The sequence below is a fragment of the Hibiscus syriacus genome, unplaced genomic scaffold (assembly GCF_006381635.1).
Source record: "Hibiscus syriacus cultivar Baekdansim isolate YM2019G1 unplaced genomic scaffold, ASM638163v2 tig00110670_pilon, whole genome shotgun sequence".
Lineage (NCBI taxonomy): Eukaryota > Viridiplantae > Streptophyta > Magnoliopsida > Malvales > Malvaceae > Hibiscus > Hibiscus syriacus.
The window spans coordinates 474,425-546,513 of record NW_024062818.1 but is presented as its reverse complement, the minus strand read 5'-3'; the positions used below and the strand labels follow the sequence as shown (position 1 = coordinate 546,513).

The 72,089-nt window shown below is 34.6% G+C and overlaps 2 protein-coding genes, 2 long non-coding RNA genes and 1 pseudogene across 5 annotated transcripts; 2 read left to right on the top strand and 3 right to left on the bottom strand.

Annotated features, from left to right (window-relative positions):
- Positions 1-31,054: 31,054 nt before the first annotated feature.
- On the bottom strand, positions 31,055-38,167 carry LOC120137425 (9-cis-epoxycarotenoid dioxygenase NCED2, chloroplastic-like). The gene is made up of 2 exons (XM_039153174.1): positions 37,450-38,167; positions 31,055-32,410 (listed from the first exon to the last, which is right to left on the bottom strand). Exons 1-2 carry the CDS (start codon positions 38,084-38,086, stop codon positions 31,266-31,268), a joined length of 1,782 nt encoding a protein of 593 aa, XP_039009105.1. The 5' UTR covers positions 38,087-38,167; the 3' UTR covers positions 31,055-31,265.
- A 10,580-nt stretch (positions 38,168-48,747) lies between these two features.
- On the top strand, positions 48,748-58,692 carry LOC120137463. 2 transcript variants are annotated; one of them, XM_039153199.1, is made up of 2 exons: positions 48,748-51,512; positions 51,594-52,310. In XM_039153199.1, the coding sequence occupies exons 1-2, from the start codon at positions 50,909-50,911 to the stop codon at positions 51,866-51,868; spliced, it is 879 nt and encodes a 292-aa protein (XP_039009130.1). In that variant the 5' UTR covers positions 48,748-50,908; the 3' UTR covers positions 51,869-52,310. The 2 variants fall into 2 exon arrangements, with proteins under 2 accessions (XP_039009130.1, XP_039009131.1); XM_039153200.1 differs by lacking the exon at positions 51,594-52,310 and adding an exon at positions 58,109-58,692 and having other exon boundaries at positions 48,750-51,457.
- On the bottom strand, positions 49,991-56,063 carry LOC120137465. The gene is made up of 2 exons (XR_005517433.1): positions 56,004-56,063; positions 49,991-50,127 (listed from the first exon to the last, which is right to left on the bottom strand). It is a non-coding gene; the product is annotated as an uncharacterized LOC120137465 (long non-coding RNA).
- LOC120137464 lies at positions 53,655-55,422 on the top strand. Its single transcript, XR_005517432.1, has 3 exons — positions 53,655-53,760; positions 54,357-54,426; positions 55,150-55,422. It is a non-coding gene; the product is annotated as an uncharacterized LOC120137464 (long non-coding RNA).
- Positions 58,693-65,096: 6,404 nt separating the features above from the next.
- LOC120137456 lies at positions 65,097-71,562 on the bottom strand (annotated as a pseudogene).
- Between the last annotated feature and the right edge of the window lie 527 nt (positions 71,563-72,089).

The following is a 72,089-nucleotide window of genomic DNA, read 5'->3' as shown; positions in this document are numbered from 1 at the left end:
GACCACACCTCTACCTCTGAAAATGGACTTTCCAACAGCCTTCTCGAACCAGCACACAATCTCTTAACTGGAATGTCCCAATTTTAACTGGAATAGTCTTAACTTTATTGAAAGAACCCCGAAAGTAAGAAACAAAGGCGTTCTGAATCCTAGCTTGCTGTTTTAAAACCAAATTCTGCATCTTCAATTTAGAAATCTGATTTCTTTTAGCTCTTGATGAAGCAGTTAAATGAAAGAATTTCGTATTCCTGTCCCCTTCCTTAAACCACCTAAGTCTAGATTTTTGAAGCCACTCATGTTCTTCTCTCCGCAACAGAGACCACAAACGAGCCTTCATTACCACAAGATCAGACTGGGCAGTGGAAGAATTCTGATTCGAAATACATCTTGTTTCTAACTCTTCAATTAACTTCCCAATCTTATCCACAGAATCAGAACTCCTCTCACGTAAAAATCTTGCTCTTTCTTTAGTGACGGCCTTTGTAAGCAAGAATGATTGCGATATGTTATTGCCTCTATTCGATTCCCACACAAACTTAATTTTGTCCACAAGAATTGAGTCTTCAGCCCAATGATTAAACCATTTGAAGGGCCTAACAATTTTTCTCTGTTTCCTTTCTTTTAAGACTACCAGATTATGATCCGATACACTTCTTGGAAGAGAAAGCTGCACCAAATCAGGATATAAGCAGGCAATTTCAGGAGAAATAATTATCCTGTCTAATCTACTTGTAATCACAGACGACCCACCCCTAAACCAAGTGAAAATACTGCCAAGTGTTGGGACTTCGAACAAATCCCACCTAGAAATGAACTCTTCAAACAATCTCCTTGCAGCAGGAAAATCGGAGGCCCCTATTCTTTCAGAAACATACCTTACAACATTGAAATCCCCCCCACCACAACTGGACACTTGAAACTTAAGATAACATTACTTAATTGCTCGAAAAAATCGTACCTTTCACTATGAAGATTTGGCCCATAGACGTTAATAATACCAATCTCTAAATTGTTCAACATCAGTCTGCCTTTAAGAGCAACTATTCGCCTAGAAACAACATTATTATTCATAACAAAAACACTACTGTCCCATAAAGTAATGAGGCCTCCCGAGGCTCCTTCCGCAGGCGTAAATATCATACCCCTTTCAAATCTGCCCTTTAAAACACGTTCAACATAAACAGAAATTTCCCCCACTTTTGATTCCTGTAAGAACACTATACTAGGCTTATTGGATTGAAAAACCCGACTAATTGCCCTTAACTTAACGTTTTTCCCCAACCCTCTAATATTCCAACTTAACACTGAAAAACCCAAATCTATATTATCTAAATATACAGACATAACATCACAATACATAACTCAAAACCATATCAACATTTACCCGAGAGCTCATTCTACGCCAATTTGTGGATGACCACCTCTTTCGAAGCAGAGAATACAACACCCAGAGCCTCTCCAACACTGAAAGTAGCCTCCGCTTCATTTTTGTAAACCCTCCGAACCAGCACTGATCTCCCTTGCCGAATTAGCTTGATTAACTGTAACCCTTTTTGCAATTTGTAACAATTTTCTTCTAGTAGCACTCTTCTTCTTTCTTTTTGGAGCTGAACTTGTAGAGCGATTATTTATTTCAGCCCCGTTCATTCCTTTATCAGCGCTAGGAATAATGTTATTTTGAGAATTAGATCGGTCCTGGACACGCTTCGAGGATGAATGAACCTATAATCCCCTGGGAGAATATTGAGTAGGGCCCTCTCCCTCTATCCTAAAGGAAAACACCTCATCAATGGGGATGTCTAAGAGCCTAGAACTGTTAGAAACAGATTGGGTCTTCCAAACATGCCCACCATCTCTATTTAGTTCCATATACCCGACACTATCGTCCGCAAACAGATCCTTAGGCCCAATATTTTCAAAAATCGGCACCTCATGCAAGGCCTCATTCACAACAACCCTCCTTTCCACCTCAGCCTCCCCAAGTCCCCTACTAACTTCCATCAGTCCGTTGACATTTTCACTCCTCTGGCAGTGCGAAGCATGCGGAGCATCCGAATTAAATGCGTCCTCAGAACCTGACCCTGTAACATGAACATCTTCTATCGATTTCTCCTTACTCGCTACCCCAGCATCTGGGCACCACTCACCACCACCAGACATCAATCCATCTATGAACATTCGACTCTCTTCCTGAGCTTCTGTTGTAATTTTAATGGAATATAATCTTCCATTACAGACAATGGAAACTTTTTCTGGGATTTCCGAAGCACACTGAACTTCCAACAAAATCTTAGCTACATCAAACCTTGACCTATTACAAGTATCTTCATCAACCAACAACACTTTACCCCACAAACTTCCCAAATTCATGAAGAAACTTTCACTCCACACTAATAATGGAACATCGGACAGAAGAATCCAGGTTTTAACTCTAAGTTTGTTCTCATAACCCTCCAACAATTCCAGCTCGTTAAACCATAGAGAAACCCAATGCTCCCTATTTTGCCAACACACCTGTCGAGCAGATTCATATTTGAATTGTAAAACCACCAGTAATTCATGCAAGATACTTACCTTCACATCTAATCCATCCGTACAGAAAGCAGTCTGAACTATATCTTCATTATACATATTTTTTATTTTTCCGACCAAACAAGATTGTCTCCACACGACCTCCTTCTCCGCAATACGAATGATCTTGTTTTCCTCTCCATTTTGAGAAGTTTTCCTCACAACTTTATCATCCTCAAACATCACATGAATCACATTATCCTTACCTGCTAATATATAACGCTGAGAAAAATCGACATGTTCCTTAACTCTTCCTTCAACAAACTGATCCCCTCCGACTACTTCCTTGAAAGACCTGGAATCTCTTATCGAGGATAACCAAACTTTGTTGATATTTTTGTCATCAACAGACCTCTGAAACTTTGGATCTCCCTTGTTGTCGTGAAAAACTCTAATCTTAAAGCCATTGATAATCCTCCCATCAGCTCTACGGACCGCTAAGTCTGCTTCAGATTTTCTTCTGAACCTAACAAAAGAAAAAGTTGAGCTGGCTGCTACTCTTTTCCTGCTTCTGAACGCTATAAACACATCGATCACAACTCCATAAGAATGGAACACCTCCTTAAGGATTTTGGGATGAATCCTTAGGGTAAACTACGCATTTAGTACTTAAATTATAAGTTTCGGTCCGCTTTAGTACATAAATTTTCATTTTTTTTAAACCATACCTATCGTTTAGTTTTCATTTCATTTTAGTACCCCTCCATTAAAAACTTAACGCGTTTAGTATCTAAACTATCAGTTTTGATTCATTTTAGTATCTAAACTTTCAATTTTTTCAAAACTTAATGTTAAATTTTGAACGAGTGTACTAAAATGAAACATAAACTAAAGTTTTTAATGGTGGTGTATTAAAATGAAATAAAAATTAAAATTTAGGTATGGTTTTGAAAAAATTGAAAGTTTAGATACTAAAACCGATCAAAATTGATAGTTTAGGTACTAAACGTGTAATTTACCCTTAATTTTACAATAAAATTTAAATTGATATGATTGAATCACTGAATTTTAGTTTTGGGTTCAATTATACCACTGACTTGTTTACTCATTAATAACTAGATAGCATGACAATTTGGTGCTAGTGTGTTGACATAGAAGCTAAAAAGTTATTTTAATTTATTTATTTCATCTCACCATCTTGTTTATCAAACTAAGAGTTTTCCTTATTTTTAGCCATTATCGAGAACCATCACTCTCTAGAGTCTTTGCGGCTTCTATAGATGTTGATGAATTCGTCTTATCTATCTTTAGTCTCTATCACTTTGTCAATTTAGATTTTTGTAAAACACTTTAAAACTCATGATATTAAACAAAAAGTCTACATTTTTTTGGGGTTTTAAGGCTTTTAGATTTAAAGGGTTTGAGGTGTTTGTTTGAAAATCCAAACAGTAAGAAATATTATTTCGAGAAGACAAACAACATATCTCAAAACTTTTCTCATTAGATGATCATCGAAAGATATCAGAATATTAGAACGCCAAAACTTTAGATGAGTTTGTTTTTATGTCGAGTGGTTTCATGGAAAATCAATCCAATGAGAAGAAAAATGAGTGAAATATAAAAGTTTAAGTACAAATCCAACGACGAATGGCTAACACCCCTAACCTGTTTTAGTTTTAAACCAGATCAAAGATGTCATCATATCGAAGAACAAATTTAATCAATTTTGGAACCAAATCGACATTCAATCAAACAAGTGTGCAATAATTAACGTTTAGGAGACTAAATAGTCATATATACATCAATTATGTGGACTAAATTACATTATAAGTCATAAAGGGGTCAAAATGTGTCATTTTTTTGAATTTCAAAACATTGTGTATTGAAACCCTACACTTGGTTTCAAAACCCATACTTGAGTTTCGACCGATGGCAAACAACGATTGATTATAAATGATAGTTGAAAAGTTTAGTGCCTAACTTGAAGCATTTTAAAGTTTATTGACAAAAATAATACGTAAATAAAAAATTTATATATAATCCCCTAAAACGACGATATTTTAAGTATCAATATAACCCCATCAAATTGATGTCTTTTTAGTCATGTCATTACATTGGCAGAACTGTCATCTAAGTTAGTTGTGACAGAACTATCATCTAAGTAGTCGTGTCATTTAGAATTAACAAGGCAATATTATAATTAAAGATAAAATTAAAGTTGAATATTATAATTGTATAAATTCAAAATTCAATGACAAAATATATAGAAAAACTGAAATTAAGTGGTATATGAGTAATTTATCCAACATAAAGGGAGAATTTCATGATTTTGGACCATATAATAACGTAACCAAACAATAAACGTCTCAATTTAAAATTGAATGTGACATTGGATTGTTACCGACTATTAGCAAACTATAATTAATTAGACATATTTTTTTTCAATCAAATTTTTGGATTACATTTCACCAATTTTTTCATTTTATATCAGAATATTAATGGGTTGAATAATAAATTGAGTTCTATATATCCATATCAATTATTCACCACTTGCAATCATTGATTTTGATTGAAATCATTAATATAACACTATAATCAATTAATTAGTAATTTTTTAGATAAGTATGATTTCATTAAGGAATTAAACACATATATTAATAAAAATATATAGAATTTTATATAAAAATCTCAAGAATTTCATGGTTTTGAATCATATTCAATGTTCTGATCGCAAGCATGGGTGACCTACTAATCTTGGTATAAATCTAGATACCATTTTACAAACAAATATCTATTTCCTTTTCTCACGAGTTAAAAATTGCAAAGGAAACTAAAAACATCACATTTCCAATTACCTAATTCCTCACGTGTTGGAAAGGAAAAAAAGAAGTTGAAAGCTTGCAATTAGAAACAATTTTCACACGACAAAAGACAACCATTTGGCTTGTAGGGATTATTTTCGGGAAAAACAAAAGAAGTTAGGAAGAGCGTTGATCGTTTGAGGGTTAGAGATTTTAATTTCAATTAAAAGTGGGTGACCTAACTTTTCTTTTTTTGGTCGCATAATTTACCATTTGGCATAAGCAAAAGAAATTGATAATTTCCCCCCTTACAACTCTCGAAGTTTCATTTATAGCACGTGTTCAACGTGGGTTTTATCAAGTGGTCTATGTTAGGGGTTTCGATGTGAAAATTGGAAGAAGTGGTGGTGGTCTTTGGACAAAGGTCCCGATGAGAGACGAGCAAAGTGTTTCTTGATTGCATGCTCTTTCTTCTTTCTATATTGCACTCATTATTATTAGGGTAAATTATCTTCTACCTCACTGAATTATGGGCATGATTCTATTTTGATCATTGAATTAATTTTTTTTTATCAATTATATTATTTAAATTTCATTTTAATGTCAATCAAATTATGACTTTAAGTTTCATCAGAATTAATGACATGATTTATTTTTAATTTGGATAGTAACATATTTAGTCATCAATTTTAATTAGAGATAATCAATTTTTAATTGGATAGTAACACATGTCATTATCACATTTATGAAAGTTAAGAAAAATATGAATTGAGTTAAAGAGGGTTTGAACTTTGGATCTTTAAGAAACTTAACACTTAATCACAACACCAAATGAAATCACTCAATATAAATTTGGATATACCTCATATTGATGAATTAATTGATAATTTTCTTTTCTCCCTTCCTCTTTCAAGTTCGTGCCTCCTCTTGAGCTTCAAATATAAACACACATTTATTAGACCACCAGAATATAAAATTTGTCGAAATTATCAAGCCACCTCAATAGTAAAAGAGAATATTATCCGTTCTAAAGATTCCAAGTTCGAATAGTTGTATATGTATGATATGAATATATCGAAATGTTTAAAAAAAATTCTGAACATGTACTATCTTATAATCACACAGACAAATAATAAAAAAACAAAGATTTATTAATCAAATCACTGGTAAAATGTGAACACAAAGTTTGGTTTAGGGCTTTTAAAATATTTACTTAAAACCAACATGTACTAGGGTTTATTTAATAAAAATTTCAAACACTCTCCAGGGTTTTGGAGCATTCAACAAATTAATCTATGGGACGATAACCATGCGAAGACATCCTTTGACACCCCTTTTCAATTTGACACACTTTTTTGCCAATTCATTCATTCGGTTATCTATTACAATCTCAAAATGAAAAAAAAAATATCGATTAATTTGACGAACCAAAACTAATGAAATATATATTGAACATTTAAATTAAGAAAATAATCATTTACAAACTTTTCACGATCAATTAAGAAAATATATACATTTAATATCACCACTAATTAAGATATAAAGTTTAAAATAAATTTATAGATTTAATTCAAATTTAAATTTTACAAAAATAACCTATATTTAACATGCTAGCATCTTTCTTTGTAGTGCATTTGTATAAAATTTTGACATGTTTTTTATATTGTTATATTGATGTACAACTATAACTATAAAGTTAGACAATAATAATAACTTGCGTTTTTGACATTTTGATTGGTATGTCAAATCAAGTAAGCATGTGTGCATGAATCCCCAACTCTTCTTGTCAAAACCACATATTTGTCTTTTTTTCCTTCAAAAAAGCATCATTATTATTATTTCACATAAGAGGGGATGATTATAAATGAATAAATAAATTCAAGATCGCTGTCGAATGAATTATACTGAAAATTTTATTTCAAAAGTAATAATTATATTGAAAATTTTGAGTATTATTTCGAGAGAGAGAGGTTGTAAACGAGTCGAACTGAGCTTGAGTATTGTTGAGCACAACTCGAAAACTCTAAAATGGAGCTCGATTCGACTATAAAACTCGCAAGCTTTAAATTTTAAATAAATTCAAGATCGTTGTCGAATGAATTATACTGAAAATTTTATTTCAAAAGTAATAATTATATTGAAAATTTTGAGTATTATTTCGAGAGAGAGGTTGTAAACGAGTCGAGCTGAGCTTGAGTATTGTTGAGCACGACTCGAAAACTCTAAAATGAATCTCGACTCCGCTCGAAAACTCGCAAGCTTTAAATTTTCAAGTTCAAATCGAATTCGAATCCATGAATTGGAACTCGTAAAAGTTCGAAATGAAGAAAAAAAATCTTAACTAGATTGAAGCGTTAAACTCGAACTTAAAATTTAAATACATGAAAACCATATACGTTATTTTTAAAAAATCAACACATAAAATGTTAATATTTATAATAATTTATTTTCAATAAAAACAAAATCTTAATATATTATATTTTCGAGTTGATCGTGAGTTTTTCGAGTTGAATATTAAGTAATTTGTTTTGATTCGTTAAGAACTCGAATCGAGCCCAAACTCAAATCAAATATTATCGAACTTTAACTAAATCAATATCAAATAACTTAAGATGTGTCTCACCTCATTTATCTGAGAGAGGGATTCCCATGAGGGATTCACGTGTAGTTGTGCGGAACGTAATCACATGGGAGAAAATGGGCTTGTAAATTGCGTAATGGGTCCCGATCAGAATCAATATCAAATTGCTGCCAATCCTTCGACGATTTTTTAATGTCACGATCATCGGTAAATTGAATTAATATTTAAAATATATATATTATAATAAGTCTATATAAAACACGTATGTTTGATTATGGTTATATTTCGGAATAAAAAGTATAGGTAATTTTGAGTGTTTATAAGATAATATTTGTTTAAAATCTTTTTTTAATCATTGATAATATATACACACTCTATAAACGTAACTCCTCAAACACACTACCTCTAAAACATTATTCTTGATTATGGATATATCTCGGAACAAATAGTTTACTATTAATAATTTAGAGTTATTAGAAAATAATATATGTTCATAATCGTTTTTAGTTATTGATAACATGCACATATCTTATAAACTTAATTGCTTAAACTCAAGATCTCTAAGGAAGTCAATATTCTTATTTACTACTAAGTTCGCTAAATAAATTCGAACAATATTTAAAAAAAAAATCTAATTTCCATCCATCTCCCAGCACACATCTACAATTCGAATAATAATTTAGAGGATTATCGTGACTTTTAAATAATAATTGAATAAGCATTTTCGAGATCAATTTATCTAGTATATTATTTTCTATCATGTACCTATTCATTAATTTAGTAGTGTCATCAATTCAACGTATATCAATATCAATGTATTATTATCATCTTAAACCATAGTAATATTTGATCCGAAATAAATTTTTAAAAAATTCTATTATTCTAATAATTTTATTATTATGAAAAATCGATTCTGGGCCTTTCCAGAATCAAGATCGAGATCGGATTCGATTCTGGGCGATACAACATAATCCAAGTCAGGCCTTTCCAGTACTTAATTATGTTTGTTCTAACGGCAATAGTTGTGGTTAGCCCATTCAAGAATCGGCTTTCGAAGAGTGACTTAGGAAGATCGGTTACTAGAGAGAAATGCAAGTTACAATGGGTTGGGCCTTGTAGACTGTAACCTACATGAATTCCGTAGGAAAAATCCATTTCGATGATCGAAGGAATTGAAATAAAGCTAGCTCGAGGGACCTCTCATTGATAATTTTCAATTTTTATTTACCGCTTTCTTTTATTCTATTTGAATTTTTAATTCTTTATTTCTTACTACATCTCTAAATCGCAACACCCCTTATTTTTTTGTTACAGTTTTCTGAACTGAAATCGATACAGAATTGCATTAGAAATTAATAAGTCCATGTGGATTAACCCTCTTCCGTTATACTATTCTCAATTTTATTTTATTTTAAAGAGGATTTATTTTATTTTTGATGAGTAAAACGATGTCTGTCAGATACATATTTTAAATATGTTTAATTGTACATCTTCCTAAATATTGTAATACTCGAGATCCTTATAGGCGTATAACTATTGCTAAGTCAATTTCAGTTGCCTTAACCTTCTGATTAATAATAAGGTCATGTCAAATGTAATAAACATAAATTTATGAATCGTTTTCCTATACACTCATAGATGGATTAAAAAAAAGTCTCGGACGATCACATCCACTGAAATTTTTAAATTTTCTTATAATTTAAATAATTTTTATATTTTTATAGGTAAATTAATTTTATACTTTATAAAATTTTATAATTACGTAATCCTTAAATTTTTAACATAATTTTTAAAAATTACACCCATAATACAAAATTTTATTTTTGTCTTTGTTCATATATGTATATATATATAGTTTACTTGCATGTTTATTCAAACTTTAATACTTTACACTAAAAAAAACCTAATATTCCACAACAACTTAATAAAATAATAGCACGATATTCAAACCAACAGAAAGAAATAGAATCAAATGATGAAATCAAACCCTTTACTCAAAGTTCGTGATATTTGACATTAGAGTAAAGTTAGCTAATTAATGATAATTAAAATAATAAATATTATAGTAAATATCATTAAACTTTATATGATATACTATTTATATTGTTGAATTTTCAAATATTTTAATTATAATACTTTAGCGTAAATGAATTTTTTCTTCATTGTAATGATGTAGATAAAAAAAGCATTATTTTCAAGTAATTATTTATATCTAAAATGTCTTCGTTTTAGGTAATAAACTTTAGGAGTATATTGATTTTATCATTAAATTTTTAAAAAATTCAATTTTAGACATTATTTTTTTTCATCGCTTGTAGTCAATCATTATCGTCATTTTTTACATTTCATTTTTTTTTCCTTCTTGAATTAATTATCCATGAAACCCTACTCATTTTTCTTCTCTCCATCGGATAGATTTATCTTTCTTTACATTTTTTTCTTCTTAAACTAGGTTAAAGATTAAGTTAAAAAACACACACATTACAAACATTTCTTTGTTAAAAGCGAAGTCAAAAGATTCGGAAAGGAGTTTCGTGGAGCAGAAAAGCAAGTTAAAGTTAGCTGGTTTCAATGGTAGCCAGCCACCTTGTCCCTTCACTCTCTTAACACAAGATGTTTTCGAAAGAAAAAGGCTTTACCTGTACTGAAATTAGGCAGGTCTCCCAATTATTATTTCCCACAAAGATGGATCTAAGAGTCTCTTGACCTGTGGGGATGATTATTCCGTGAAAATTTTAAATTATAATATTATTTTGATATTTTTTGTATTTTTATTTATAATTGGTTTTTGCCTCTAAAATTTTATAAGACCTTTTCTCTTAAAATTCTATAAATTCTTCTCATAACATAAAATCATACATTAATCCCTACCTTCGAAGAGAAAAAGTTAGGCTCCCTCCAATTGTTTGTTTGCACAAATCATGCAACCACGCCAGAGCCATAAACGTAAATGTTATGCTCAAAAGGGAAACATAATCATCTTTCAGAAGCTGGTTTCAACTCCTGTGCATATTGTTGGAATACCTAAAAAAACATGTTTGTAATGTAAGAATTCCAATGGAAAGATCGACGTAAAGAAAATACAACCAGATCATATCATTACCAGATAAACCAATGTAGACCTAATTCATTGAAAAGCTAGCAGCATATGTTTCACAAGAATGTGATTACCTTCATTCCTTTAGGTATTGTTGGATTACCAGCGTTTTGAACTAAAATACCCTTAATTTTTTCCCTCAAAAATATCATTCTTCTGTAGTTGAATAATAAAAATTCAACGAAGGTTAAATTACAAATTTATCCTTAAACTATTTTAGATTTACAAAAAAAGTTCATAATTAGAATTTTATATGAAGTTCAAGGGTTAAAATAAAATTTTACCCTTTCATTAAACCTATTAATCTTTTCAAATTTGTAAAAAAATATATAAATTTTATGAATTTAATTTTTTAAAGAAAATATATAAATTAATTATAGTAATATTATAGTAGAATTCAACTTGTTAAAAAACAAATATATAATAAGGACAATTTGGTAAAATATACATTCAAATAATCTTTTATTTTTTTAACCAAACACTGTAATCTTACATTTATGCTAAACCAATCAAACACAAAATACAACATTCCCAGTAATCCTATTCCCCGGTAGTCTTATATTCCCACTGGTAATCTTACATTCCGTGAACCAAACGCACCTTAAGAGTTTAATTTTACTAATTTTAAAATTGAAAGGTATTAATTAAAATGTAATTCAACTAGACAAATTTGGGTCCATAAGTTTAATTCATAAATTTTAAAACTGATAGTATTTTAAAATCAATTAAACCAAAAAATATTTGAGGGACAAGCGCTTAATTGAAATGGTTTCAAAATGACCAGAGGCCTAAAATGTAATTAGACCACCAAAGTTGGGGGTTGCCTCTCCCGCCTATAACGTGTGGTCATCATTGATAAAGAACGAGTTAGGATCAAACATCAGAGGAATAATGATTTATTAAGTGCTTAAATCTAAAAATTGAGAGGGACAAAAGTCATATTTATTTACTTATTTTTGAATAGTTTAAAGTGATCACATGGTAATATATGTTTAAAATTTTCTTATACCATTAAAAAATACACCTACAAACGTAACTATTTGAATATAAGACATAATAATATTCCTTTCACCACAGTGAGGTCATTTAATGAGTTCAGAAGATCGACATTTAACTAATATTTAAATAACAAAGACATAAAATGCTATTCAAGCAAAATAAAAAAGGGGCTTCGACCCCTTTCATCAACACATCTTAGATTCAAAGGTAAACCACGGCATGCTCTCGGGAGAGAATCAGATTCGAAATTTGAAGATATTATTGAAGGGTTAGCAACAAGATTGCGTCTTGATCTTGGTACATTGAAATGAACCAAAAGCAATCATGTTGAAAACATACATTCCATGAATTAGATACAATGGAAATCATGGAATGCGGGTTTGGTTTTTGATAATTAATGTTAGGGGTTACCCACATCGGCTTGACAAGAGCCTAACCTAAAACTAGGTTGGGGAAAGTTCATGCATGTTAGTTTTACCATTCAAATGTCCAAAGCAAAACATGTTTTGGTCCATATTAAATCTAAAGGACATGCGTGGCGGGGTAGGCTTTGAATAATCTTTTTGTTCTTAAATCCCCAAACATTCCACTTATAGAATTTTGACATTAATGTCGAAAAAAATCTTTAATGTTCAACTAAATAGTCATATTGACTTTTTTTTTGTATTTTGACTTCCAATATTTTATTCCGGACAAAAAGAAATCCTTATGTAGATAGAAATCATTAGTCAACAAACGATAATTCTTTAAAATAGGGATATTTTCCCCCTAAGATACAATGTTGAGGGGCCAAAATACTCAAAAAATTGAATATGGGTCAAAGTATTTAATCAAATATTAGAGGTATTTTTTTAACATTATGCCAAGAATTTCTCATGGTAATCTATAATGCTATGTGCTATTGAGTAGGAGAGCCAAGGCCCCCACGGTGATTATTTAGTGGTTCTAGATCAGTGATGTATGGCCCTTAGAGAGAGAATTGTGCAGGCTGTAGAGTCATGTGGGCTGTCTACTAAGGACCCTTTTATAGGGCCAGTAAACTAAGCTTAGGCCTTTATAGTGTATTGTTTGTTAGCAGAATCGTCGAGCTTAGGTACTGTTTTCTCGGTTTGCATTCTAAATCTTCCCATGTGGAAGACACGAAGAATAACATCAAACTATCTTCTGTCACGGTGGAAGATTACCCTCAAGGGAAACACAAGCCATGTGGCTCTGCTGGCATGGCCATATGCGCAGGGCCGCGCAGGGCCGGTCCAATGAGTTTTAATTTCCTAGGCGAAATAATAATTTTATGCCTCTATATTTGTACCGTATAATAGACAAAACATAAATAATTTTTTTAAAACAAAAATGTAATAAAAATTATAGTCAAATAATATCAATATTAATACAAACCAAAACCTACAAGGCTACAAATATCACCTAAAACGATGCTTTCGTGCATTTTTTGAAGCAAAAACCTCTATTATTTTACGATAATCAAGACTTTGTAAAAATTGACTTTCGATGCTTAGAATTGCTAATTTTTTTAGATCGGCGATCAGGTGTTTTGGGCCAAATATATATATACACACTATAAGCACTAGAAAACTGATGCCTCCCTCAAACATGTTGTCCTGAGCTAAAGCCCATCTGATACATGTATTGGGTCGAGCCTGCATATGCGTACATGTATTAGCATTGATTCAAATGTCAAAAGATACACGAGTTGCAACTTGCATCATCATCCATAGTAATGAGATCAATTTCGTGAGCTTGATTTTTCAACCACAAACATTTGCATGTAGATACAGGATCGTAGTTAGAGTCAAACATTGGGAGGGATATGAATTTATTAAGTATTTAAATTTAAAAACCAGGAAGGATAAAGACCTTATTTGACTAATATTTAAACTAACAAGAACTTAAAATGTTGTTCTACCAAAAAAGATAAGAGGCACAACCCCTCCCACCTAACAAATGGCTTCGTCTCATTGTGGACATGCATGCATCTAAAGACAGCACCAAACCAAAGCCTCAACTTATCATTTCCGATTTTAGATTCATGGTCATCCTTTCCAACAATATTGTTTCCAAAGAAATAATGTCATTTGTCAACTAGTAATCTGATTCATCTTTAGTTTTTTAACTGTGATAAAGGGTTTAAGAGTGCATTCAATAGGATGAGATGCTAGATTTTCAAATAATGTTTGAAGTTTAAGTTTTGATATTATTAATGAAGCTAGATAAATCGAGAGAATCGTTGTCATAATAACTTTTATATCTAAATCCAAACTTGTCTACTAATAAGTTGCATATTTTATGATATAAAAAAAGGCTATAGAGCGGAGCATTTTAAGCCCACCTAGTGATTTGAAGGTGGATCCCTCTCTATCTATATATTGAATGTACAGTGTGTCAATCCAATACTACCAATGGTTGCTAAGAATTGAGACAATGCAGCAAAATATTGTTCATCTCAGAGTATGCTCAAACATGTTCACAAACAGTCTCTTTTGGGCATCGCATCATTACATGTGGGGAGGTTTATATTCTAACATGGACATGATGGGGTTCCTTGTTTCCTTTTCATTAAGTCGAAAGCACTTTACAACACGCTTGTTTAAGGTTTATATAATCCTTGATGTATAAGCATATAAATTAGCAATAGATAAATGGTAACAAGTGGGAGCTCATTCAGTGGATGAACAAGAACATAAGCATGTTTTACATATTGCAAGCGTATGTGCTCGGGTATCTTTTTAAAAATTCATCCAATAATTTTAAATCTGTGTAAAACTAAAGAGTTTTACATTGTGTAAGTAGATCTAACTCATATATATATATATATATATATATATATATATATATATATATATATAGAAGTTTATAGTGTGAGAATTTCAACATAGTGTCGAATCATATCATAACATATAGACTCAGTGGGGGATGTATGTGTTTTCTAGGGTGGGTACATGTCCACTCTAAAATGCAAAGTTTATTTATTTTAGTTATTCATTTTATTGATAGCGTCTACACTAAAATTTTACTTGTACCCATCCAATACGAAAAAATTATATTATAATACATATATACTCATCTTAAAAAAATATTTTTGAATTCAAGTGCTCAGTAGTAAAAAATGCAATTAATATATAATAGAAAATGTAGTCAATATATTTTAGAATTGACTTTTTCAATGATTGGGACCCTAGAAAGAAATATAGAGTGCAGAACTAATGAAACAAAAACGTGGTCATATTTGTCTGGAACATGCTCAAACATGTCCTTTAAATAAAGCTTCGTTCTGTACTATGATCCAGCACGAATGTCCCTATGCAGTGTTCTTTGATAACACTAACAGTCACACTCACAACTACAAGTCTTCAACACCATTATACATACTTCAACACCATTATACATACTTCAACACCATTATACATATTTATTTTCTTTGGCTAAAGTAATGGTTTCTGAGCAGAATCAGACAGTGGAGAGTGTTGAAAACAGTACATCATGGTATAAGTGCAGGAACACAATTTCCAAACATGTTTTTCTGGATAGAAAAATGCAATTTTTTCTCTCCATATTTCTTGGTGTCTTCAATGGGCTCTAGCAACAAGCGCAGTATAGGAGATCTATGCACTAACTAGACATCAAATGTTAATCGGAAAATGTAATATGTATGATGTATCTGCTCTTCATGTCACACCTTTATTGTTATTTTTTTTTTCTATCGAAATCCCAAGAGTTTTATATTTCTTAATCAACTACAATCTCTTTACAAGATCACAGACTTACGTGATTAACTAAATCTACTATCTGACAATAGCTCTATTTAGCTTATTAACTTGCAAATAGCCATTATAACCCTAAATTTGATATCAATATGCATATAAATCACCATGTAAGACTGAAGACTTCGCATCTCCTTCAACACATTAAACCATTGTAGCTCTCAATTTAAAATCAAAAGAGACGAACAATAAAAAATCACTACAACTCTACTTCTCACATCAACAATGTACAAAAAGGTGAAATCGTTGTATTAATTATGTTTAGTGCATTAGGCATGTGAATGGAACATGTGCAACAAGCAAGTGGTGGGTATTGGGGAGCATGTGGTGGTTTAAGCCTTTAAGGGCAATGCATGTTGCGAAAGACGGCTATCGGATAGAGCAAAATCGCAACTGATAATTTGAGAAAATAAAAATGAAGATAAAGAGACACAAAATTTACGTGGAAAACCCTGAATAATATAGGGTAAAAACCACGGGCAAAGAAGAATTTCACTATGAGAAAATAGGAATTACAACCTCTCTCGTTCTACCAAGGAGAAAACAATGATAATTCTCTCTAGATAAAAATGAGAAAACAACTCTCAAGAAACTCTAAAATCTCTCTAGTATTGGAAGAAAGCTAGAATGCTTTGGGATGGTTTTGAAGCTAAATGAGCTAGGGTATTTATAGTTGAAGCTTAAGGACTAATTTGTAAATACCCTAAATTACAATGACTAAAGTGCATTTCTACCATTGTTAATTTTCAACACAAATCCACCCTTTTTGACATTGCCATTCGTGTTAATTAAATCCAACTTTCCACCGAAAGTTGGTTTAATTTTCAACAATCTCCCACTTGAAGATTTGATTGAAACAAATATCTTCACACCATTCTTTCTACCTTGTACCATCATGTTGCTTACGTTTCTGATAGGCCACAAGAGGATCGACACCAAGTAAATTTATCGGTATTGATCGCCTTCGTCATGAAATCTGCTATGTTGTCTTTGGTATGGATCTTCTGCATATCTACCGTCACTTCTTCCACCTTTTCACGAATGAAATGGTATTGAACTCGTATGTGTTTTGTCCTTGAATGAAATGCTGGATTCCTTGCTAGATGCAAGGCGCTTTTACTGTCACAAAACAGAGAGACAAACTCTTGATTGTGCCCAAGCTCCTCCAATAGATCTTCAACCAAATTGCTTCTTTACTGGCTTGTGTAGCTGCTACATATTCTGCCTCTGTTGTGGATATAGCCACAACTGACTGCAATTTTGAAACCCAGCTTACAGCTCCACCAGCAACTTTGAACACATATCCTGTAGTAGATTTACTTTTATCCAAATCCCCTGCATAGTCAGAATCGACATACCCATTTATAAGTAAGTTTGATCCTTCGTAACATAATGCAACATTTGAGGTCCCTTTGATGTATCTTAGGATCCTCTTTACAATATTCCAATGCTCTTTCCCTGGATTCGCCATGTACCGACTAACCACTCCCACTGCTTGTGCAATGTCTGGTCTTGTGTATATCATAGCGAACATTAAACTTCCCACTGCTGATGCATACGGTACTCGAGACATCTCCATCCTCTCTTCTTCACTGCTAGGACTCATACTGGAGGATAATTTGAAGTTAATAGGAAGATGGGTAGAAATTGGCTTACAATCTTGCATGCTAAATCGTGACAAGATTTTCTTCAAGTAATTCTTTTGTGAAAGCCAAATCTTCCTATTACTTTTGTCTCGGTGAATTTGCATCCCTAGAATCTTATTTGCTGATCCCAAGTCCTTCATTTCAAATTCCCTAGCCAGTTGTGCCTTCAATTCTTCAATATGATCTTTGTTGGGTCCTGCAACCAACATGTCATCCACAAACAACAGCAATATAACAAAATCGTTATCACCAGACCTCTTGAAATAAGCACAAGGGTCAACATTAAGTCTGTTGTATCCAAGGCACATAATGAAGGAATCAAATCTCTTATACCAACACCTCGGCGCATGATTTAGACCGTACAGAGATTTGTTCAACCTGCAAACCAAGTTCTTCTTTTCGTCTTCTTCAAAACCTTCAGGCTGGAGCATATAAATCTCTTCTTCAAGATTTCCATGAAGAAAAGCTGTTTTAACATCTAGTTGCTCTAGATGTAAGTTCAATGTAGCACACACATTGCTAAAACTACTCGAACTGTTGTTAGTCGAACCACAGGAGAAAATATTTCATTGAAATCAATACATTCCTTTTGAGCATATCTTTTGACCACCAGTCTTGCACGATACCTCTCAACTTGATCGTCACCATTTTGCTTGATTTTGAAGATCCATTTGTTACCAATTGGCTTCCTTCATTGTGGTAGTGGCACAAGGTCCCATGTATTATTTTTATGAAGGGCTTCGATTTCTTCTTGCATTGTCATCATCCACAGTGAAGCATCTGAGCTGTTTATTGCCTCCTGGTATGTTGATGGCTCACCGTCCTCTATTAAAAGGCAGTATGCAATATTACCTTCTATAACATAATCTGAGTGCCAATTGGGACGTCTTCTCACATGATCTGATTGACGAGTTGTTGGAGCTTCAGAACTCTCTGGTTCTTGTTCATCATGTGCTGGTTCTGCTTCAGAAGAATCTCCTTCTTCAAACTCTTTTTTCCACATGTATCTGAGTAGCCTCTGACTTTTCAGCGCTATCATCGTCTTCTTTTCTTTGTAGTTTATCTTCTACAAAGATAACATCCCTGCTAATGATCACTTTGCGAGCAGTGGGATCCCACAAGCGATACCCCTTTACTCCATCAGCATACCCCAAGAATTTACATTTCCTGGATTTTGGATCCAGCTTTGAAATTTCTTGGGCGTTGTACATCACGTACACAATACTTCCAAATACATGGAGGTTTGAATAATCAACTGGTTTACCAGTCCACATCTCCATTGGTGTCTTCAGCTCTATTACAGTTGATGGAGCTCGATTCACCAAATAACAGGCGGTATTGACTGCTTCTGCCCAGAATGATTATTCTAGGCCTGCGTCCCTCAACATTGCTCTTGTTCTTTCTAACAAGGTTATATTCATCCGCTCTACTACTCCATTTTGTTGAGGAGTGTTCGCCACTGTGAACTGTCTTTTGATGTCTTCTTTCTTGCAAAAGTCATCAAATTCTTCGCTTGTGTATTCTCCTCCATTATCTGTTCTGAACCACTTGATCTTATTTCCAGAATCAAGTTCCACCCGCGCTTTGAAGTTTTTGAAAGTTGAAAACACGTCTGACTTCTTCTTAATAGGGTGCACCCAACATCTCCTGGAGTAGTCATTAATAAATGAGACAAAGTATTTTGCTCCACCTAGGGATGTTACTGGTGCTTGCCATACGTCAGAGTGAACCAATTCTAGAACACTTTTGCATTTAGAATTTGATGCGTTGAATTTCAACCGGTGCTGCTTACTTGTTATGCAATGCTCACACAAAGTAAGTGATACCTTTGTTAAGCCTGGAAGTAGCTTTTGCTCCACAAGGACTTTCATTCCTTGTTCTGACATGTGTCCAAGTTTCTTATGCCATAGCATTGCAGAATCTGAACTACATGAGGCAACAGAGGCTTCTGCTTCTAACAATGTCTTTCCCTTCAGCATGTACAAGTTTGCAGCTATCTTTTCACCTTTCAACACCACAAGCGCTCCACGGAACACCTTCATGATTCCTTTCTGTGTTTCAATCTTGCTAGCATTATTATCCAACAATCCGTAGGATAATAAATTTTTCTTCAGACCTTTCACGTGTCGCACATCTCGAACAACTTTAATTGTTCCATCATACATCTTCAATTTGATGGTTCCCACACCAACGATCTCTAAGGCATGATCATTGCAACTATACACAGATCCTCCTAAGACATGTTCATAATGATGGAACCATTCTCTTCTTGAGGTCATGTGATATGTCGCTCCCGAATCAATGAGCCATATATCTACAAATTTTTTTCTGCCTTCCACGGTGGTTGACGCTTCGCAGCATAGAGCATCTCCATCATCTGAAGTGTTTACGGTATTGCCTTGTGGATTGGAGTTTTTATTTAGACTCCAACAATCCTTCTTCAAGTGACCCTTCTTTCCACAGTGGTAGCACTTTAAATTCTTCTTGCTCCTCGACTTCGATCTACCATGTTTATGATTGTTGCTTTGGCCACGATCTGTTGATCTCCCTCTCATCGTTGTCAACGCTTTTGCTTGTTGCAGATTTACTTGCCTGTATTCCTTGCTCTTGCGCCGATTTTCTTCTTGTAGAACAGCAACTGCAACGTCATCGAAGACTAGACTGGTGACATTAATATTTATCAAGTTGATGATGAGTTGATCGTATGAATCCGGTAGACTTTGAAGTAGAAGTTCAACACGTTCTTGTTCTCCTATTTTACAGCTTAAGGATGTAAGCTGAGAAAATAAGGTGTTCAGTGTATTTAAGTGCTCCGTCACTGAAGTAGATTCTGGCATACGGAGAGTGTACAATTTCCTCTTAAGGAAAATTTTATTGTGCAGCGATGTGGCCTCGTACAATTTGATGAGATGATCCCATATCTCCTTAGTTGTCTTCTTCTCCTCGATGCTTGACAATACTTCATCTGTTAATGCTAGATGAAAGTTTGCCATAGCATTCCCGTCAATCTCGTTCCATTTGATGTCATCTGTGAAATCCACCGGCCTTTCATTGATAGCCGCTAGACACCCGTCTTTCCTTAGGATGACCTTCATCTTCAATTTTCACAATGAGAAATTTCTCCCATTGAATTTTTCAATATCAAATTTCGTTGCCACAGCTTCTTCTACGGATAACTCCCACTATTTCACTATCGTGAATAGTTCTCTAGAACCTTCAAAGAATGGGTAATAACTTCTTACTTTCTTATGTTGGAGGATCCACCTTTTGGTGGCAACCACAAAGACAATAAGCAGATATTACACACTCTAATCTAGCTTTGATACCAATTGTTGCGAAAGACGGCTATCGGATAGAGCAAAATCGCAACTGATAATTTGAGAAAATAAAAATGAAGATAAAAGAGACACAAAATTTACGTGGAAAACCCCTGAATAATATAGGGTAAAAACCACGGGCAACGGTAGAAGAATTTCACTATGAGAAAATAGGAATTACAACATCTATCGATCTACCAAGGAGAAAACAATGATAATTCTCTCTAGATAAAAAGGAGAAAACAACTCTCAAGAAACTCTCTAAAATCTCTCTAGTATGGAAGAAAGCTAGAATGCTTTGGGATGGTTTTGAAGCTAAATGAGCTAGGTATTATAGTTGAAGCTTAAGGACTAATTTGTAAATACCCTAAATTACAATGACTAAAAGTGCATTTCTACCATTGTTAATTTTCAACACAAATCCACCCTTTTTGACATTTGTCATTCGGTGGATTAATTAAATCCAACTTTCCACCGAAAGTTGGTTTAATTTTCAACAATGCATTAAGTGAATAATAGCAGCAGCGGCAGGGGCTTATCGGCTCCCTCAAGAAAGTGACCCTGGCCGGCCGGGCTGGCCCCAAGTTTATTTATTTCTCATCTTCCTTTTGTCGTTGTTTACATGTTCCTAAAACATGCTGGACACCGGGACCATTTTCTTTGTTCTAAAATTGAAGTTCATTTTTTTTTCTCGGCAAGAATATATTATTAATAAAATAAAGATCTGAGTTGAGTGTCTCGTTAAAAACCTCCTAATTTTAAATGGAGAAAAGAGTACACTCAACAAGGAAGAAAACCAACGCTCGACAAACCAAACAAATAAAGCCACAACAAACGGCAAAGCAGACCCAAAGCGAAAACACTCGAGAAAATCATCAAATCTCTCCTAACATACATCATCATGCACAGTCAGATACAACCAACCTCCCTAAGCTAGCACAACCGAATTAAAGAACAGAATACAACAGACCCATACGCATTAACAAAGGCAGGAGCTCAAACAAAACAAACGCTACACTAAGAAAAATTTATAGATCCACGCTGCTGCCTCTTGCTCTCTAATACATGTTCAGATTAGCAGCCTCTCCCTTGGAATCAACCCCTAAAATTTCCACAGAGGCACCAACTCAAAGAAGAAATATTTAAAAACTAAAATCACCTGACACCACAGAGGCCCAACCACAATGGATTCACCCTCTGCAGACCAAGGACGATTTCAGCTTCAAAACAATTATCTCAACTCCATCCATAACTCTGATTGAATTGAGCTTTCAAAGGAGCATAGAACCTCTTCAAAGTTTTTACCCCAAAACTAAAATAAAAAAAAACCGAAACCAGCGACATCCTTCAACTAGAAACCAGAACCTTACTTGAAGTGAAATAACACCTAACAAACCTCCCGAAAACACTCCCAACCAAACAGCTAAAACACACCAAATTTTGAAAGAATCGAGTGTTGAAAGTATTAAAATGATTTTCAAGTTTGGTAACTAACTTTGAAAAAATGGTTTTCAAAGTTTGGAAAATGTTTCTTTGAAAATAATTTTCAAAGTTTGGTAAATGTTTCTTTGAAAAATAGTTTTTCAAAGTTTGGTAGTTTGTTGAAAAATGATAATGGGATAATCACAATAATCCTAGATTTTAGGGTATTTACAAGATTAAGTCCTTAAGTTTCAACTAAAATACCTAGCTCATTTAGCTTCAAAACCATCCCAAAAATCATTTTCTTCTCCCAACTAGAGAGCTTTCTTGTGAGTAGTGAGTGTTTTGTAAACACCTGTAAATTTTCTCTCTTAGTAAAAGATCTGCAGCAGTCCGGAGACGTAAGCACAATTGACTGAACTCCGTTATCAATTTCGGGTATTATTTTTCGCTTTTATTTCACATTCTCACTAATCTGATTATAGGGAAATTATTTGTACTTGATTTATTTCCCAACATCGAGCCTCACCAAACCATAAACAATAACCAAAAACTGATTTTATCATTGCAACCAGACGAGGACTTGATGAGCTTTCTTGATGAGCTAGCTTCTCCTTGATTAAAAAATATATATTGTTTGAAATGAGTTACATTGCAACCAGACGAGGACTTTCCTTTACATTCCAAGTACATGATCTTATCACCGCATTTACAAGCAGAAACCAATAAATAAATAATATTTGTTTGTTTCGTCACTTTATGAGCCATTGGAAGCTTAAAGGTCCAGTCAGATTTCAACGCTAAGGGTCAGCAACCGAATCCAGGAGAAGCTACGTGGCTACAATGTGTGCTCCACACACTCACTCGCATTTAATTATAAGCGAGAAAATGCTCGAAATGTGAACGTGAAAATACCTACACCCACGAATCAAAAAACAGTTTCAACTTCCAACAGGAATTATACAATGATTTCTGCTGTTTGTTATAGCATAATTTTGATTTGTTCCATGTTGATGATTCATCCTGCCTTTAAGTTTCGACTTTGAAGCAGCTGCCACATGTATTCCCAATTCCATAGCTAATAAATCTCCATACACACTAATTAATTATGTAATTTCGCATTTTTAAGTGATATAACATATTGAATAAAAGTATTATGACTTAAGAAAACTCAATCAATATGTTAAAAGGATATAAAATTCAGTTAGATGTTTGATGGGAGGGATGGTGATTTGTAGTGATCGACGACGGTTTATTTTTCTAGTGTGGACGGAGAATTGTCTATAAATCTCCATTTCTTTTCCAATGTAAACGTGTGCTTTCCACATTTTTTTAGGTTGGACGTTTAAGAAATATGTTGCAGGGACATGGGTAAGCATGAATGGTGCACACTTGGTTGCTGCAAAGGAACAATGGCCCCCTTTTGCCAATTGCCACCCATTCATTTGGCCACCTTACCCCAATCTCTTAATTAATTACTACCTGTAACTTTATGTTATTTGGGTCTTCTTGCTGGTTTTCGGTGTCCTAGGGTTTTATACTCCCATGTGAACTTCACGTGGAAACCATGTGGTTCTTATGCAGTTAGGGTTTTTAGAGGTGGTTTATGCTTATGCTTTTGCTGCTACCATCTTTCCCTCTCTCATTAAACATATGGAGAAATTACCTCAATTAATTTCTCCTGCTCTTGCACTTAGTTTGACTGCATTTTTGTCTTGTGACATTCTTATAATCAAACTGCTGTGAGAAAAATAATTATATCATACATATAGCATTTAGAATCTTTCTCTTGATTATTAACGTGCACACACCTTACAGATGCAATTGCTCAAATTCAGAACTTTCAAGAATACTAACGCTCTAAGATTTAACTTTTTAGAATTTAAGACTATAAATAAAAGGAGTGATGTTCTTTCTGAAAGTTCTAAGTTTGAACAATCGAGTCAATCGCGTGTGCTGCTTATTAATGGTATGGTGAGGAATGTATGAGATTGGAGCATGAAGTTAGATGTGTAGAGATCTCCGTTAGTAAGATAACTGATGAACAATGGTCTGCTGATTTTCTATCCAAATTAAAAGGATGAACTATCAAAAACTACCACAATCTTATTTCTTTATTCAACAATCTTACGACTATGTATCTTATCTAAGGTTCTCTAAATCTAGTAAGGGCAACCTACCATCAAGTGGCTGAAGAACAGTGATCAGACTTGCAAGGGCAAGCGTACAGGCTTAAAGATGTGATCTGCAACTTCAAAAAAAATTATTCTCTTAATCCTTATACTGTAAATACTTTGTGAATTTAGTCTCTATATTTCAATTTGATCTATTTTAGTCTTCGAATTTTAGCCCTGAATCAAGTGGTACAAAACGAATTTTTATATATAAAATAAAGTTTGTTTTTATAAATATTTAATCAAATTTAAACACAATTATTTGCTGAGTGCTGACCAGAGTTATCTAGATATAATTAAAGTATAATTAAATCCTTGAACTTCATTTGATTAAAATATAATTCAGATCATATAATAGTCGGCTATCTAGTGATAAGGGAGACACCAAGCAGAGGCGGATTGTAACAGGAATCTTGGTACCTCTAATATTTGGGAAATTCATATGATTGGGAAAATTTTGATTAGAAATTCATATGAAGTCCGAAAATTTTGAATATTCTTAATTAAACTGACAAAGAAAAACAAAAGGACAGACAATTCTTAAAGTAATTTCATAGTCAACATCCAAAGACAACGATTATACCCGACATCGATATGATTGGGAAAATTCCCTCGTTCCCGCAAGAAAACCTTATCGAAAAACAAAACCTATATGGAACCTTTGGAGGAAGACCGTCGGAGGAGAAGACGGAGACCAATTTACAACCAGCTTTAGAAAGAACCGAATATCAGGCGAATCTGAAAGAACAAGAAATCCAAAGAAAATCAAGAACACAAATGGAAATATCAACGATAGTGTTACAGAAACAGAAGAGATGGATGCCGATAATCTATCAGAGAGACATGGCCGAAGCATCCAGCATGAATGAAGTAGAAAATTGAAAGCGCAATACAAAAAGAAACAGGAGATAAACCAGAAACAGAGATAAGAGGGAAGGCAACTTACGCAAGCATGGTAGCCAACACATCTAGGGTAAGGAAAACGCTAAATACAGGCTGTGGTATTAATGATGATGAAATTGTGGTATTGGATGAGGACTATGTTATCGACAAATCGGGTGCCTTCCCAACAATCAAATTCTCGGAAAAAGTTCATGATCAAATTGATAAAAACATGAGGAATGTCATCATCGTTCGTCTGTTAGGACGGATGATAGGATACAAAGCCCTGCTAAATTGGATCCAAGCCCTATGGAAACCAATTGGAGAAATACAACTAATCGACCTAGAAAACAACTATTTCTTAGTCAAATTTGCAGATGAAGATGACTATACAAAGGTATTAACAGAAGGGCCATGGACAATATATGGAAGCTATTTGACAGTCCAACCGTGGAGTAGATCATTCTCAACTTCTGAAAAACATCCATCACAAGTGATAGTATGGATCAGGTTGCCAGGACTACCTTATAGATACTACACAAAAGCACTTTTTCGACTAATTGCTTCAGTAGTCGGACGAGTAATTAAAGTTGATTATACACTCAGGCGGGGAAAAGTAAGTTTGCAAGAATCGCTGTTTAGTAGATCTAAACCAACCACTAATTCCTTGTATTGGAATAGATGGATTCACACAAAAACTAGAGCACGAAGGATTACAACAGATTTGCTTCCATTGTGGGGTTTATGGGCATACAAGAGAGCAATGTGCAGCATATCAAGTACATATAGAATCTAAACGTGAGGAAGAACTTAACAAAAGGAACAAAAACAACCATAACCTTGCAACAACATCAGAAGAAACAATGTTTGGACCATGGATGGTAGTGGAAAATCGTCGAAGAAAAACAACGACGACACAAAAGACTGAGAAAGACAAGGCGAAACAAAAGTCTGAAATAGAGGGCTCTCGTTTCACTATTTTGAGCGAAGAAGAGAATGGTCACATGGCTGAAATAGAAATAAGGACAGATGATAAAAAAGATAATGAGAACAGACTAGTAAATGGAGAAACAACAAAAAGGAACCTACCAGATCATCAAACAAGGGGAACAAATCGCAACATGAACAACATGGTACCAAAACCAGCAAAGAAAATGCACGAATCGGACAGCATAAAAAACACAGTAGAAGTAATTCCAATGATAGAAGGACAGAACATAGAAGCAGTGGAACATATAACCACAGCAGGGAACGGAAACCACACAGCCATAATCATAAGAGAACCAAGCATGGGGAAAAAAACGCATGGGACTAAATTCCCAAAAGGGGGAGAAGAAGCTGGAAGGATGAGAAAAGAAAACAATGTGAAATGATTAAAAGTAAAAAAACAAACAACTTTTTGCCCTGCAAATCATAACCTGATCAAAGAATTGGTACAGACGATATCTAATAAGCTATCCACAGCCTCGAATGATGAATATGTCAACATTGAACCACAAATACTAGTTAATGTGCCAATACGCAAAAACATGGTGATAAAGGATCAACAGATAAAGAACAGCGAAGTGAAGGGAGACACAGAGAAGTCCCAGTTAATTGCCGGACAACAAGGATCCGAAACCTCACAAATTCAACTAAATGACTAGTTTCATGTTTTGGAACTGCCAAGGAGCTACAAGCCCGACCTTCAAAAGAATATTTAATCTCTTTGTTAGAGAACACAGACCAAATATGGTTGCATTATTTGAAACAAGAACGAGTGGAACAAAAGCAGACAGAATAATCAATAAACTAGGATTCACACAGTCACTTCGAGTAGAAGCACATGGATTTGGAGGTAGAATTTGGCTACTTTGGGAAGAAATAATGGAAATTGAGATTACCCATATATCAAATCAATTCATTAATGGTATATTTCGGCCTAAGGAAGTGAATACATGGGCACAATTCACAGCAATTTATGCAAACCCAAATGGGTCTAAAAAGAAACATCTATGGAGCCAACTAGAGGCACTAGCACCAAACGATAATACACTTGGATCCTGGGGGAGATCTCAACGTGATATTAGACGTAGATGAAAGAAGAGGAGTGCGACGACACCACAAATGGAAGCCGATTATCGCCAATTTCATGCATTCTACTGGATTATTAGATTTAGGATTCTATGGTCCACCATTTACATGGAATCGTGGGAACCTACAACAAAGACTAGATCGTTGCCTCAGAAACACAAAGTGGATTTCAACATTTCCAAACTCACAGGTACTGCATCTAGATCGAATTGGTTCAGATCATCGACCCCTTCCCTAAGGCTGACAACAGACAAAAAGATCATAAAAATCGACCATTCCGCTTCATAGCAGCATGGCAGGAACACCATGAGTTTAAAGACTTTATCAAATCTATATGGAAAGAAAACAGGAACTAAACGAAATATAGCACATTCAAAACTGAAGTGAAAAATGGAACTCAGACGTCTTTGGTCATATAGGAAAAGGAAAAAAATCTTATTGGCACGACTGAGAGTAATAGACAAAGCTCTACAATGAACACACTCAAATTTCTGGTAAGTTGGATAAACAATTACGGACAACTCGACACTGTACTAGACCAGGAGAGAGTCTGGAGACAAAAAGCACGGACAAAATGGATACTAAAAGGGATCGAAACACTGCATTCTATCATGCCTCAACAATAACAAGAAGAGCAAACAAAATCGAAACCTTAAAACGCGAAGATGGCAGTTGGAGTACTGATCAAGAAGAACTTAGAGAAATGACAAACCAATTTTATACCAAACTATTCTCAAGTAATGAGGATCCTAAATACAATTATGAAATAAGAGCAAGTTCAAAAAAAATAGCGTGAAAAGAAAGCCTTACACGAGAAGTAACCAATGAGGAAATCAAGGAAGCTATTTTTGGAATGGGACCACTTAAGGCACCTGGAATAGATGGAATCCATGCGTTATTTTATCAGAAAAATTGGAGCTTAGTTGGGAATTCAGTTTGCATGATGATCCGAAATATTCACAGAAGGAATATGCCAGAACAACACTCAATCAGACAATACTGATACTTTTACCAAAAGTAGCTAAACCAGAAAAAATGCACCAATTTCGACCGATCAGCCTTGTTCAGTGCTATATAAACAATCACAAAAATCATAGTTAATCGTCTGAAGCCCCTATTACCAAATGGATATCAGATACCAAACCAGTTTTGTTCCGGGTAAAAGCATCATTGATATCATAATAACCCAATAGTATACATATGAGAAGAAATCTGGAAAAAAGCTGGATGGCAATAAAAATCGACTTGGAAAAAGCATATGATAGACTAGAATGGAGTTTCGTAGATGATACATTACGAGACCTAGGTATCTCAGATGCTCTATGTAATCTTATTTACCACTGTGCTTCGATAGATTCGACACAAATATCGTGGAATGGATCATTGACAGACGCTTTTAAACCATCAAGGGGATAAGACAAAGCGACCCATTGTCTCCTTATTTTCGTTCTATGTAGGAGAGACTATCACAAGCAATTAAAATAGAAATCGAAAAAGGACGATGGAACCATTCCAAACATCAAGAAGCAGCCCAAGATATCCCATCTATTTTTTTGCAAATGACATGATTCTATTCGCAGAAGCCTCCTTAGACCAGCTCAATATCATCAGAACAGTACTAGAAAGATTCTGTGTATCTCGGGACACAAGTAAGCATTGCAAAGACAACAATTTTCTTCTCTAATAATTACAAACAGCGAAATCAGATAGCACATCGTTTGGATTTACTATGGTTGATGATCTAGGGAAATATTTAGGAGTACCAATATTACACTCTCGAGCCACCTCGAAATACTATTATTACTTGGTACAAATGGTTCAAACTTAATTAAGCGGATGGAAGGAAAAAACATTGTCACTAGCTGGTCGAATTACACTTGCAAAAGCTGTTTTGGCAGCCATCCCAACTTACACCATGCAGACAGCAGTATTACCCAAAAAAAATTTGTGGAGGACTGGAAAAAATCATCAGACAATTTGTATGGGGTAAAATAGATGGAAAAGGAGGGTTGCCATTAGTAAAATGGGAGGAAGTATGCCAAAAAATATCGGATGGAGGTCTTGGATTTAGAAAGATAAAAGAGCAAAATGAAGCATTTATAATGAAAGTGGCGTTTAATCTAATAGCAAAAAAAGACGCATTGTGGGTTCGGGTTCTCAAGGTGAAATACAAATGCAAAGATGAGATATCGACTAACATTAGAAGCCAAAACTGCTCCAAACTATGGAAAGGGATAAGCATGGTATGGGAGGATGTCCGAAGCAATATAACCAGAATAATAGGAAATGGGGTACATACCGATTTTGGAGAGACCACTGGATTGCAGAAATAGGGCCATTAATAAATTTGGTCAATCAACGAGACCATAATCAGGTGGGAAAAGCAACCATAAAAAGCATGACTGATGAAAATGGTAATTGGAACTGGAGGCAGATTGAACACCTTCTACCACTGCATATACTTCTGAGACTGGCAGCGATTAAAGGACCTCACACAACTGCAAAAAACGATAGAATTGGATGGTTAAAGAGAGAGGATCGTCAATTCTCTGTCAAAATAGCATATGAAGTTAGAATAAACAAGGGAAGATACTCAAGAACCTATATGAAGGTAATTCACGCATACAAAGGAACACAAAAGCTGAAAACATTCCTATGGCTAGTTTGCAAAGGTAAAATTCTGACAAATGCAGAAAGACTTCGACGATATCTTACAATTGATGGTAATTGCCCAATCTGTGTGACACAAATAGAGGATATTAACCATATTTTTCGACACTGCATTACCGTAACCCCTATTTGGACAACACTGGTGAAAAACGAGAGATTACAGAACTTCCTAACAATGGACATAAAGAATTGGGTTGAAGTGAATTTAACTAGACCAAGCATGTTTGCTAAAGAAAGTAAAGATTAGGAAATCCTATTCGGATCGGTATTATGGAACATATGGATCATGAGGAATTCGATTGTCTTCAACAATCCTATGGAAGATAACACAGGAATATTATAACGAAGCCGCAAGATGACAAACTCAATAAACAATGCAAATAGAGAAAGAGATCAGGCAAACAAATCACAGCCAATTGAATTGGTTGGTCCAACAGTTTGGCTACCTTCATCAGAGGGATGGGAAAAACTTAATACAGATGCAGCCCGTAGAAATACAGATGGAAAAGCAGCATGTGGAGGAGTAATCAAAGATTTGAATGGAAAATGGAGGATCGACTTCAAAAAATTCATAGTAATATGTTCTACAATGGAAGCAAAATTATGGGGAGTATATACAGGGCTAAGATGTGCATGGGAACAAGGAATCCAACAACTCATAGTTGAAGTAGATAGCCTCGAAGCAATACAGACACTGAAGAATAGCACAAACAAAGAAGGAAATATTACCATAATATCGTACATAAGGGAACTGATAAACCGGGATCGGAACTTCAGATTGCAACATATCCGAAGAGAAGGGAATAAAATTATTGATAAACTATCAAGAAGCGTCAATTTCGAAGATAGCCAAACCAGAATCTTACAGGAGCCTCCTGCTGATATAAGCCAACTCGTGATTGAAGAATGCAATTAGGTTTAAGTAATTAGGTAGTTTTCATTTTCTTACAAAAAAAACAAAAGGACAGGAAAAAAAGGTAATATAATAATATTGTTTGAAATTGAAATGTGAAAATATTTTTTTTATAATTTAACCTTTGATAAAATAAACAAAGCATGAACCAGAAAATAATAATAATTAATAAGAGGAATTCTTTGTGGCCCGAAAATTAATTAATGTAAAAATCTTTTTACCACCTACAATGTAGAAGTGGAAAAGTCACACAAAAATGAAATAAATAAAGAAAAACCAGATGAGCTCAAATCCTATAGCTACAAATGCTAAAAAGCTACAAGCTGGTTCCTCAAAAAAAATCTATATCTAAAAAATTATTGTACGGTAAAATCTAATTTCTTTTAACTTAATTTACCTCTAATTAAGCTTGATTAACTAAGGCTTTAGCTTGGATAAACGTTCCATGAAAGCCATATGGAACCCTAAAAGGTAATTTAATCGAAGCTTCAATCTGTAAATTCATGGCATTTACAATTCGAAGCTCCGATATGCATGCCTTCTCATCGTGAACAAAGGAAAGAATGTAGCCGTTGTCTTCGGCGGGTTCGAAATTGTCATCTCGGGGTAAAAAATACGGCTCCTCGCCATATTTTTTATTGCCGTAAATTTGTTTCTTTACCTCCCCGGTAAAAAGATCGAACTTGGCGAACCCCGACACTTTCGGCCACGGTTCGGCAATGGCGATATAAGCGTACCGTGTCTTTCTTCCGAGGTGGTTCCGGTTCACCATTCCGGCTTCTAGGTTGATTTGCTCGGATTTCAAGATTATAGGGCGGCGCGTGGATTCACCTGTCTTTAAATTCAGCCTGATTTCGGAGAGTACACTCTTTAAGTTCTCGTCATATTCGTTGAAAATGGAGTCCGATGGTGTCATGCAAGAACCGATCACCACAACTTCATCAGATTCTGGTTCTTCCCAAGCATTACATAGATGAAAACAAAAGGTATTTTCTGATTCAATCCATATAATATTGTTAGCATTGCTCGCATTTTTCGAAAGAATCTCGAACCGAGACTTCTTGTTCTTGACGTAAATCACTGGAGATCCGCCGGTGATCATCTCTTGCAGCTTGAACACAACTTGCTGGTCTGGGATCACCACGTAATTCTCCGTGATGGTGAAATCATGCATCATGGTCGGCACCGGTAAGGGAATCTCAACGTCTGGTGATTTTTTACCGTCGGGTGAAAATTTGAAGTACTTCAAGTACGATTTTTGGACAACATCGTAGCTCAAAGCGAAGAGTTCCTTGGAAACAGGGTCAATTTTGGGATGAGCGATCATTGTCGAATTGAGATGTTGTTCGAAATCGTATCGCCCAACTGTTTCCAAATCACCAGAGAGAGTGATGCGCACGTGATAGGGGAGATCATCCTCGGACATGGCGAGAACTCGGTCATTGAAGTAGACTAAACCAGCGTTGGCCATGCCGGTGCCTTGTTTATGATCGACGAGGCCTAAGAGTCCTCGAACGTAAAAAAGCATAAGCCTTACAATCCCCGAATGTGTTGAAATGTCAAAGCTTAGAAAATTGGTTCAAGTTAGGCACCTAATATTGCAATGTCAAAATTAGGTGCAACAATGTCAAAATTAGGTGCAATAATGTTTGAAAATTAAATGGGTAAATTATAAACTTAGTCACTAAACTTTAGGGTATTTATAAGATTAGTCCTTAAGTTTCACTATAAATACCCTAGCTCATTTAACTTCAAAACCATCCCAAGCATTTAGCTTTCTTCCTTACTAGAGATTTTTAGAGAGTTTCTTCAGAGTTGTTCTCATTTTATCTAGAGAGAATTCATTGTTTCTCCTTAGTAGATCGATAGAGGTTGTAATTCTTATTTCTCATAGTGAAATTCTTTTACCGTGCCCGTGGTTTTTACCCTAAATTTTAGGGGTTTTCCACGTAAATTTTGTCTCTTTATCTTCATTTTTTTCTCAAATATCAGTTGCGATTTTGCTCTATCCGATAGCCGTCTTCCGCAACAATTGGTATCGAGCTAGATTAGTGTGTAATATCTGCTTATTGTCTTGTGGTTGCCACCAAAAGGTGGATCCTCCAACATAAGAAAGTAAGTTATTACTCATTCTTTGAAGGTTCCAGAGAACTATTCACGATAGTGAAATAGTGGGAGCTATCCGTAAAACGAAGCAATGACAACGAAATTTGATATTGAAAAGTCAATGGGAGAAATTTCATTGTGGAAATTGAAGAAGAAGGCCATCCTAAGGAAAGACGGTGTCTAGCGGCTATCAATGAAAGGCCGGTGGATTTCACAGATGACATCAAATGGAACGAGATGGATGGGAATGCTATGGTAAACTTTCATCTAGCATTAGCAGATGAAGTATTGTCAAGCATCGAGGAGAAGAAGACAGCTAAAGATATGGGATCATCTCATCAAATTACGAGGCCACATTCCTGCCAATAAATTTTCCTTAAGAGAATTGTACATTCTCCGTATGCCATAATCTACTTCAGTGACGGAGCACTTAAATACACTGAACACTTATTTTCTCAGCTTACATCCTTAAGCTAAATAGGAGAACAAGACGTGCTGAACTTCTACTTCAAAGTCTAACGGATTCGTAATCACTCATCATCAACTTGACAAACAGTAATGTCACCAGTCTAGTCTTCGATGATGTTGCAGCTGCTGTTCTACAAGAAAAAATCGGCGCAAGAACAAGGAAGACAGACAAGTAAATCTGCAACAAGCAGAAGCGTTGATAACGAGAGGGAGATCAACAGAACGTGGCCAAAGCAGCAGTCATAAACATGGTAGATCGAAGTCGAGAGCAAGAAGAATTTAAATGCTACCACTGTGGAAGGGTCACTTGAAGAAGGATTGTTGGAGTCTAAATAAAACTCCAATCCACAAGGCAATACCGCAAACACTTCAGATGATGGAGATGCTCTATGCTGTGAAGCGTCAACCACCGTGGAAGGTAAAAGATTTGCAGATATGGCTCATTGATTCGGGAGCGACATATCACATGACCTCAGAAGAGAATGGTTCCATCATTATGAACCTGTCTCAGGAGGATCTGTGTATAGTTGCAATGATCATGCCTTAGAGATCGTTGGTGTGGGAACCATCAAATTGAAGATGTATGATGGAACAATTAAAGTTGTTCGAGATGTACGGCACGTGAAAGGTCTGAAGAAAATTTATTATCCTACAGATTGTTGGATAATAATGCTAGCAAGATTGAAACACAGAAAGGAATCATGAAGGTGTTCCGTGGAACACTTGTGGTGCTGAAAGGTGAAAAGATAGCTGCAAACTTGTACATACTGAAGGGAGAGACATTGCTAGAAGCAGAAGCCTCTGTTGCCTCATGTAGTTCAGATTCTGCAATGCTATGGCATAAGAAACTTGGACACATGTCAGAACAAGGAATGAAAGTCCTTGTGGAGCAAAAGCTACTTCCAGGCTTAACAAATGTATCACTTCCTTTGTGTGAGCATTGCATAACAAGTAAGCAGCACCGGTTGAAATTCAACACACATCAAATTCTAGAGGCAAAAGTGTTCTAGAATTGGTTCACTCTGACGTATGGCAAGCACCCAGTAACGTCCCTAGGTGGAGCAAAATACTTTGTCTCATTTATTTGATGACTACTCCAGGAGATGTTGGGTGCACCTATTAAGAAGAAGTCAGAGTTTTTCAACTTTCAAAAACTTCAAAGCGCGGGTGGAACTTGATTCTGGAAATAAGATCAAGTGTTTCAGAACAGATAATGGAGGAGAATACACAAGCGAATTTGATGACTTTTGCAGGAAAGAATGCATCAAAAGACAGTTCATAGTGGCGAACACTCCTCAACAAAATGGAGTGGTAGAGCGGATGAACAGAACCTTTTTAGAAAGAACAAGAGCAATGTTGAGGGACGCAGGCCTAGAAAAATCATTCTGGGCAGAAGCAGTCAATACCGTCTGTTATTTGGTGAATCGAGCTCCATCAACTACAATAGAGCTGAAGACACCATAGAGATATGGACTGGTAAACCAGTTGATTATTCAAACCTCCATGTATTTGGAACTATTGTGTACGTGATGTACAACGCCCAAGAAATTTCAAAGCTGTATCCAAAATCCAAAAAATGCAAATTCTTGGAGTATGCTGATGGAGTAAAGGGGTATCGCTTGTGGGATCCCACTGCCCGTAAAGTGATCATTAGCAGGGATGATATCTTTGTAGAAGATAAACTACAAAGAAAAGAAGACGATGATAGCGCTGAAAAGTCAGAGACTACTCAGATACATGTGGAAAAAGAGTTTGAAGAAAGAGATTCTTCTGAAGCAGAACCAGTACATGATGAATAAGAACCAGAGAGTTCTGAAGCTCCAACAACTCGTCAATCAGATTGTGTGAGAAGACGTCCCAATTGGCACTCAGATTATGTTATAGAAGGTAATATTGCATACTGCCTTTTAACAGAGGACGGTGAGCCATCAACATACCAGGAGGCAATAAACAGCTTAGATGCTTCACTGTGGATGATAGCGAGCAAGAAGAAATCGAAGCCCTTCATAAAAATACATGGGACCTTGCCACTACCACAAGGAAGGAAGCCAATTGGTAACAAATGGGTTTTCAAAATCAAGCGAAATGGTGACGATCAAGTGGAGAGGTATCAAGCATGACTGGTGGTCAAAGGATATGCTCATAAAGAATGTATTGATTTCAATGAAATTTTTTCTCCTGTGGTTCGACTAACAACAGTTCGAGTAGTCTTGGCAATGTGTGCTACATTGAATTTACATCTGGAACAGCTAGATGTTAAAACAGCTTTTCTTCATGGAAATCTTGAAGAAGAGATTTATATGCTCCAGCCTGAAGGTTTTGAAGAAGACGAAAAGAAGAACTTGGTCTGCAGGTTAAACAAATCTCTGTACGGTCTAAAGCAGGCGCCGAGGTGTTGGTATAAGAGATTTGATTCCTTCATTATGTGCCTTGGATACAACAGACTTAATGCAGACCCTTGTGTTTATTTCAAGAGGTCTGGTGATAATGATTTTGTTATATTGTTGTTGTATGTGGATGACATGTTGGTTGCAGGACCCAACAAAGATCATATTGAAGAATTGAAGGCACAACTGGCTAGGGAATTTGAAATGAAGGACTTGGGATCAGCAAACAAGATTCTAGGGATGCAAATTCACCGAGACATAAGTAATAGGAAGATTGGCTTCACAAAAGAATTACTTGAAGAAGATCTTGTCACGATTCAACATGCAAGATTGTAAGCCATTTCTACCCCTCTCCTATTAACTTCAAATTATCCTCCAGTATGAGTCCTAGCAGTGAAGAAAAGAGGATGGAGATGTCTCGAGTACCGTAGCATCAGCAGTGGGAAGTTTAATGTTCGCTATGATATGCACAAGACCAGACATTGCACAAGCAGTGGGAGTGGTTAGTCGGTACATGGCGAATCCAGGCAAAGAGCATTGGAATACAGTAAAGAGGATCCTAAGATACATCAAAAGGACCTCAAATGTTGCATTATGTTACGGAGGATCAAACTTACTAATTAATGGGTATATAGATTCTGACTATGCAGGGGATTTGGATAAAAGCAAATCTACTACAGGATATGTGTTCAAAGTTGCTGGTGGAGCTGTAAGCTGGGTTTCAAAATTGCAGTCAGTTGTGGCTACGTCCATAACAGAGGCAGAATATGTAGCAGCTACACAAGCCATTAAGAAGCAATTTGGTTGAAGATGCTATTGGAGGAGCTTGGGCACAATCAAGAGTATGTCTCTCTGTTTGTGACAGTCAAAGCGCCTTGCATAGCAAGGAATCCAGCATTTCATTCAAGGACTAAGCACATACGAATTCAGTACCATTTCATTCGTGAAAAGGTGGAAGAAGGAATGGTAGATATACAGAAGATCCATACCAAAGACAACATAGCAGATTTCATGACGAAGGCGATCAACGCTGATAAATTTACCTGGTGTCGATCCTTTGGCCTGTCAGAGACGTAAGCAACTGATGGTACAAGGTAGAAAGAATGGTGTGAATATATGATTGTTCCAATCAAATCTTCAAGTGGAGATTGTTGAAATGTCAAGCTTGGAAAATTGGTTCAAGTTAGGCACCTAATATTGCAATGTCAAAATTATGTGCAATAATGTTTGAAAATTAAATGGGTAAATTATAAACTTTAGTCACTAAACTTTAGGGTATTTATAAGATTAGTCCTTAAGTTTCAACTATAAATACCCTAGCTCATTTAGCTTCAAAACCATCCCAAAGCATTCTAGCTTTCTTCCAATACTAGAGAGATTTTAGAGAGTTTCTTAAGAGTTGTTTTCTCCTTTTTATCTAGAGAGAATTATCATTGTTTTCTCCTTGGTAGATCGAGAGAGGTTGTAATTCCTATTTTCTCATAGTGAAATTCTTCTACTGTTGCCCGTGGTTTTTACCCTAAATTTTTAGGGGTTTTCCACGTAAATTTTGTTTCTCTTTTATCTTCATTTTTATTTTCTCAAATTATCAGTTGCGATTCTGATAGCCGTCTTCCGCAACAGAATGGCCATGGAGTTCGCCGATTGCTTTAGGGAAAATAGGGCGACCCAATTCTTTCTCCTGTAAAAGCCTTTGCGTTTCCGTGAACCGGCAGGCGTAACTGGCGTCTCCATTGTTGATGCTAACAGCATGAATCATCCCGTCGCCATCAAACAAGTGGTGGCCAGTAACCGGTTCGAATAAAGTATTAGCTCCGTTCCGGAGATAAACGCTGTTTATAGAAGAAGGGATGGTGCCGTCAACGGGGAGAGAATGCTTAACCGGCTGTTCTGGGACGGGAGCGAAGTTTCCGGCGATTTGAACGCGTGGGTCGGCGGTTTTAGGGAGTGGGTGTTGAAGCTCACGTGAGAGCAACACGCTCTCCGCCATGTCGAGCGCTATGGCCCCAGCTCTTTGCAGGAGGTTCCACTTCGTCGGTTGTTGATGATTTATTATATCTTCTCCGGAATTCGGGTACGTTTTTTGTTTGAGGAAATAGATAACCGAAGGAGAATTCAAAGCTGAGTGAACAATGTTGATGCCTTTGTTCCTCTTGGGCTTCCATTTTAGCCTTGGGGAGAAGCTCAAGTCTACGTTTGGAGATGAAGAAGAAAGAGGATGGGGAATTTGGGGTTTGATCCAAATACTTGTTAAAGAAGCCATGGGTGTTTTTAAAACGGAGAAATCACAAGTGTTTAAATGGTGACCGAGAGAGGAAGAAGAAGAAGGCAAACATAGGGAAAGGAGAGGTGACTTTGCAGGAAGGAAAGCGAGAGAAAATGGGTATAAATAGAGTTTGGGGGAGGGAAAAAGAGCCTCCACCTCACACACCTAAGGGATCACCAATTGGTCTACTGTTTCCAATGGACATTTGGTCTTTCAAATGGTCAATGGTAGTAATATAAATAAATAAATAAAATAATCTTTTAATCTTTTCTTTTGTAAATATAAAAATAGAAACTAACACCTTTGAATTTTAAAATCTCAATTTTCATTTTATTTTTTAAATAATCCAACGTAATTATAAAATAATATCCGTGTAAATTTTTAATCTACAATAATATATATAATCACAATTTAAAAATAATAATATTTCATCTTACCATTGTTATCGTTTAATAAGTTTTAAAATCTTTATTTAAAATCTTTATTTTGTGTGCATTTTGAGTCTAACTTTTATTATAGTGTAGTGTAGATTCTTAATCTCACCATGTTTAAGTCATGTTTGATATGTCTTGATTATTAATTTTGTTTTATTTTTGTAATAATTAATTATAATGATAATTATATATATTATTTGTGTTTAAAATTGTGGGAAATTAGATAGATATTTGAAACACGGGTTGTTATCCTAATTAATTTGAAGCTAATTAAGTAAAAATTTAATTAAAAACATAAAATTTGTTTCAGCCATTGAATCACGGGTTGTTATCCTAATTAATTAAACCAATCAAACTATCAACTCTCAATTCAATCAATTTTCTTTCGATATTTTTATAGCGTATTCTTATTTCTCTTTGATATTTGTTTAGCCGACGATGATAGTAATCTTAATGTTGGTTGTCGACTGCGGGAATATTAGTTCTCTTGTTTTTTTTAATTTTATGTCTTTTATTATTTTTTCTTGAGTCTTTTTAATTTTGAATAAGAATCTTTATGCCTGTGATATGATTTTTTCTCTGCTCTTGTGGCACTCGTTTTCCTTTGCTCTTGTGGCATGATCCTCATGGTTATTGGTACCTTTTTCGCCTACCTTTGCGGTCGTTTTGGTTCTTGCACAAAAACCATTACAATATTTATTTTCTGATTGGTTAGTCGATGATCACCTATAGTCAAATCTACTCTTTTGGTAAAAGGTTGTTTGCGATGTAATCATAATTGTGTAACGAAGCAGTCTGCCAGATTATTTGGTTCACTTTCCACTCCTTTATCACTTCCCTATGCATCTCATTCTACGGAGACAATGAGCTTGTTTGAAGGTTATTGGGTTTTGATATTGGTCGTAATTCTTAATGTAAGGTTTTAATTTTTTCGTATTTTTAGGTTTATTATATACTATGTATGGGAATTTTGGTGGCTATTATCTCCAAATTTATCTTTTTTTTCTTATGCGTTGAAATTTTGATTCATTCCATTATTAATAAAATCCAGTTGCATTGTTAAAACACTTATTGATATGTGATTCTAATTTCTAACCATAATTGATTTATAAGTATTCAGTAACTTAATGTGTGTATATATTCTTTTGAATGTATATTTGAATCATTAGAGATAAATTTTGATAATTATTTAAAGATTTATAAAGTATACAAGGACAACAAGAATACTAAGTTTGAATATGAAATGACTATCAAATGCATAAATTTTTTGTGTAATTAATAAAATATCAAATAATTATAAACACAATAATAAAATAATAGTATTTAAAAATAGAGTATATGTTCAACTTATTATTATTTTTATAAATTTGGGGAATACAACCCAAGGTAATATTTGTTTAAAAAATTTTAATTATTTAATAATAAACGGTCATATATTCATACACATGGTGCATGAATTTAAAACCCTAAAAAATAATAATAATATCTTAATGATCAACTCCACTTAGTTCGTGCTATATTTGAATTATTAAAAAAAATTAATTATTTAATAATCTTATCAGACTAAATCCAATCAAAATCTATCAAATTCAAATAATTTAACTATTCTTAGTTATAAACCATTTGGAGTGACTAGGGTTGAATTTGGCACTTGCATGTGTAACTATCATTTCCCATATATCCCATTGGCATTTATCAACAATAAATACGACATTAAACTACATATATCTTTGGACGTCCCCTAATTTTATTTATAGTATTGAGTCCGGTAGCATTTGTATATTGATTATCATTTTTTATAACTATCGGTATCTGATCTAATGATCAATTAATTCGGATCAAATACTACAAAGGCAATGACGATCCTCCCAATCTAATTTACTCTATTTGCAATAGCCATCCACCATGAACACAACATTTTTTTTAATCTTTAGCCATAAACTAAATTGCATATCTAGTTGTTTAGAGGTCCCCTCCTAGAATCCGATCGTTACCTATTCAGTTGTGGTTGAAAATTAAGATGGTAGCACTTGGTCTAGAAAGATAATGGCATTAATGCCAGTTGTGGTTGAAAATCAAGACGGTGACATGCGATAGACAATAGTTTGTGTATATATCCCTTTAAAATTTAAAGTTTAGAGTTTATTATCAATTTCAGACGTTGTCGGTGACCATCACCAAGACAAAGAGAGAATGGAAATAATGGTGTGCAATGAACATCTTTTTCTTCAATTTTCTATTGAAATGTAGCTCGTAAGCGACATCAAACTACCTTGGAAACAAGTAGGGAAAACATAACGGGTAAAGTTGGATCAATCCTAGACACGAACTTTACATCAATCTTTAAATTTAATTAATAACTTCTCCATGTTGGGGAGCAAGAGAGAAAGTTAGGTGCCTTAATTATAAGCAACATTGCACATCTGTTCACATTGTCATGTTCCTAAAGCATATCCCTTGAATGAAGATTTTATCCTGCATTAAACATATTATAAACGAGGCTAAGAGCTACGGAGTTTCTGGTATCCGCAGTCAGCAAATTACAGCCTAGCTTGCTTTCTAATCTTTACTTCTTATATAATATATATATACACGCTTAATTAGATTATGATCTTTGATTAACTACAAAACAAAATGTAAGATTAATTTCCTAAATGCCATAGGTGGATGATGCTCAAACAAATCGGCTGCATGGGAAGATTATGTGTTATTTAATTAACTACTTTATCGACTAATTTTAATAATAAATTATCTCCACGCTTCACGTCCTTCATTTTTATATATTAATCTTCATCTTATGATTTTAATTAGCTTATTTTATTTGAAAACTAGATTGAATTTCATAATCTAATCTTTAGATCCTTCACTTAATTCATTTTATTTGAGTTAAAATCATTTACAATCTTCAAAAAAAAAAAATACAGAATAGATAAACAACATCTAATATATATATTTCAAAATACATAACTTTATCTATTTTATCACTTACAAATAAAAAATTGTAGAATCATCTAATAATAAATTATTTATTATTTCAACTGACATAAATCTAGGTACATAAATTAATGGGAATGTGAAACATAAGATCCAACGGCCAGAAACACATCATTTAAATTTGTTTAATTGATTGCCAGAAAATAAAGTGATAAGAGAATCCCAGTGGGACAATAGTGAAGATTGCTTTCATAAATTATTGGAAGATATATATACTCCTAAACTTCTATTAATCAGATGCATATCTTAATGTGCATGAGTTTTCGGTCCATCTCTAACACCCAAAATCAAAATCCGAGTTAGGTTCAACTCTCTAGTTAAGAAGTTGTATTATTATTTTTAATTAATCTCGGTAAGTACAAGTCAATATTTGTTTAAATATAACTCTTAACCATTTGACATCGAACCCTCTAATGACTATCAATCAACATAACGCAAGAGATAACATTCGAACAAAAGGTAACCTTAATATTATTCGAACATGATAAATAACACTTCAATGGAAAATGTTTATCCAAATATATATATATAGTTCTTTTTGTGACAAAAGACTTAATAAACAATTAATTAAAGGAAAAGAGAAAATAAATTCTAAAAGTGGATAAGTATAAATTCCTCCCTTTTTCCCCCCTAATTTCCTGCTCTTTAATGTTCATGAACCAATGAAAAGAGGGTCAAACTCTTCGAGAAAAAAATAGATCAAGAAATTCATTATGAACTAACAGTTATTTGACTTATTAGTATAATTATAATAATAAATATACATATATATATCAAAATAAGTATAATTAAAATTAATCATTATGTAAATAATATAAAATATTAAATAATATTTTATCAACACATATGAAACTTAAATTAAAATAAATTTATATGCACATTTCTCGTTCACAATTATGATTTAAGACGCATAATGAGACTTAAACCATATATATGCACAAATGTTAACATTTAATACATTCCCATTAAATAACCTTGTGTAGTGTTAGTTAATTACAACTTGAGACTAAATAAAAATACTTAAAATTCTAAAAAATGAATATAATTAATATTATTAAGGATCGAACAATAAGTTTTAAAAACAACTATTCTTCTCATCAATAAAATGTTACAATGTGGTATACTAATATGATATATAGAAGTTATACATGAAAACTATATCTAATATACGATTAACTTTAAAAGAAACTATAAGTTGAGTTTAATTCAGTTGATATTATCGTTGACACAATACACATCAGAAGTGAGATTAAACAATATGCTAAGCATTCAATATTCTTTGATAGATGAATGATGAGGAATATGGGTAGTATAAATACTACGTTAAATTAATAATAAAAAAACCCCTAAAAACTAAGAACATAGTCAAAGATGAGAGGATATTAGACAAAGTTAGGTTGAGGAAGAGATTTCCATCATGAGATTTGGGTCTGGTAAGCACATGGAATGCAAAGCATGGAGGAAGAATTTAATGTGAAAGTTGTTGGATATTCTTTATCATCTCAAAGCCATAGCATCTTTCACAAAGGGACATTAATTCAAAAGAAATTAAATTAAAAAAAACAAAAAGCAATACCTTTATATTTCTTCATGATAAAATTGTATTTAAAAGAATCACGCAATATTTCCTAATCAAAGAGTTTCGCACGCTATTTCCTCAGAATCTGTTAAACTTCATATTCCATGTATGTTCCTTTTAAATTTGCTTCTTCTTGGGGTGAAGTATCTTAGGAGATGATTCCATTGTCCTGATGCATGAACCAGGTTTTCTTTAGTTTTAATTGCATTTGGGGAACGCGTCACCTTTAAATATGTACACAAAAGTGGAGTCTGATCTTATTGTTTAAATAGAACGATATATGAATTAATCAAAAGATTTTTGGTATAATTAGCTTGATTAAATCTCAAAATCAAACTCGAACTTGAACCTTAAATACATGAAAACCTTATATTGTATTTTAGAAAAAAACACAAAATATAAATGTTAATATTATTAATAATTTAATTTTAAAAAATAAAAATTCAATATATTTTTTCCCGAGTTGTTCGCAAGCTTTTCAAGCCTTATATTAAATAGTTTGTTTCGACTCGTTAAGAGCTCAAGTCGAGTTCAATCTCGAGGCGAATTCATTCGTTTTGAATATTGACCGAACTTTGATAGAATCAAACTTGAATAACTTGTGATATGTCTCGACTCTTGTCTAGTTTAAAGCCCTAATTAGGGTTGCATGTACCATGCATGCAGCCATAGACAAAATGAAAATGCTGATATTGGTATATGGCAACAAACTTTATCAACGAGCTTGTTTGCTTGCACTTAATTAACTAAATTTAAACAAGATAGCTCTCTCCCACCTATGACTTTCGCTTTCAATCTTATTCTTCATCAAGATTAATTGACTTTTTAATTAAAATAATAATAATAATTTATTTCAATAAGCTAATCCTATATAATTGCTAACCCTTGATAGTGATGGCACTTAGAATAAACATACATGGAGACTGTACTGGCTTCAACGCCAGATTTATTATCACTTAATATAATTTCTTAAAAGTTAATGGGAATAACAATTTATTAATATTACGAGTTAAGCAGATAATATATGGATGAAATAAAATCTAGTATAAAACGTTATTATTATATAAGGAGAAATTGACTAAATGGAGATACATGGGGAAAATAATTTTGCACTGCCATCGGCAGGGTACATGGTTCATTGCAAGTGCCTAAATTTAACGTGGGGGTCATCATCAAAGTAAATGGCTTACCAGAACCAAAATTAAAAGTCAAATAATGTCTTTGGATTTTAACTAATACAACGGGAAGAACGTATTATTCTATCATGTTCGGTGACATTGCACTTGACAATTCCCCCTTATGTTTCAACCAAATTTGAAGTTTTTTTTTTCAGTTTTTGTTATGAAAATAAATTTTAGGTATATGACAATGCGAGAGATAAAAGAAAATAATATCTGATATTTTGAAATGAAATTCAAAGTTATATTTAAGTGAAAAATTATGATTTATTATTGTTGAAGATATAACTGAAATTTATATTCAAACTCGTTTAAAAAAATGAAGAGACGAGAGAGGAAGACAACTGTTCTCTTGGGAACTTCCCTCAACGTTAAGGGTGCATTTAGTTCATAGAATGTAAAATTACTAGTGGGAGTGTAAGATTACTAGGGAATAAGATTACTGGGAATGTTGTATTTTGTGTTTGGTTGGCTTAGCAGAAATGTAAGATTATCATGTTTGGTTAAAAGAATAAAAGATTATTGGAATGTATATTTGACCAAATTGTCCTTATTATATATTTATTTTTTTAACAAGTTGAAAATTATTTATATTTTCTTTAAAAAATTTAAATTCATAAAATGTATATATTTTTTTACAAAATTGAAAATATAAAAAGGTTTAATGAAAGGGTAAATTTTTTTTAACCCCTGAACTTCATATAATTAATTATAGTCTTTTTTTTTGTAAATCTAAAATAGTTTAAGAATAAATTTGTAATTTAACCTTCATAGAATTTTTATTATTCAATGACAGAAGAATTATATTTTTGAAAGAAAAAAATTAAGGACATTTTAGTCCAAAACGTCGGTAATCCAACAATACCTAAGAAAATGGAGATAATGACATTCCCGGTTGTCGCAACCGTCTTTCGGTTGGGCCCGAAATTGGGCTTCGACTTGGATTAAACGAATTGGAGTCGCCACCGATCATTTATTTAAAAATAAATGGGTTGATCGGATACCCTATTTCTTACCTGATCTACGTCTTTCCAAAGATGTGTCGGGTTCGGGAGTCGGTTACGGTTAAGGAAGGATTAGCACCCTTGAACCGTCCTTTCGGTACTACGCACTTTCCAGTTGTCTTTGATTAAGAAAATTGCATTTTAAATTAAAAGGTAAAATAGCGATCCAAAACTTACCTTTGACGGATTTAAATCATGCCTTTTAAAGAAAATCAGAAAATATTAGATGAAAAGTAAGGAATATATGAATAAAATAAATAAACCCAAGCAAGAAGGAAGATAGAATTAGTAAAAAAAGCTAAGATAAATAAATAAATAAGATAATAAATTAATAAAATAAAAACAAACACATAATCAATAAATTAATAAAACAAATTAGAAAAACTAAGCGAAAGTAAAAAAAATACAAATACAAATACAGAAAAAAATGGATAGAATAAAAAATAGTAATAAAATATGAAAGACTAAAAATGATAATATATATAACTATTAAGTAATAATAATAATAAATAGAAAAAAAAACGTCACTCCACCGAAAATAGAAAAAGGGATACGAATTTAAAAAAAAAAGGATACAGATTTGAAAAAAGGATAAAGGTTTGGTCAGCTAAAAGAGGGGGTATGGCCTAAAGGAGTGATAATTCAAAATGTTAGGTTATATATATAATATAATATGTATATAATAATAATAAGATATGGTTTTTTAATACAAAGCAAATGAAAATGATAAAACGTGTATACATATATATTAAGAAACAATAAAATATATGTATATATATAGTTAAAATAAAATAAAACTAGAAAAGCTAATGATTTAAAAAGTTTATATATATTAACGTATATAAAAGAATAGAAATAAAATATAAATAAAAGAAAATAATAGTAATATAAATAAATAAAATATTAAGAAAAATATACATATAAATAAAATAAAACAAATAGATGAAACAATAACAATTAAAACTTAAATACATGGGACTGAATTGAATGAAAAACAGAAGTGTGTATCGATTTTAGGAGAAATTGGGGGCGATAATAGAAGAACTAAAGAATGGAGGACCAAAACTGTGGTTTACCCTATTTAAACGAAAACACGTGGGTCGTATGGCGTTGGGTCGGGTCAGTTGGCTCCACGGGTTGGTTAAATGGGAATTATAAAAGTTAATTAAATTTTTTAGAAGGCTTCATTTCTTCTTCTCTCTCGCGAAGAGCTTCCCCGTCCCTTTGAAAACACTCTCAAGTGTTCATCAACCAGATGAACAACGGCCGTGGATTCCAGAATTCGACCGCCTTGTCTTGTCGGCGCCGCCGTCCACCGGAAGTGGAAAGGAAGAAGTTTCCATTTTTCTAAAAGATCTCCCCCCCATGTTCTGAAAATCCAGGTGGGTTCCTTTTTTTTTAAATCGCCTCGGGGAGCCGTGGATCTAAGGGAGAAGATATTGGCTTACCCCCTATTTTCATCGGCTAAGAACCATTTTCTGGGTTTTATTCGAATCAAAATCAGTGGAATAACTATGCATGCAAGACGAAAAAAGAAAGGTATGATTTTTGTACCCTTTTATTTCTTCACAAAATGATTACAAAATGCTTGTGTTTACTTCGAATGGCTCCTGATCTCTCTCGATGTTCCCGCGTGAAAGCTGTGTAATTGTCTATCTGTCTCTCGTATGATTTTGTGGGTAATCTCCCTCTGTAAACCCTTTCCCTTATCGTGAGAATTACATGTTTATTTATAATCAAAAAAACTACACTTAGAATCCTATTTTAACTAGAATCCTAATCCTTGTTGTCTTCTCTTGTGATTTGTTATTGCTTTATGCGTGACGTTGGTGAGGTTGAGGAATTCACGGCGCTGAGAAAACCGGATGAGGGAAACGTGGGTGGCGAGGACTCGTGAGGCAAGAATTGCGCGCTAAAGAGGGAAGCTGCTAGGGTTTCTGGAAACCCTAGCTCCAGCTGGGTTGCGTGCGTGGGTTTGGGCTGGTGTAGGCTTGCTGTTGTATTTGGGCACCAATTGGGCCTGAAAAGAAAAAAATATAAATAAATGTATTAGATATAATGGATATATAATATAATTTATAAATAAATCTATATATATAATATAATGACGTTTGAACGACGAAATTTAGTGTCTTCACCGGTAATATACCCAAAAAAATTCACTATTAATAATCTTGCATTACCGAGAATGAGATTCCTGGGCTAATAATGGAATCCACATTCCCCCATCAAAACACCCCCTAAGTGACACTGTTGGATGGGTAGAGAGAAAAAAAGATAGGCTATGCCAGTAGGTTAATTATGTTATTGTGAGATTTGTTGTGTCAGATTATTATTTATTGCTTCGTTCCACTAGTAGACGATGAACTAGTTTTGTTTGAGAATATTTTTATAAACGAGTTTTTCTAACGTAAAGGTATTATTTTGTCAACCTCTTGGTTTAAGTCAATAATCACATTTCAAACGTGAATTTTTAGATAAAATGAGTTGTTCAAGAATACTTTTACGTTCAAACGGAATTTTAGGTAAAAATACTCTCATAAGTTTTCTCAAACGATCCTCTTATCTGGATGAAAAAAAAATGTATTGATAGATTATGGTTGTACTCTAAAGTCGAAGGGTGTTGACTGTTTTATAATTTTGATATTATATCAGATAAAATATTATTAAATCAATTTGATGACATATCAGTAAATCGATAGAATAAAATTATAAAAGCAGTAATACAAAATTCATCTTCATATTTACTTGTTACATCAAGTTCACATTTTCCCCCAAGCTTTAAGTTTTACGGATATGGGTTAGGCTTGCAAAACTTAAAGACCCAAACTTGCTTTGAAATTGGTTTAATGGTGAGATTGTAGGCTCAATTTGAAAGAAGCCCATTTATCTACCGATATTGAATAATGTTATGCTCTCATTGACTATTCTACGACGGCCTCGAAGAAAATGTAGAAGAAAGAAACGGAAGTTGGTTTGGTCGGTGGTTTGATTTTCAGCATCTTTTTTATTTACTTACCCCCCCCCCCAAACAATCACACTGTACAGCTCTTGGAAATCCATTCTCTTTGAAAATAAGGAGTACCCATGTCGTCTCTTGAATATATTTCCTCTGGTAAGATGCTTTATTTCGTTGTTTTGTTCGTCTTTTAGGAGAACATGAAGGTGCAGGTAAGATCTTCGATCGTTTATTTTTCTTAGGATGTTGGATGCCTATTTAGCCGTGAATTTGAAATTCCTAAAGAATTCATGGATTTGATAAATTCATGCTTTATATACTTTCCAAATGCATTTCATTCTTACAATTTTTGTAGGAAATGAAATCCAAATCCAAATTTTCAAATTCATATTCCAAACATAGCAGTAGCAATTTAGCATCCCTCATAAATGAATTATCTTCTAAATTTGCTTTCCTTTTTTTTACTTTATTGTTCATTTAGTTTAACTGTTGGTTCCTGGCAACCCCTTCCCTTTGTTGTGCATTTGCTTCACTGTTTTGCCCTATTCTTATAACAAATTCAGATTACTTGTTGTTGATGGTTACATGGGATACAATGCTGGACAGTTACTTGGCCTCCTAGTACTAGAGACAGTAGAAAAAAAGCTAATATATATGATATCAACGTTCAATAAGATAGATCATAGAGTTATAGTTATTGAAGGCTTGTGAATATTTAACAGAGTAGCGGTTAGGGTGTGATGGTGAATGAATCAATGTTTGGTGCTTTACAGTTAGGGTTCCTCGTCTTCAGACTTGTGTAGCTAGCTTTTTTGGAGAAACAACATCCTTTTAACCAGATGTTGCATCAATATATGGTGATTTACACAAAAATAAATAAAATGTAGCTTAACTGTTGTAACTTTCTGTTTATGTTTCAAAGAAGTATACTTATTACTTATGCATGCGCCAGTGTAGATTATAATAACTCTATTACAATAAATCTCCGTTAGAAATACATAGTTTATCCTTTGAGTAAAACACTCTCTACAGTTTCAATTTATTTGTCATGGGATTTGTGGATGCATCTATAAGTGGTTATTGCACAAAAATGAGGAATCTTTGTTTTGCTGATATTTATTTCCGGGCATTTCTGTGTTGCTAGCAGCAATTCGTGAAAGTGATGGGTTAATCTTGATACAAGGACATCTTCTGCTGGCTGTCTGGTATGGATGCAGGAGGATTCTTGTTAGTTTCGATGGAATACCTAGAACGACCAGGAAAATTCAAGGAACTCAATGAACCTTCTCTTGATGAATGAGCTCTATAGTTGTCAAATTCTTTATTGGTGTAGAAGTGTCTTTTAGTATTTGCATGTTTCTCTGCATCTTCTCTACCCGAATGGAAATTCATGGCAGAACTTGAGAAAGAAAAACCAACTCACTACTTTATGTTTATTCCTTGTTTAGGGACTGACTGGTGCTAGTTAAAATATTGCTAGAAGAGTTTATTCTTGGGATGTTCTCCATTCCTACTTTAGGATTTTCCTAAAATACTGTGTTAAGAAGGATAGTGCGATTCTTCACCTTTTTGCAGAAGGACCTTCAAAAGAATTGCAACAGGAAATTTTATAAGAATCTCAATTTGTCAATTTGTATTTGAGGAGTTGGTTGTTGTGTATTCTTCACTTCTCTATATGGAATAGAATTGAGTACTACGTGTTAAGTGATTTTTGTGTTTCTCACAGGCTTCTCATGGATGCATTGTTTGTTTCTCTTGATGGCTCTCAATACAGGAGTCATTGCGATATTTGAGAAATGATGATGATTACGATGTTAATAATAATAGCTTAACCCTATGCAATACTTAATTTTATGATTCAGTTAGGTGTTTGTGACATTTCTTTATTCTCTGCAAAATTCACACTCACTTTTTACACTTAAATTGAGCGTCCAATCACTTGTCTAAGTTTTTTCAATTCTGGAGTGGATAATGCTGAAGCCGTTGGGTATGGTTAGATTGTAAATATGTAGTTAACGTGACCTATATTATCATAGCTCTTTGGTTTCCTCTAATTTAGTAATGCTAGATACATCAGATACCTTAAATGGACAATGGCTTTTTGTTTCTAGGTCTTTTTAAATATCAAGTAAAGAATAATGAGACACTGAACCTATATCCGTTGAACACGAGCACGAATTGGACACAGATATGAAAGACGGGGCCACGTAGATATAACATTGAGAGCGTTAGTGTTTTACTTGATTTTCCAAAGTTACCCCTTAACTGACTCTCGATATTAGGTGCCTAATTGTTTCTTGACTAGTGGTAGTCGGTGTCCTTTCTACGTGGTGCTGACATTTGTTTAGAAAGATTTTGATTCTCTGTATTACCATTTATGGCTATACATTAAAATGTGTGTTATTGTAGACAAGGCAGACTTTAATTTTTTTTTTAATGAGAATCTCGCCTATGGTAACTTTATTTTCCATTCATGCTCTCTATGGTTTAACTTTCCCAAATGGCTTTTTCGTCATTGTTCAATTTTTGTTAACCACTATGATTTCTTTCTTGGCCTTGAAGGCCTATAAAACGAGACCGTCGTCCTCATTGCAAGGTCTACATTAGTTTTCTAGTCTCTCTCTCTCTCTCTTGAAAGTAGCTGAGTTTTCTGTCTTTGTCAGGCTCTACCATGAATTTTTGTTCAGGTAGTGAAGATGCGGAGAATCATGTAAGTAGTAAAACATGCTTCTATTGCTATAAAGAGTTCGACAACTATAGATCTCTGGGTTTCCATCTTAGGATTCATCAGGATAACCCGTCTTTGAGGGGCTCAAATTTTCCCAGTCGTCCAACTGATTCTGTTGACATATATAGGAACCCTCATGTTTCCCTACCGAACAGCCTACAGAACTCGGCTGGTGCGAACAACCCGATTCCAATCGCTCAAGCTCCACCTCAATTCGACTACAGTTCAATGCTCCGCTTGAATGAAGCAGGCCAGGTTGGCAGGAATAGAACCACTGGTGGTAATTACAGAGTCCTTCAAACCCAGAATGCTGTAGCTTCATCCAGTAACAGTTCGGCTTTGAGAGCATTTGTTCCTGCTGATGCCAGTGCAGCCAGTTCTTCTGCTGTATATGCCCCATTTGGCAGTTTTGTAACCACTGGCCTTGCTTCAGATTCTTGGTCATTTATTGGCTCGAATGGAATTTATCAGTTTGATACTGATGAATTTCAGATTAGCCAGGATGGTCTGTCACCCACATCTCGAGATGCCTTGGAGATAAGTCAAGGTTATAGTCTTTGTAAGCTTCCAAATCTCACATTTCCTGTAACAATCCTGACTTCGGTTGCTTTTTTGTACCTTTCGCCAGGTCTTTCTCCATTCTCAGGCACGGAATATGTTGGCCAATCTGAGAGAAGCTTGTCGAGTGGTGAAGGAAGCGAGAGTTCCTCTGTATTTGGCAACCTAGTGAACGCTGAAGAATACCCAAGAATTTCCCCCGATGTTGATGTGGAACTGGAGGATCTGCTGCCAGGAGAGGCTCCTATCGTCAATTTTTTTGAACCGACATCTGCTTCAGAAACTGGTGTTGGCGCTGAAGAGGAAGAAGGGGCCGCTGATTTGGATCTGTCGCTGCATCTTTAGAGTCACGTTGCCTTCACCACCCCAGACAAAGTGTGCTTCTGAAACTCGCCTTGATGCTTTAATTTTTAATGTTGCTGTGCACTGATCTACAAAGTGAATGTTCAGTTTGTTTTAAACCAATGTTATGAGAAGTCACTTATTATGAACTCTCTTGTGGACTGCGGTGTTTGTCAACATAATTTGGAGTTTGAAAACTGGGAACTGTCTTCCTGTGGCTGGTTTTACAGAATCATATATACGTAAGTTAGGGGAAGTTGAAGGATTGTTTTGGACTTGGCTCTGAAAGTAGATGCAGGGAAACAATGCTTGGGTTTATTAGGCATTGCCACCTTCAGTTTTTCTCTACTGTATGTTATTGTTTGGAGAATGCTTCTTTTACATTGTGATCAGGCCATGGCAATGGGACATATTAGGCTCTGCTGTCATCAAAATTTTCTTTGCATATGGGTTTAGGGGTTGATAACGGTTCGGTTCATATTACTATTGTTGAAAAAATGTGTTTTTCTTGAACCCGGATCGAAATTGATAAATGTTTTCTTATTTTAATACAAGTTTCAAAACTAACATATATTGTATCACAACAAATTATAGACAAGAAAATCATTTGAAAGAAAGGAGAGAAATGTAGAGAAACTATCGTTTATAAGATTAGATAAACAAAGGGTAAAATACAAGTTTAGTACCAAAACTATCAGTTTTAATCCATTTTAGAACTTAAACTTCTAACTTTTACAAATCATATATAATGTTTAGTTTTTTTTTATTATTTTAGTGTCTTGTCGTTAAAACTTAATAGATGGACTCGCTGACCATCGCGTCTATAATCGTCGATCGTCGCATTTATTGGCCGATGAAGCCCAAACTTTTCAACCGACACCTTTTTTGCCCCCCTGAACATGATTTTGGCCCCTGTTTCACCAAAAATGTCTCATTCTCTCCAAATTGACGATTGACTCTTCGAATTCTTCATCCTTTGATCTCTGACTCCAATCGTCCAATGGGACAAAACTAGACTACGTCGGTCGACTTGTCATTCTCTCGTGGTCCGTCGTTCGAATTGGTCTTCCGTCCACCGGAGTTATGCCCTGTCAGTTCGTCGGTTAAGTTTTTAATGATGATGTATTAAAATGAAACAAAAACTAATCGTTAGGTATGGTTTTGAAAAAAAAAATTAAGTATTAAAATGAACTAAAACTGATAGTTTATATACTAAATGTGTAGTTTACCGTAAATAAAATTATCCAATGACAATTATCCACTTTATCACATTCCCCTAGAAGCGTCCAAAATTTACGTTACTCGCATTGAAAATGCCTCCTAAGACTAAGATCTTACTTAAATACCCGAATTCGAGAGTATCACTCTACTTAAATCATGTGTTTGTCATGTATGAGTTTCAATCTAATTAAATTATGTGTAATTATATAATAAAATTTTGTTTAATTTTTCAGAAATCACTAAGTTTAGTATCAATTAAACATCATTTTACTTTTAAATATTATATATATAAATAATTGTATTTCTAATGTATTTTTTAAATGTACATATTTGATGACATGTGATGTGTTAAGATCAAGTAGAAAAAGAAAGGTAATATTTCCCCAGGCTTTAAGTTTTATGGATATGGGTTGGGCATGCAAAACTTATAGACCCAAACTTGCTTTGAAATTGTGGTAATGGTGGGATTGTAGTCTTAGTTTGACAGAAGCCCATTTATCTACTAATATTTAAGAAATAAAAAGTAAATTGTTTGGCTCGGTCTTTTGATTTTCAACAGCTTTTTTATTACTCCCTCCCCCATCGATCACTCATCAGCGCTGTACGGCTCTGGGCAGTTCGTTTCCTTTGAAAATAAGGAATACCCATGACGTCACTTGAAGAAATTTCCTCTGGTAAGAAGTTTTGTTGTTTTGTTCATCTTTTTGGGGGAACATGAAGGTGCATGGAAAATTTCCGATCACTGATTTTCTTATGTTCTTTTATTTATTTTAGTTATTATTACATATTGTTTCTATTAATGGGAATTGCGAGTTAATGATCTGTAGATGGGAATTTATCAATTTAGCAAGACGAACTTCTAGAATTCTAATTAGTCCTCATGATAAGCTTTTGTTCAATGGGGAACCATCTATGTAGTGAAGTTATGCTGAAAAAATTGCCTACAATTTGCTAATTAGATAGTGTAATTTGTATTCGACTTATCTTATTATGGAGGCCCTATGTCTGTAACTAAAGGGTGAAAGCAACAAGCTATGATTTGTTGAGTTGTTGAAGATAAGTGCTGAATTTCTTAAAGATAATTATGTCTGGTAATAACTAATAAGCTAGAAAACATATATGAATTATGATACACGGTTTGTTCCTTCCTATAGAATGCAAGTTTCGAGTTCTACTATTCTTTTCTTTTTTTGGATAATTCTAGCTACTTCCTTTTCCGAAATTCTAATTCTATCTTTATCATTGTGATAAGTAATTTTAATAATTGCAGGTACTTGCTATGGTCAATTGTGGGTTCTTCTTTTAATGGGACTTCTAATGCGGAGGCCACCCTTATTATGGTAAATAAGTTACAATTGACACTAGAGCAATTAACTTTACTCTTAAATGGATATCTTAAAATTCTACTTTGCCTATTTTGCTTATCGTTTATCTATTTTAACATTTGGTTCCTTCCAACCCCTTCATTTTGTCATGCATTTGCTTCATTGCTTTTCCCTTTTGTTACAAAAGATTCAGCTTACGTGTTCTTCCTGGTTACATGGGATGCAATGCTGGACAGTTACATGGTCCTCTAGGATATGATATCCACATTCAATAAGATAGACCATAGAATTATAGTTATTGAAGAGTGTTCAATATTTAACAGAGTAGTGATTAGGATGTGGGGGTGAATGAATCAATGTTTGGTGCTTTACAGTTAAGATCCTTCAGGCTTGTGCCTATAATTTCTTTTTTTGGAGAAACAACATCCTTTTAACCAGATGTTGCATCAGCTTATGGTGGTTTGCACAAAAACAAATAAAATGTAGCTTAGTTGTAATAACTTCTGTTTTTGTCTTAAAGTAGTTTACTTATTATTAATGCAAGCACCAGTGTAGATTATATATCTCTAGTACAATAAATATCCATTAGAAATACATAGTTTCTCCTTGGAGTAAAACATTCTCTACACTTAAATTTATCTGTCACGGGATTTATAAAGTATTTAAGTGGTTATTGCACAAAAACGAGGAAGTTTTTATTTGTTGATATTTATTTTTGGGCATTTGTGTTGCTAGCAGCCATTTGTGAAAGATATGCTGATATTGGTACAATGAGATCTTCTTTCAGTTGTTTGGTAGGATACAAGAGGGTTCTAATTGATGTTGATGGAATTACTAGGACGACTAGGGAAATTCAAGTCCCTTAATGACCCATTCACCAGATGAATCCTAAGGTGCCCCACATAGAGCTCAATTGTTGTCGAATTCTTTGTTGCAATAGAAGCATGTTTTAGTATTTACATGTTTCTTTGCATCTTCTCTAGCCGAATGAAAATTCATGGTAGAACTTGAGAAAGAAACACGAAACTCGCTACTGCTTTATTTTTATTCCTTGTTTAGATTTGATTGATTTGTGTTAATTAAAATATTGTTATAAGAGTTTATACATGGGAAGTTCTCCATTCCTACTCTTGGATTTTCGTAAAATACATGTTAAGAAGGATAGTCCTATTCTTCACTTTTTTCAGAACTAGGAACTTCACAAGAATTGGGAAAGAAAATTTATAAGAATCTCAATTTGGCAGTTTGTACTTGAGGAGTTGATTATTGTGCATTCTTTACTTCTCTCTCTTGAATGGGATCGAATACTATGGGGTTTTCCTAAAAGAACATGTTAAGTGGTTTTTTTATTTCTCATGGGCTTCTCGTGGATGCATTTGGTATGGACCGCAAATTTAAAATCCTTCAAGTCTTGTGTGCTATTTCATTCTTTGTTTCTTTCATGAATGGCTCTCAATTCAATAGTCATTGCGACACTTGAGAATTGATGATTATTATGATGGTAATAATAATATCTTAACCCTATGCAGTACTTAATTTTATGATTCAGTTAGGTATTTGTGACATTTCTTTATTCTCTGCAAAATTCACACTCACTTTTTACACTTAAATTGAGCGTCAAATCACTAGTCTAATTTTTTTTTAATTCTAGAATCTATAGTGGATAATGCTGAAGCTGTTGGGTATGGTTAGATCATCAATATTTTTTAATTCTAGAATATATAGTGGATAATGCTGAAGCTGTTGGATAATGCTGAATCTATAGCGGTTAATGTGACCTATATAAGGGTGCTTATCGAGCAAGTCGATCGCGAGTTGGGTAGTGCTCGACTCGAGCTCAATAAAAAATTTTGTTGCTTGTTAAGCTCGTTAAAATTTTGCTCGACTCGTGCTCGTTAAAAAAAAACTTGTTGCTCAACTCGTTGCTTGTTAAGCTCGTTACTCATTGCTTGCCTTGTTGCTCGTTAAGTTCACTAAAATTTTACCTTATTTTCTTAACTATAGGTAAAATCTACTAATACAATATATAGCTTAATATAAACACAAATTAATAAATTTAACCGAAAAATATCAAAAGAGTGTATGAAGTAATTTCAAAGTCTAAATTCAACGTAACAATCCACAAATACATTAAAATAATAAATAGTTTGATTTTTGGGTATAGTAAAATATTAATTAATAATTTAGTATTTTGTTGTTGTTTATTAAAAAATTAATAGATTCGTAATTTCTCATCTTTTTTATTATCTATTAGTAAATTAGTAATTTTTTTGAATGAAATATTTTTTAAGATAACTACCAAAAATATAAAAAAAATTAATGAGCTGCTCTTGAACTTATCGAGTCGAGTTGAACTTCGCTCGACTCGACTCATTAAGGTCTCGAACCAAACTTGAGTTCAAGTCAAGTTTTTACCAAGCTTTGACCAAGTCGAGTTCGAGCTGCTCATGAGCCACTCAACTCATTAAGCACCCCTAGAACTATATTATCCTAGCTCTTTGGTTTCCTCTAATTTAGTAATGCTGGATACATCAGATACCTTAAATGGTCAATTGCTTTTTTTACTAGGTCTTTCTAAATATCAAGAAAAGAAAAATGAAAAATTGAACGTATATATGTTGAACACGAGCATGAATTGGACAATGATATGAAAGTCGGGGCCACAGAGATATAACATTGAGAGTGTTAGTGCTTTACCTGATGTTCCAGAGGTACCCCTTAACTGACTCTCGATATTAGGTGCCTAATTGTTTCTTGACCTTGCGGTAGTCGATGTCTTTTCCATGTGTTGTCTTGACATTTGTTTAGCAAGATTTTGATTCTCTGGTTTGCCATTTATGATTATACCCTAAATGTGTGTTATTGTGGACAAGGCGGACTTTATTTTTTTAGCGAGGATCTCGCCTATGGCAACTTTATTTTCCATTCATGCTCTCCATTGCTTAACTTTCTCAAATGGCTTTTTTGTCGTTGTCGTTTACATCAATTGGAGTTAACCACTTTGACTTCTTTCATTGCCTTAAAGGCCTATAAAATGGTAGGAACTATCGTCCTCACTGCAAGGGTTACAATAGTTTTCTAGTGTCTCTCTTAGTTTTGTGTTTCTTTCTTAGACTCTATCATGAATTTCCTTTTGGGCAGAGAAGATGCAGATGGTAAAAAATGTTTCTATTGCAACAAAGTATTTGAAACCATCGAGCTCTAGTTGGCCACCTTAGGATTCATCAGGAGAAATGGATCATCGGTGGACTTGAAGTTTCCTGGCCAACCTAGTAATTCCATCAATGTAAATAGAAACTATCTTGTTCCCCCACCTAACAGCCAGCAGAACTTGGCTGGCGTGAACAACCCTACTTCAAACGCTCGAGCTCTGCTTACAATTGATTTCAGTACATTGTTCCACTTGAATGAAGCAAACCAGGCTGGCAGGAACAGATCCACTGGCGGTAATCCCGGAGTTCCTCGAACTCAGATTTTCACGTCTCCTTGTGTTTTATCTTTACCTTGCAACAATTTGACTCTGAGAGCATTTGTTCCTGCTGGTGTCAGTGCAGCTATGTCTTCTGCTGTATTTGTTCCATCTGGTAGTGTTGTAACCACTGGCCTTCCTACAGTTTCTTCATCATATTTGGTACCAAATGGCATTTTTCAGTTTACTACCGGTGAATTCCAGATTAGCCAGGATGGTCTGCTACCAACCTCTCGAGATGCCTTGAAGAGAACTCAAGGTTATACTCTTGGTAAGCTTCTAAATCCCACCTTGGCTATAACAAATCCTGATCTTGGTCGCTTGTTTGTAACTTTTGCCAGGTCGTCCTCCATTCTCCAGTGCAGGAAAAGGTGGTCAATCAGATAGAAGCTTGTCAACTGGCCAAAGAAGCAAGAGGTCCAGCATAGCTGGCATCACTTTGAATGCCAACGAAAAAACAAGAATTTCCCCCGATGTTCAAGTGGAGCTGGACAATTTTCAGCTTAGAGAGCTTCCTTTTCTCGACAATTTTGTTGAATCAACATCTGCTGCAAAAGCTGATGTCGGTACTGAAGAGGAAGAATGTCCAGCTAATTTAGATCTGTCTCTGCAGCTCTAGTTGAGTTATGTGGTTCACTCTATGATATATAGATCAATAAGGGAATGGCCTCTGTTACCTTCCATCCCTGGAAAAGCGTGCTTTGGAAACTTGTGATGGTGATTCAAGTTTTAATGTTGCTATACATGGTTGATATATCTACAAAGTGCACGATCAGTTGTTCACTTTGTTTTTAACTTATGTTATATGAAGTTACTTGATGCATGTATCACGTGTTAGTGAGAGAAGCTCTAGCTTCTCTCTAACCTAGGTGTTTTTCAAATTTCAAATATCCACGACCCAGGCGTTGTTGAAATTTTTTCTCCCCTCCGACATCTACCCGTTATCCGCCGCCATCGTCCGCCACCCGCCGCAACCATTAGACACCGCGCCGGCCGTCACGTCAGGTGGCTGTTGACCATCAAAACTTCCAGGTTTGTTCATCTCGATGCCACCATCCCGGATCTAGGCATCGTTACGTCACGGTGAGCCTTCAACTCAGTGGATCTTGGACGAGGCCCTTCGACTATCAGCTGTTGGTGACGCAAATTTGTCTCCGACGAAGATCTTTACGCCTTGTTTTTCCGATTCACGCCAGCGTCTCTTCGCCAATACTTCTCCTTTCCACTGGGCTTGCCGTATTCTCGCAAACAAAACAATTTTTTCCTACTTTCAAGATCCGTGGCCTTTTTTTGTGTTTTAGTTTTTGACCGGATATCTACGGAGTTCATCTGTCTTCAGGTTCAAGATTTACCTGTTCATCACCTTCACCCTTCTTTTTTCGCCGGCAGTCACAGCCTCCATCGCAGGGCGCAACCAGGATAGTTACGTCAAGTCTCTGGGTTGTTTAACTTCAACAGTTATTCTTCATGCCGGGTGCTGGAATTATCCCTTCTGTCCAGCAGAGATCGAAGGGCCAAACTCCTTCATCCTTTGCAGGCGTTATTTCTCCGCCATCTCTCTGCCATCTCTCCCTTCTCATTATGTTGAGGTTCGTACTATCTTCATTATAGGTATGCCTGGAGATGTCAAAGAGAGAGAACTGCAGAATCTTCTGAGATGGCTTCCAGGTTTTGAAGATTCTCATTTGGGCTATAAGGGAGAAAAGCCTAAGGGTTTCGCTCTCTTCTCAAATGCAGAATTTGCAGTTGCTGCCAAAGATGCTCTTCAGAAAATGGTTTTTGATTCTAAGTTGAAGTCCATTTTGCACATTGAGATGGCAAAGAAGAATCTTGTTGTTAAAAGAGATATGATTTCTAATTCTGATGCTCTTGTTCCTCCAGTACTGCCATTACCAAATCCAGATTCTCTAGCATCTCCAAGTATTTACGTGCTTGTTAAAACTGGGTGTTGCGACGAAAAGTCTGCAGTTAATGGTGTCCACGACGAAACCAGGGAATTTACCACAAAGGAGTGCAATGGTGATAAGCATGGATGTTACACGTTATTTGTTGAAAATTTACCAGAGAATATCCATTGGAAGAGGTTTGGATCGTTATTTTGTTCACATGGTCGGGTTCTTGATGTTTTTATTCCAAATAAAAGAAATGCAAAAGGAGTTCGCTTTGGTTTCATTCGCTTCACTACAATCGAAGAAGCAAGGAGAGCGACCTCAAAAATGAATGGCTCTTATATCGGCGACAGCAAAATTGGTGTTTCTTTAGCTAAATTCAAACCTCGATACTCCTATTGGAAAATGTCTTCCAAAGGTGTTCTCCACAAGTCCGAGATGGAAGATGATTCGAGGAAGAATCATTATAAAGTTGAAGGTGTTATTGATGAAGAAAACTTCAGGTGTTGAGTAATTGTCTAGTGGGGTGGTGTAAAAACTTCATCAAAATCAGTCATCTCGCTAGACAAATGCATGCGAAGGGCCTTACTGGCTTCTCCTTAATGAGAGCTGCTAGAAATGCGGTATTATTGATTTTCGAAGACTCTGCTTCATTGAGAAGTGTGAAGAACGTTAAATCAAAGACTCTCGCAGAGTGGTTCTCCATAGTGGAAGCTTGGTCAGAGAGTTTGGTATTGGAGTGTCGCCGAGTATGGTTAGTATGCGAGGGTGTTCCAGTTCATGCATGGAATTGGGATACCTTCAAGAACATTGTTGATAGTTGGGGTCAATTACTAGCAATCGATGAAAGCTGTCAGTTACCATCATCCTTTGATCGGACAAAAATTCAAGTCCTCGCAAACGCTGGTGCGAGAATTGATGCGACTTTGGAATTGAAAGTTGGTGACAACTACTTCAAGATCATGGTGCATGAGATAGAGTCTTCATTCAAGCCAAGCTCTTGGGCTCCTGAAGAAGACGAATCTCATTAGATATAGTCTTTCTATTTGTGGTTTGATTTAGTTTATATGGTTGCAGGTGTTGCTTTTCTTTTGTATTATGTTATGTTGCGTTGTTTAAATCCTATTGTTGGAGGTGTAACTAGTAACAAGGTGATTCGACTGTGACTTTGGTTGAGGTTATATGAGGTTAAGGTGGTTGTTGTAATGGCGTATATCACCATAGGAGGATATTACGTGTAACCTTTTGTATTGGGTATTATTAATAAACTTTGAGGTACTCTTTTCTTCCTTCCAATGTTCGTTAACATACTTCTTAGTATGTGAACGAATACGAAGGAGTTTTTAATGAGACCTCCAACTTCTATAAAAAAAATATGAAGTTACTTGATATGAAATATCTTGTGGACTGTGGTGTTTGATTAATCTTTTCCCTTGCTTGACATAATTTCGATTTGAGAAGTCGTAAGTGTGTTCTTATATTTGGTTTTAATAGAATCATTAGAAACTGGAAATTTCGTGGTTTGTTTTGGACTTTGGTTTTGAAAGTGGATGCAGGGAAGCAATGCTTAGGTTAACCTTCAATATTTGGAATTGTCACCTGCATTTCCCCCCCCCCCCCCTTTCCGATTGGCTCTATTTTAACTTTTCTCGAGTATGGTCATTAGAGACGCTGAAGTGTGATCAAGCCAAGCCATGGAACATGTTAGATTGAGATGCTGAAGTGTTTATTTTGATTTAAATCTTTGTTGTGTATGAGTCCCTTCTAAAGTTACTCTTAAGTTATGTTCATTAGTGCTTTTGTAATGATTTGAATGCATATTCATTGTGATAGTACTTATAGCCTTTTACATAAAGGGATACATCAGAGCTATTTATACAAAACTTTGATCTAATGTGTGAGTAATATATATATTTTGATGTTGTATGATTACATGAAATTTTATTTTGATATGATTCAATTTTTTAAGTCGTTATCAATTCAGTATCATTTTACGTTTATGTATTTATATGTAGATAAATTGTATTTATCTAACATATAAAATTTGATATATTTATTTCTTAAAATATATATACTTAGTTAGGTCAACATTAGATCAATTGTGTTTCAGGTTGGATCAAGTTAGATCGATTTCCGATTCAGGTCCATCTTTTGTTCTTCGATTTAATTCCGGAGAAGTGGAGTATGAGTTAAATCAAGTTAAAAAAAAGGATAAATATTGGATTTCTAACGACTTTGAGCAGGGAAAAAAAACAATAGTATTGTCTTTGATGGTAGAGATAAATATTGAGCTTGACTTGCAGTGAAGGTCTTTGTATTTTATTTTTAATTTTTGACGTAAAAGTTGAAATGAGTCCTTATCTTTTGTTGAAGAGAATGAGAAAACCTTGTGTTTTCTTCTTTAAATTCAACGTGGAAGGCACGCTATTAACTGCACAATATCACTTCATTTAGAGAGAATTGTGCTCTGCTTATTTCTCATTAAATAATTAATCAAATTCAACCGTTTATATTCCCATGTTTATGAACATTTTGATTAACTTCTTGATTTTTGTAGAGTTAAAAGAACTTGATTAAAGTATGTAAATTAATTTTGGCTTAACGGTATTTGAGACTCTTAATTTTTTTTAAAAAAATCAATGTGACCCTCGAATTATTTTTGTATTCAATGTAGTCCATATGCCATACTATCAAACCATCATTGACCATCACGTCAGCATTGTGAACTGTCATGTCATCATCGTAATAGTCTACAATAGAAACCATTAGTCAAAGGATCACATCGAGGGCATAAATAGTTCAAGAGTCACATTAGTTTTTTTGAAAAAAGTTTGAGGAACTCAAATACCATTAAGCCATTATTTTTTCCGATTTTTGTGAAGTAGATGGATGGAATTCGAAATTAGAACCAAAAATTGATTTACTCAAAAGCTTGTGGAAATGTGGAATCCTAAAGAGAAGCAACGAAAGAGTTAAAGAAAAGCCCAAGAAAAATCCCTCAAACAAGCCCAGAGAAACTCCGATCAAGATGTGATGGACCGAAGACTCTAAAATAGTAAGAGAAGTAAGGATTTCAAAAGAATTTTTATTTTGAGAGAGAAGAAAGGAGCTGATCATCGTGTAGATAGAGAGAAATTGTAATCAATGGCAGCAGTAACAGCAGCAGTTATAGCGATAGCGGGAGTTATATTAGGGTGGATAGCAATCGAGATCGCTTGCAAGCCTTGCCTTGAGAAAGGCCGTGAAGCCATCGACCGATCCCTTAACCCCGCTTACGATCCCGACGAGGATATCCGAGCTCCTCTCAACACTAACCCTGATCCCCACTCTCACCCCGCTATTTCTTCAACCCAGGCCCTTAAATGATCGCTCCAAACTTGATGGGTAAGTCGTTATAGACAAATTTGTGTCGGTTGTTTTTATTTTCTTGCTCTTCGTCCAAGGTGATTTCGCCATGGTTATGTTTCAACTTCGAATGAATGATTTATTATGGCACTGTTAAAGTTTTCATTTTTTTTTTCATTATGGTTTTGGTTAATGTTATCCATGGTTTTGATCTAATTTATTTAAACATAACTGAACTCCAAAATTCTACTCATCTGAGTTTTTATTTTTATATATGATTTAAATAGCGATAGCATGTTGCTTCACGTTTATAGTAGGTTTATCCTAAAATATAATAATTATAGTTATAATTTTAAAGTGTCATTATTATTCAAAGAAATAAGATTATTAGCATAGAAAAAACTCTAAAAAATTAAAATAGATAAAAATAAATTATCTATTATGATTCATTTATGAAGATAACATATTATAACTTACTAAAATGAACTTGTAATAAAATATCTAAATCAGAAGATCAACAAAGTCTCAAAAAGTGACTAAATTACAACACGTATAAAAATTGGAGACCAAATTAAAATACATAAAAGTCTTAATCAGGGGATTAAACTGAAATTGAAACAAATTTATAAGCTTGAATCGAAAAGATAAAATTTTCATTTGACAGGGGAAAATTTATAAATGGAAAAAGCTCATTGATACCCATGTGTCGTATTCATGAACCTCCACCTCTAAAAACGACGTCGCACATGTGATTGTTTATAACTCAAAAATTAGATTTTGAAACCCGCATTTCATTTCTTCATTTTACTCAAAGCAAAGGAAAATTTTAGAACTCCCTCGGCCGTGTAGTCCATCGGTCATGGACACCGAGGACAGCCAACCACGGTGGTTGAGGATGGACCAAGAGTCTCAGAAGACTCGTCTCGTTCCCCTCAAACTCGAATCTAAAACCCTTTTTTCCTAAATCCAAACAACAAGCCCTAGATCTAAGAAACTACCTTTCGGTAATTTGGATTCCGTTGACCCTCAAGCTTTCCAGCTACCCGCGATGAAGATGAGTTCTCCTATCTTTCTTTTTTCGATTTTCTGTTGTATTCGACTGATTTGGTGTAACTGAAAATAACGAGAATTGCGGGTCATTATCACCGCGATCGATCGTTACCCATTTAGTTGTGGCCGCTATTGGTGTGATTTTGTGTTCACACCGCTATTTCGAACAATATCAATTTCGTACGGCGACGCTACCGTGAAATAGCGACCTTTATAGCACTTTCGTTCCACTATTTGAAACCCTAATAACTATTAATATTTAATCTATGGATAAATTAGTTTAAATAAAATATCATACCATTCTATTATGAAAGTTGACATTTTTAATCCATTTTTATTAATATCATAATTTAAATCATTAATTTAAAAAACCCAACACTTCATCTTCTTAAACCAATTAATAATCAATCTCTCGCAGTTATATATCAAAGTTTGTATTTTTTTAAAAAAATAGATTTCAAATTAACTTACTTCAAATAAAGAGATTTTTTGGGACAATTTTTCTGTATCAAGAGTATAAGCACGAAACAAATTTCATTTTATACTTGCCGCGTTTTGGTATATAGATGAATAATAATAACAGTCCGTGACGAAGATGTTATGAGGGTGGAACATCACGTTCTAGAGAAGCCAGAATATTAATATCATTTTGAAAAGTAAAATTCAAATTTAAAAAACATTTATTATTAGACATACTCTGCGACAAGTAATCTTAGAATAATCTTTTGATTGTCTCAATAGGCAAGACAAAATGGGTCAGAAGAAGCCTATCCGACCACCTCACTCTATTATCGTCTCCAATTAATAAAATCCATTCAACGATCTAAAACTTTTTACTTTTAGATGAAAATATAATTATAGGATGAATCTATATAGGTGACTGAGATTAAACATGACCCTGATTAAAGGGACACGCAAGCAACCCGCAAATAGAAGAAAAATGCAGCTTATTTCAACCCAAGTGTAAATTTCATAGCAAGAAAGTATAGCAGAGGCTAAATATGCTTTACAATTACAATGTCGATTGCAAAAAAAAAAAAAAACTACAAGTTACTGTACACGGCTCTGACATGGGATTTCAGCTCCGGTCTCTTGGAGAAGACCAGTTGTAAGAAAAGAAAAAAAATGGTAAATTATGCCAAGTAATTGTATATTTGAGGGTTGTTCTTGTCACGCTCCAGGTACTCCCTGTCGATGAGAGACTCGATTCTTTTCTTCAAATCAGCCGGTTTCATCGGAAACTTGAGCTGTTCAATGAAAGAAACTTGTTTCAGAAATGGTTATGCCCAAATGCAACTTCAAAGCATGGTATCCTTTTAGACACCTGTTTGTGTTTGTCAGATGATATTCCGAATATGCATACCTGTTGAAAGAGTTCAGTTATCAAAAGAGTGTGACTCAACACTTTCCTCGTCTTCATTATCCGAACAATAGCAGCATCGACCTGTGATAAATCGAGTGATAATTCGTATATTAGACTGTTCCTTGTGTTGTTTTATATTTTTGGACAGCTAAAAAGGAAGAGAATGTGAGAATGAAGCAAACCCCAACCTGATATTGACGGTCTTGAAATACTCTCTCGGTGGTGCTTGTGTTCTCCTCCACTGTCTCTTTCATCTGGATCGCATTTACCTGCGTTAGGAAAAGAAAAGTCGGCTCGATGTTTTATCATGCAAGTGGCAATCACTGAAGTCGTATTCATTATGAAACCTTTCTATGGGAATTTAGGGGAATAACATAGCGAGCACGCCAGTAATTTAGTTTATCTTACAAAAATTACTTTGCCACCATAGCTTGAAATTGCAAATAGATTTACCTTTATACGATAGAGAGGACCAGTAAATCCTTCGTTGAAAATGAAAGAATCATCATCTTCGACGTCTCTTCCTTTTGGAAACTGAAGCACGCGAGGTCAAACATAGAATGAATGTCACCTACTTTGCCGGCACAAAAATGAAAGCAAATGGTAAGTGCAATTATTGTGGTCATACCTTTTGCAGGACTCTTACTTTCCCGCATGCGAGGGATTGCAAGGTCCTCCTTAATTCCTTGTCCTCTATGCCAGTTGAGTCCTTAATGTCTTGAAAGCTAAGCTTTTGGGCATCGTTGAACAACATCAGGACTACAGTCTAGAGGTTTAAACGGCCACAAACCAGAAAAATGTCGAGAACTTGTCAGCTTGTCAAGAAAATATGATGAGAGGAGAAAAATGGCTCATGAGACACCAAGAGACAAACCTGAAATAAGGACACTGCCAGCTCCTTTTTGCCTCTGGGAAAATCTGCTTTCAACACACAATGACCCAATGAATTTTGCCACATTAGTCGCCTCCCACTGTACTTACTCAAATAGAACTCCTTAAAGATGTCCTATTAGACCAAGTAGAAGAGAATAGTAAGTTTAGATAAAAGCTTCCTCGTGTCTATAACAGTAAACATTCAATCACAAATCCTGAAGCAAACCTGATAGACATTCAATTCATGAGGAAGCCTAACATCCATAGGCGGATATGTTGGCCAGTACCTGCCCAGCTCAAAAACCAAAAGAGAATCAAATACCTTGAAAATAAACTAATTGCTTAAGTAGCTATAGTTCAACTCAATTAATGGTTAAAGTATGATTTACCCAGCTGTTAAGACATGGACACTCATCTCAATTCCAGATGGAAGTTTTGTCCTGGCTTGGGATGACTGCTTGAATGATTCATTTATCTCCTTTGATAGTTCAATATCCTGGTTTAAAATTGCAAAAATCCACATATGATACAATTAATTTTTACATTGCAATTTCTCATAGGACATATAAAACATGCATGATGCATATATGCATACAGCAAGGACAGTATTCTCGGCAAGTGTAAGCTCTTTTCCATAAACCGCATAAAGCAAGATTGACCATGAACAGGAGGTGGTTTAATTACAAACACAACCTCCTAGGTGTAATCCAGGTGCCCAACCACTGAAGTACAAAAAAATTAGGAGTAAATTTTGTGTTGTGAACATATTCTAGACATAAGTATCTAGTCAAATAGAAATATATTCCAGTACCGCAAAAAACTCATATTTTTTAGATTGTTTTATTTTATGTTAACCAATACACAAGCAGGTAATCCAAGAATCAAAGATAATTTGCATTGTTGAATCCTTTTTTCTTCTCATCTGACATGATTCTATTCCTTTAACATTTATTTGTATGATCTATCCTCAGGCATGAAAAAATTATTATATGATCATTAGTTCAATACATACTGCTTGCAGGAATTACACATAATTAATCCAACTCATGTCATGAGCAACAACGCTCCTGGTATCATCCGCCAACAGGTAACATATTGTTAGTGCTTATAAAAGCTATGAAATGCCCATGTTTTACGAAACCCTAAAGGCTGCAGTTTTACCAGATTCATGATTAGAAATTCCAATGGCAACATATATAGAACGCATTTCTTTTACAAACTTATACAAAAAAGATATAGAGGTAAACCTTGAACATCCCTTCAAGTTTGTTTGTAAACTGGCTGCCACACTCCGTCTTCAGCTGCAGTGTCGTAATAACATAAAAATTAATAATTTAATACAATCTTTAGAAGCATGTATCATTTGAAGCGAAGAACTAGATACTGACCTTAGAAATCATGGATTTCTCAGCGTCAATAGAAGCACTCTTTCCTAAAAGCAACCTTTTAGCAAGATCCTTCTTATAGAATGCTTCAAAAACATCTTTGCCCTTAATTATCAACAAAAACTTTATTCACGTCTCTAGCATTAACTTTTAGGGAAAGAAAAGAGAGAATTGCAGAAAAAGAACTGTTGTTTGAAGGGAAAATAAATCTAATATTTTTTATTGGAAAACTCTACCTGGATGAACCTGAATAAAACCAAAACTTTATCAAGTGTACCCTCCAATTCCTCTTCAGAAATACCCTTATTACCCGCACGTAGCTTTTCATCCAGAAACTTTGCAATCAGCTCAGCAGGCCGGTTCTATTAAACACAACAGAGTTCAACCACCAGTCAAGTTTAAAATATGATGATCTAAATTACAATTCACTGAGGTAAAGGAAAGGAAGAATGCAGTTTAAAATTAAAATTATCTCCCCACCATACGAAAGCCAAACATGCTAACCTGACGGAGGTTAATTAGATGCTCAAATGAATCCTTAATGGTGTTGCAAAAGGCCTCGTTCTTGGAAAAGCTTTCTTCCAATACAGAGTCAAGTGAAGCCTTGAATTCTAACAAGTTAGAGACCATGTCCTTATCTTTCTCTTCATCCATGACAATGGCCTGACCAGTTCTCCGAATATACGAGCTTAGGGCCTGCCTGAGTGATTCAAGAGCATTGACCCTTGAAAACAGTGAGTACATCCTCTGAAGGTCCTCTATACGATGTCCATCCATCAGTGTCATAAATCCCTGAAGAAATCAGAGAAACTATAACTGTTAGAAAGAAGCAAATCCAAGCAGGTCTCCAAAGAATAAAGGAAAACTAAAAATTCATATTCACACCTTATCAAGAATGGCTGGTATATGACGTTCAAGGAGTTTCCTTTCTGCTGTTGCAATAAGTGGCTTTCTTGTAATAGCATCCAGGTAGAGTAAGCATCTTTCATTTTCTTCATGTAACCTTATCTGCAAGAGTACACAAAATGTTACTAATACAAACCTACACAAAATTCATAGAGGGATAAACATGCATATTCCCTATATATGGAACTACATGATAAATTAAACATTCCTGTTATAAGGATAACGCATGTACAATTCAAAATACAGAGTATCAGTCACTGCTAAAAGAGAACGTGAAATATGAAGAGGCACCTCTACGTGCTTCAAGTAATCTGGGACATCTGATTGCTGCATGTATTTCATTCCTTCAGCTGCATAAAACTCGGATGTGCACTCCAGGAATGGTTTCTCAAAGCTTTCCGAGTAAATGCCTAAAGCAGTAAACATCTTCAAAAGATGGTTAAGTAGTGTCCTGTCAACTGCTTCACCCAACCTGCATGATCAAAAATACACAGTGAATTCCAATATACAAATTTAATTAACACTTGAAAGATGGTAATTGACGACTAATATTATTCGGGAAAATTAGGAGGCTGAATTTACAAGGAAGGAAACTATAGTCTATAAGTAACACGGAAAATGCAAGATAATTACAAGAAAGAAAGCAACAAAATAGTATGTTCCCCAACCATTTCTAGGATTCATTTTTCCCCCTGAAAATGATGGAAACGTAGATAATTAAAATGAGCCAGAAAGAAGTAGTTTAAGTTATCCTAATCAGCCTTTCAAGAAAGTTATTTCCACAATAGAAAATATGCAATTACCTTGTTCAGTTTTCATTGAAAGAACAAAATTATGATTATTTGACATGACAAATACTAGAAATGTTGCAGATTTACTTTTTCAGTTTTCACCTCTCCACTTATACTTGCACAGAAATTTCATGGCGACATCAGCTTGGTGTGAAGGAATCTAATACAAGTTATAAGCCATAGCATTCTTTTATCTCAATTATACTGTTCATCCGATTTTTATGCAAATAGTAAAACCAATACAACAACAGGCAACACGAATGCTTTTTCAATTTGATATAGATTTTTATCCACGGCATCACAAGAGGGATAGTTCATCCAAAAGTGTTGCAAAACTCAATGATACCCATTACAATATTCATCTAAAACTATCATGCGTCTTTTGCATATGTTATTACTTTGGAACACACATAAAGAGACTAGAATAAAATAATTGCATATTTCAAACTGAGTTTCTTAGAATTACCTCTCATTCTCAATCATTCTTAAAAGACCAGTGACAGTCTTGTGTTCAACTTCAGGAGCCAGAGAAAGATGTTTACAGAAGAGTTGAAGGCCCATGTCCCACAATGAACGTACATTTGGGTTTTGTTTAACATATGTTCTGTCCAGGAACAAGGCTATACCACGGATCATCAACATTTGATCACAAAGATCTTGCCAGCATTTCTCAACAAGTGATAAGAAAACCACCAGGTCTGGGCTTTGCCCACCAAAGATCTTAATGCTGTAGATATATGTTCTTCACACTCTTTTTCAATTCGTTGATAAAGGCTTCCTCCCATCTTGTGCAGGCAAAGATTGTTGACAGCCTGAAAGCAGAATACCCAATTATCAAGGTGCAATATCACTCACTGCAAATGACTATCATGATCAAAATATATAGTTAGAATGAGAGAGATGCGAGACTTGCCTGATAGAGCTTCTCCAAGTCACAAGGATCTGGTCGCTTCAGAAATATAGCATTAATGGCTGACTTCAGCTTTGCCCATGTTTCCTCCTCAAAATTCGTAGGCAACATCGGTTTTGCTACAAAGAACCAAAACAAGAAATTAAAGTTGTATTTCTAAGTATTTCATTGTTAGCAAATGCAATGCTCTTCTAATTTCTTGCAATTAGTTCATAAACAACATATAGTGTGATTTGCACAAAGAAACAAACCTACTTCAAACCTCATTACGATTCCTTGCAAGTAGACTTACTAATAAGTAATAACAATCACCTACTAACTAAAAGCCATATTTATTCGTTTGGAAAGATCAATTAACTGATTATACTTGTGCAAGCACGCTTCAAATATGATTATAAACAAACAGATTTCAATTTACACGACCTAAATGGCACAAGTCAATCTTCATTAATTAGTGTTAGCTCGGTATAACAGTAAAAGCAATAAACATAAATTTACCAGTACCAAGATCCTAAAATCGAACAAAACATAGAGTTTCTAAACCCCCAATTATTTCACTCCAAAAATGACCCAACCACCAAAGCCACTCAATTGTTAAGATCAAACTCTCGAATTAACTAAGAAAGGATAATTTTATTAGAACACCCAAAAAATAATTAGACGAAGAAATGAAACCAATTAAAAGGAAACCCAAACCCTTAACGAGCTTGATGACGAGCTTTTGGCGGGTTGAGGTGGGGTAGCCTTTTTGTGAGACAAATTATCGCCGGCGGGAGCGCGAGCATCGTCGGACTTGGAATCGTCGTCGATGGCCATAGACGAAGAGTCGAAAAAGACGCCGTTGTCGCCTTGGCCGTTGTTGTTGTGGTTGTGAAGGCCGTTCTTATTCAGGTCGAGAGAGCAAGCCATGGGTTGGAACTTGGCTTTCTGCATTGGAGGCTGAAACTGAGAAGAAGAAGCCGCGCTGGAGCTGAGAGAGCGTTTGGTTGGGGGGAGAGACATGAAAGTGATCAACAAAGCATTGTAACGAATTCCCAGCTTCTATTATTCATTGAATTTTACCTTTCTCTCTTCTTTCTTCTCCCTTTTGATTTCCTTTCTTTACAGTTCAGCAAGATATCGAGAAGGCAGCAGCAGCAGCAGATTAAAAAAAAAATGAATTGTGCGAGTGGATTGATTTCAGAGAGAAGAGAGAGAGCAACAAAATAGAAAAAAAAAATTACCCTTTGCTTTGAGGGAGCCTGCCTCGACCTCCATGGACTAATTGGGCCATTGTATTTGGAGTCTTTTATTTTTTACGAGGTATTTGGTTAAAGGATTGTGAGATTTTCATAAGATGTGATTTTATATTTTTATGTTTGGTTGATCGGGAATCTCATTTCTGGTAATATTTTATTATCAATAGTAGATTTTTTTGAGTATATTACCGGGAACTTCATTACCTCCATTTCCTTAGGTATTGTAACATTACCAGTATTTTGGATTAAAATGCCCTTAAATTTTTATTTTTTTTCAAAAATATCTTTCTTATGTCATTGAATAATAAAAATTCTACGAAGGTTAAATTACAAATTTATCCTTAAATTATTTTAGATTTGTAAAAAAAATCTATAATTAAAATTTTATATGAAATTCAGGGATTAAATTTTTTTTACCCTTTCATTAAACCTTTTTTATATTTTTAATTTTGTAAAAAA

Coding starts and splice junctions, on each gene's coding strand:
- LOC120137425 (XM_039153174.1), bottom strand. CDS start 38,086: ATGGCTTCTTTAACAAGTATTTGGATCAAACCCCAAATTCCCCATCCT. Junction 32,411..37,449: donor AATCGGCGAACTCCATGGCC/ATTCTGTTGCGG, acceptor ACATTTCAACAC/ATTCGGGGATTGTAAGGCTT.
- LOC120137463 (XM_039153199.1), top strand. CDS start 50,909: ATGAATTTTTGTTCAGGTAGTGAAGATGCGGAGAATCATGTAAGTAGT. Junction 51,513..51,593: donor TGCCTTGGAGATAAGTCAAG/GTTATAGTCTTT, acceptor ACCTTTCGCCAG/GTCTTTCTCCATTCTCAGGC.